The 72,089-nt window shown below is 40.4% G+C and overlaps 2 protein-coding genes and 3 pseudogenes across 2 annotated transcripts in view; all 5 read right to left on the reverse strand.

Moving 5' to 3' along the window:
• Nucleotides 1-4,225: 4,225 nt before the first annotated feature.
• LOC120573069 lies at nucleotides 4,226-8,564 on the reverse strand (annotated as a pseudogene).
• A 4,985-nt stretch (nucleotides 8,565-13,549) lies between these two features.
• On the reverse strand, nucleotides 13,550-18,464 carry LOC120573066 (E3 ubiquitin-protein ligase TRIM39-like). Its single transcript, XM_039822498.1, has 10 exons — nucleotides 18,382-18,464; nucleotides 17,482-17,719; nucleotides 17,017-17,398; nucleotides 16,718-16,813; nucleotides 16,382-16,615; nucleotides 16,143-16,290; nucleotides 16,009-16,035; nucleotides 15,836-15,900; nucleotides 15,322-15,444; nucleotides 13,550-14,265 (listed from the first exon to the last, which is right to left on the reverse strand). Exons 1-10 carry the CDS (start codon nucleotides 18,398-18,400, stop codon nucleotides 13,894-13,896), a joined length of 1,704 nt encoding a protein of 567 aa, XP_039678432.1. The 5' UTR covers nucleotides 18,401-18,464; the 3' UTR covers nucleotides 13,550-13,893.
• A 16,152-nt stretch (nucleotides 18,465-34,616) lies between these two features.
• On the reverse strand, nucleotides 34,617-39,486 carry LOC120573680 (annotated as a pseudogene).
• A 5,865-nt stretch (nucleotides 39,487-45,351) lies between these two features.
• Nucleotides 45,352-50,314, reverse strand: LOC120573681 (annotated as a pseudogene).
• Nucleotides 50,315-68,582: 18,268 nt separating this feature from the next.
• Nucleotides 68,583-72,089, reverse strand: part of LOC120572218 (zinc finger protein RFP-like) — a 6,869-nt gene continuing 3,362 nt past the window's right edge. The window contains exons 3-10 of the mRNA XM_039821423.1: nucleotides 72,000-72,089; nucleotides 71,732-71,827; nucleotides 71,220-71,453; nucleotides 70,989-71,136; nucleotides 70,714-70,740; nucleotides 70,411-70,475; nucleotides 70,165-70,287; nucleotides 68,583-69,230 (exon numbers count right to left, since the gene is read on the reverse strand). The exon at nucleotides 72,000-72,089 is cut by the window's right edge and continues 280 nt beyond it. Coding sequence (XP_039677357.1) covers nucleotides 68,844-69,230; nucleotides 70,165-70,287; nucleotides 70,411-70,475; nucleotides 70,714-70,740; nucleotides 70,989-71,136; nucleotides 71,220-71,453; nucleotides 71,732-71,827; nucleotides 72,000-72,089 — 1,170 coding nt within the window. The 3' untranslated portion in view covers nucleotides 68,583-68,843. The remainder of the gene's footprint in view (nucleotides 69,231-70,164; nucleotides 70,288-70,410; nucleotides 70,476-70,713; nucleotides 70,741-70,988; nucleotides 71,137-71,219; nucleotides 71,454-71,731; nucleotides 71,828-71,999) is intronic.

The raw sequence follows: 72,089 nt of genomic DNA on the forward strand, positions 1-72,089 counted from the left end.
GAGTAGGTCTAGACCACACTCTATAATTTACAAAGCCCCAATAATTTTAGCCAACCCAAATTCCTCAAGTAATGCCCCCAAGAGCAAGCAGTGCGACAGTGGCGAGGAAAAACTCCCTCTTGGGAAGAAACCTCGGACAGACCCAGGCGGTGTCTGACGGTGCCGGTTGGGGATGTGATGAACAGTGGCAATAATAGTCACATTAATAATGGAACAGTGACTTCAAATGGTAGTCGTAGTAGTTCATGTCATATCAGTGCGCTGCAGGGCGTTTACAGGATGTAGCGTGGCCCAGCAGAGCATGGATGGACGTAGCAGGAAGCAGCAGGGTTCAGCAGGACGCAGCATGACATTGCAGGGCACCGCAGAGCTTAGCAGGGAGTGCAGCAGGACCACGGCGACGGCTGCAACCAAGATCTTGGTGCCAACGTTCTCCAAGGAAATACGCTGGATGAAAAAACATAAAGGACTCCGGGGCGTAAACTCCCCAGCAGCTAGCATTAGTAACAAGCATTTCTGGGACGGGATGCACACAAATGGTAATAGAAAGGGAGAGGAGAGAGCAGCTCAGTGTGTCAAAGGAAGGAAGTCCCCCGGCAGTCTAGAACTACAACAGCGTAACTAAGAGAGACAGGTCAAAATGTTTTTGAACATGTTGATTTCTTTCTCACGAAACAAAAGCTTAAAGGTATCTGCAGACTGTCAAGCATGAAAACATTTTCTGATTAGATGAACAGATTAACAGAGCTTTGTGTTGCTGCAAACTTTCAAGGAAGACAAACCTGCTTAGCCTAGATCCACCTTTATTTTCATGACAAAAAACAAAAAACAACTTGCATGATGAATAGTCAAACGTGCGTCAGAGGGACATTTTTTTGCTTTCACCGCATTGACAGCACAGAATACACGTGTGCAAAATAATATTTGGCCAACTCGTATCAGAACCGCATTGCTTTCTTTAGAGAATCTACTTTCAGCTGACTCTCCAGTCGTATTCAAGTTTGGATTCTTTAGTTGATTAAAAGTAGCAATGCTGCAATATAAAGTAGAAGTACAAAGGAAATACTTACAGTTGTCTAAATAAAGTACAAGTACCTCAAAATTGTATTTGCAATAATTGACTTTTTAGAATTTTTTAGACTTTTTTTAGTTAACACAACATGGTGTCATTATTTTAAGTTGATATGGTGAGCAAACAGTTGCTTATTTACACGTCCAGCAGTTACGGAGCAACTTAATCATTCAATAGGAGTCGTGTTTGTGTCTACTTAATGAATATTAATCCAATATTCACTCTCGTTTAACTCTGTTAAACAGTTTTTCCTGAAGGAAGTATCTGGCTCTTTAGCTGCTAAATGCTCCGCTACAGTATGTCCACCAGCAGTGTTGGGGTTAGTTACTTTTAAAAAGTAGTGTTTGCTCGTGTCACAAACCGACTCAATGCATGTGACAAAAGAGGGGAGACCAAACAGGTTAAAATGCCAATAAAGTGTTTATTGCAACATAAAGTAACTACTATTAACAAAAGAATCAAAACCGATGTGGAATCAGCATTATCAGTAGTGTAAGCAGTGTATGTGTGAGTGAAAGATATATAAGCAAATGACAACTGCAACAAAAGAAACAAACCAAACCCAAACCAGGAGATGTGGAACCTAAGAGCAGGAGAATGAAGACCCAGAACAATCAACCATGACTTGTATAAATAGTCTTGGTTGAGGCCTACCCAGGTGTCCACCAATCAAGTAACGAGCCCTCCCAAACTGCCAGCTCAGCCAATCAAGCCAAAGAAGCCAACAGCAGGCAGAAAAGGGAGGGTTCGTAACAGCTTGTTACTCATTACTTGTTAAAAAAGTTAGTTTACCCTTAGCTACTTAGTTAACCCCTGTTAAAGGTACCTTTTTACTTTATTCGTTACTTTTATAAGCAGGTGTCTCTGGCAGAGACTGAAGTTAATTATACAAAAACTATCTTTGACCATAAAGCCAATCTATGGTTTATCAGTGAAGTGAACTACACTGCTGACTGGATTCTCTGGATTGTTACTGATTCATTATGAGCGAGTCCAGCTCGGGTTGAATGCACATCGGCAGGTCATCGGCGTTAAGGCCCTGACACACCAACCCGATAATCGGCAGTCGGACAGTCTGGCGAGGTTGGTGACTCGAGTCTGTTTGGTGTGTTCCGTGCCGATGTCCGTCGGAGGGGCCGTCGGCCTTCACTTTGGCCGACCTGACTTGCTGGGTCGGAGGGTGGGCAGTCGGACTCAATGACCAATCTGATTGGTGGAGTGCTAACCTGGAAATGGCAAGCGGGATTAGTGACGAACGCCTCTCAAAATCTGACGAAAATCTTTGTCGATCTGAAATGAAGACAGATTCAGCAACGGTATGGCCTATTTCTCGCTAAAAATGTTTTCAGAAACACGTTTCAGTGAACAATTTTCGTAAAATACGAGATCGTATTTCAAACAAGCCGCCATTATCGGTCAGCTGGAGAAGCCAGACCCACGTGACGCGTTCGTCATTTCCGGTTTAAATTTTTTGTATTACGTCTCGCGCACGCGCAGAACGTACGCTCAAGTCGGCGTCGCTTCGGTGTATTCTAAGGCACTTTTGGACATCAGGGAGCCGACTGATCAGTCCGACTGCCTTTTCTGCCGACCGTCAGCCGTAGGGTTGGTGTGTCAGGGCCTTTACACAGTGTTAGTGTGTATGTAATGCCTGTAGCGACTTGTACCGGTCACGCAGCCACGATGGTCCGTGCATTGTCGTATACATATGCAGCCTCTTTTCTGGAAATCCTTGCGTGTCTGTGCGACACGCAAGGATTTCCAACTGTGTGACATTAACGTTGTGAAACGGTTGTAGCTTGGATCGGTTTAGGCAAAATACTACTTGGTTAGTATGGCGAAGGGTGGGTGGTTACGGTAGTTAGACAAAATTATGTGTGTTGCTCGACAACGCCACCTTTAAAATACATAAAATAAGTTACTTTAAAAAAAGGCACAGGTTCTTTTATGCAAGGGAGAGCAGTGGAACCCAAGGAACGAATGACAAAATGAGGTTATAATACAACATCATAATGTATTTCAGCAAAGCAAGTGAGGCTTCAAAAACAAAAAATGGTGGATCAATAATTAAAGCACAGCAAATAAATTAACACGCAAAACAGATGACATATCAGGAATAAATAAGGCACAGCAAACCAAAACATACTGCACAAAACTATAACCAAACACAAAAACTCTGCCGTGTGGCACCAAAAAAAAAAATAATTGTGGTTTGGGTTGAAATCAGTATGTTTGTAACATTACGCCTTAGTACTCAGGGTTCAAAATTAACTTTTTCATCTGCCAGCTAAATTGGCTAGTGATGTTTCAGATTTCACCATTTTTCTTTTTGGCTGGTGAGTGAAGCCAAACTACCAGCCATTTGTGTATTTTACCAGCATTTGGCTGGTAGATGGTGCTAATTTTGAACCCTGTTAGAACTTATACTGGAGCACCTAGTATGATATAGGGAGGAGGTTGGGGCGGATGGGTGGCTCCCAAAAAACTATGTACAATAAGTCTGTATGTCATGTTCCACAAATACAAAGTGGGGCGGTATCTTTTTGTGTTAAATACAAACAGTATTTATATTTATAACTGAGCATGTAATAAGTAGTTGAAAGTAACATGCAAACTGAGGAAATAAAGGTTGAACAAGACAAAGACTTTGCAGTTGAAACAACTATTCATTTTGTGGTGCAACTTGGACAAATTGCTAAATCAATTAGAAATAAATCAAACATATAAATCAAAATATATACAAATTCTTAGGCAGTATTGAATTGATGTTAAACTTAAACACTTGCAATTAAACCGGAGAGAATAAAAAATGCAATTTGCAAAATGAAACAATCTCACAGTTGTTATGTTCAATACATAACTTTTATTTTCAGTTTCGCAATTTTAAGTTATACATTGCCCATTTAGGCTATGGAATGACATTTTGCAGTGCATTCAACAACATTTACACATTTTATTTACATTTATGTACAAGTGCAATTACATTTTGTAAAGATTATTTTGAATAATAAAAACATCTTTACTCATGGATGTTGGCCTGTTGCAGGCCAGTGTTTGTCAAATATTATTGCAGTACAATAAAGATAGGGCTATATATATATATCTATATATATATATATATACTTACATTTTTTTTTTTTACATCAGTTAGCATCATCCTTTCTTATGACACATCATAAAGCTGACTCAAGGGTTATGTCCCGTCCTTCCCTGACTCCTCCGTCAACAGGACAGATAATCAGCGGGGCGGTGTTCTTCCCATCTTCTTGAACACAGGGGTTAAAGTACGGGTAGAGGAGCTCAGTGAAGTCACACCCGCTGTAAGTGTAAATGTGGGTCTTTGCTTCAGCGTCGTAGAAGGACACCGACCCTTCCTCGTAGTCCAGGAACACGCCCACTTTCTTGGGGGTTTCCTGGAGGTGGAGGGTGACGGAGGGACCGGCACAGGCGCTGAGACTGCTACCTTTCCTCCGGCAGATCGCCCAGTAACCGCTGTCGGGACGCACCGTGATGGCCCCCTTCCTGTTGATGGACTCCCTGGCCACGCCAAGATCCCAGTCTGTTTTATCCCCAACCTGAAACACAATGTCCAGAATAGAGTCAGACATGCAGGATTCCTTTATCGGTAGTTTAGTGCCGTGACTCTCTTTAGGTCAGGGCTGTGTAATTAAATATGTTAAATATTTCTTTGTATTCACGTCAAACAGTGAGACAACTTTGATAAGGACAGATTGTTCCTTTTCTTGTTCGTCATCAAGACAATGCAGGTGTAGAACAGACGGCGCCACTGTTCTCAAACTGTCATGGGTCAAAGCATCTCAGAATCACTGTTTTGCTATTTACCTACTTGCAGAGTTCCTGTTAGCTGATGTTAACATAAGATAATTTTTGCTAAAAACTGTGGCCTGGTGTCTTTCACAACAAGTAGGAGGAAAATGGAGTGGTTTAATGCTACGTAAGGATATAAGGAGGAACAAATAAAGAGCTTATTTGTAAAAACATAATGTCATGTTGGTAATGTCTCTTCAACTGAAAAGTACAGTAAAGAAGAGCTTGAAATACAAATAGAGTAAATGTGTGCGTGTTGAAACTGATTTAAATTGCTTGACTCCTATTGATGTTAAAGGTGAAAAACTACCAATTTGTGGAAACACTACAACGATCAAAGGCAAGAACTGAGTCACATTTGGGTCAGAAATTCCCAATTCTGTTTTAGACAAAAAATGTAATTTCTTATGGGTTAGGGTTAGTAACCCCTAACCCTAACCCTGTATCCTGCTGGTCTTATCGGAAATTGGTCGTTAACTGTGAAAGCCGCTTGTGTACATCTGTGGTGGCAGGACACATTCAACTGGATTTGTTTAAATACACAGCTAGCTTAAAGTGTGTTTTCTTGTTTCTGATCTTCTCACCTCAACAACCCAGTAGCGTCTTCCAGATGCAAAGCTTTGTTTCCCCAAAACACAGACGCAGGAGTCAAAGCGCTGAGGACTGTCTGGGAGTGGAGAATTGTTCTTCTTGCTGCTGACGCTCACCTGTTAATTAACATAGTCATTGTTATCATCATCATCTTCATCATCATCATCATCTTCATCTTACTAAACATTAGCCTCATAAGTACAGTAGCAATTAATAATCTTGTCATTTTCCCATTCAGAGCATTTTAGTTTTATCTTGAGCCCCTTTGAATTGGATTTTCAAAACCCAGCCCTTTCCAATTTTCATGTGACAACATGTCTCATAATTTCCTCCTCTATTACAGTAAAATGTCCCACAGCAGGGGATGTTTTTAATGCAAAAGCTCAACCAGCTTCTGAAAAATTCACTGTCTTTACAGACTCTAAATGTGAAAAATCCAATCTACTCTGAAGAACTACTAGTTTCCTAGAAAGACTGTGCTCTTTACACATTTAATTTAATGATCCAAAGTCAGACAATACCTTCTTTCTGTCTGGAGACAGGACCAGCCAGCCTGAAGCAGTCTCAGGATCCACAGTGACATTGACTGCAGAAACGAAGAAGAAAAACAGTGAGTCAGGTAATAAAAAGGGGAACTAACCAAGGTTAAACTAGTTTATAGAAATAAGCAGTGGATGTGTGATTGTGAACATACCTGCATATTGATCCATCTTGTCTGTTTCTGCAAAAAGGTAGAAGTAAAAGGTTATTTTTAAGCACTGATTTTCACAACAATCTTTAGTCATTTTGAGATGTAGATAATCATTTTCTGCCAAAAGATGTACCGACCTTTTGCAGACAGTTTGTTGGCAAGTTCCTGGCAGATGTCTCCAAGCTTGGAGACGGCTCTCATCACCACCCCCATGCAGTTATCTGAGTGGACTGCAACCTCAGACCACTCTCTAGTATGAGGGAGTCGTCTTAGAGACGGGAAACTCTAAAGATGGGGAAGGATGCACAGGTTTCTCATGTGTACAGTTCTTAAAATGCTGATGCAGATCAGTATAAATGCAGTGGAGGTATCTAACCTGTACGAGGTGAACAGGGTTCTGAGTGTGCTCCAGGTGCTGCAGCTCGCTGCTCCTCATCTGCAGATCATTGAGTTCCTCCTCCAGCTCCTGGAACAGCTCCTCAGCTCTCCTCTCAGCTTCTTGCTGCCTCTTCTCCAGCTCCTCGACCAGCCCGGCATGCTGTCTCTCGATGGCGCTTATCAGCATGCTGCAGATCTGAGCGCTGCTCTCTATTTCCCTCTCTGTGATTTCCTGGTGATGAAACGACAGAAACGTGTACATTAATTTACAGATAAAAACAGACAAACTTGGCCAGTTAGCTTTTTTTGAACATGCATCCAATCAATAACTTACTTTGCTCAGAACCACGGAATTTTGTATTTCCTACATTTTTCTCAGTCTGGTGTGGATCATCGGTTGAATGGTGGATATCGTCTCTCTTAAACAAATCTGCAAAAGGTAAAAAAAATAAAAATAATATGTTTAACATAATGCTGCAATAAAAAGTAGCTGAGGGAAATGTTTCAAAGTCTTAAAGGAGAAATGTGTAGACGGAGTTATTTTTCCCACTTAACAAAATACAGAAACAGGTTTCTATATTCGTACAAAAGAAGATAAGTGCGCTTATTTAAGGCTAAGTTTAAAGGAAGTTAATGAAATAAACGTTTCCTCACCTTGACCCTCTTGTTCTCCTCCTCCATGGGGACGGTCTTGTGGTGTTTGTGTTCCCTCTCTGTGCATAGAACACAAACAGGCTTATGGTCCTTCTTGCAGAACATTGTCAGCGGCTCATGGTGCTTTCTGCAGAGGTGACTGGTGGCGAAGGTGGCCGGATCAGTAAGTTGGTGTCTGTGCAGCGCTGGATCCCTCAGGTGTGGTGTGAGGTGAAGTTCACAATAAGACGCCTGGCACACGAGGCGAGACTTGACTGATGGAGACTTGACAGATGGAGGCTTGTCTCCATGGCAGATGTCACATGGAATCTCTTCAGGCTCGAAAAGTGGGATTGGGGAAGTTTTCCTGCTTCCCACACCGTCAACATTCTCCTCCTGAGACCTTTTGATTCAAATTAAAGATGTTAATTCTCAATTCAAATATTTAGCTTTTTATGTCTTTGTAAGCCTCTTAAGAAACCAACCTTTTATATAATTCAATGATTTGTTCATATCCTTGGTTGATCCTGAGTTGTGGACGCTTTCTGAATGTCTCTTTGCACAGCGGACACTCAGCCTTGGTCTTAGTGTCCCAGCCGTACGCCGCACGTCCAGGCAGAAGGTGTGTCCACATGGGATGGTGGCAGGCTTGGTGTAGATGTCCAGACAGATGCAGCAATTGAACTGCTCCTTAAACGGCTCATCAAGCGCCAAAATTGTTACTGAAGAAAAAGAACACATTATATTACTTAAACGTTCATGTCGGAGTGAAATGATTGCACACAGTGTAATATTGGGCACAGGAAGATTTCATCACTAAATAAAACGATATTTTGAAAGTTTACCAAGGAATGCACCATACTCTAAAATTTTTCATAATTGTGCCAAATTATTCCTTGTAGCCTGCAAGACAGACGTTAGAAAAACTAACCACACATGACAAAGGACTTTGGATAAATAACAATTGCAAAAACAGACTTGAGTGTTTTATAGTTTATATATCCATCACAACCCTGTTATTTATAGTTTTGGACATTTTTTTATGCAAGTTTGTGTTGTAATGTGCTGCATTCATTGAAATCAATATAGACTGTTCAGGTAGACCTAGGATATTATAGTTTATACTGAACTGAACATATATGAATTTTTTTTTTGAGTAAAAGACTTGAAGAAAACACAATTCATATAGTCAGATTGAAGATCGTCTTGTCTACAGCAAACTTTACAAAACGTAGATAAAAAAAGTTTTAATTCGTAAAATGGTAATTAAAGTCCCAGCAAAGGAGCAGCTGCGTTGTCCTAAATTGTACCTGTAGTTTGGGTTGTCATGTTGAGCTCCTGATCGTCCTCATGCAGAACAGATGCAGAACGTTCAGGATTTGGTGTTTAAATACTCAGTCACTCCGTCTCAATAAGCGGATGCTTCTCCCCCACATCACTCAAACATTCTGGTATTTCTGGTTCTGAGGAAATGTTGGGATTCGTGTCCCGCGTGTGTCTTTAACCGTCCAGTTATTGCTGCGTGGCATGGAAGCGTAAGCCCACCCACGACCTTTTCCTAAACTCAACCGTCCCGTTCTTCCCACGAGTCACGGAAACGTAGGCCCACCCACGACCTTTTCCTTAACCCAACTGCGTAAAAAGGGACGCCAATAGTCCCGACCAAGGATGTTTAGTTAAAGCGCATTATATGGTGCTAAAGGAGACTTTTAGCGTCTATAACAACGACAAAGGCACCTGACGTCCGTATTTTACGAGATGGGAGTGAGACTGTGTTCAATTCAATTCAATTTTATTTATAGTATCAAATCATAACACGAGTTATCTCGAGACACTTTACAGAGAGAGTAGGTCTAGACCACACTCTATAATTTACAAAGCCCCAACAATTCTAGTAATTCCCTCAAGAGCAAGCAGTGCGACAGTGGCGAGGAAAAACTCCCTCTTGGGAAGAAACCTCGGACAGACCCAGGCGGTGTCTGACGGTGCCGGTTGGGGATGTGATGAACAGTGGCAATAATAGTCACATTAATAATGGAACAGTGACTTCAAATGGTAGTCGTAGTAGTTCATGTCATATCAGTGCGCTGCAGGGCGTTTACAGGATGTAGCGTGGCCCAGCAGAGCATGGATGGACGTAGCAGGAAGCAGCAGGGTTCAGCAGGACGCAGCATGACATTGCAGGGCACCGCAGAGCTTAGCAGGGAGTGCAGCAGGACCACGGCGACAGCTGCAACCAAGATCTTGGTGCCAACGTTCTCCAAGGAAATACGCTGGGTGAAAAAACATAAGGACTCCGGGGTGTAGCATTTCTGGGACGGGATGCACACAAATGGTAATAGAAAGGGAGAGGAGAGAGCAGCTCAGTGTGTCAAAGGAAGGAAGTCCCCCGGCAGTCTAGAACTACAACAGCGTAACTAAGAGAGACAGGTCAACATTTTTTTGAACATGTTGATTTCTTTCTCACGAAACAAAAGGTTAAAGGTATCTGCAGACTATCGAGCATGAAAACATTTTCTGATTAGATGAACAGATTAACAGAGCTTTGTGTTGCTGCAAACTTTCAAGGAAGACAAACCTGCTTAGCCTAGATCCACCTTTATTTTCATGACAAAAAACAACTTGCATGATGAATAGTCACACGTGCGTCAGAGGGAAATTCTTTTGCTTTCACCGCATTGACACAGAATACACGTGTGCAAAATAATATTTGGCCAACTCGTATCAGAACCGCATGGCTGTCTTTAGAGAATCTACTTTCAGCTGACTCTCCAGTCGTATTCAAGTTTGGATCCTTCAGTTGATTAAAAGTAGCAATGCTGCAATATAAAGTAGAAGTACAAAGGAAATACTTACAGTTGTCTAAATAAAGTAGGAGTACCTCAAAATTGTATTTGCAATAATTGACTTTTTAGAATTTTTTAAACTTTTTATAGTTAACACAACATGGTGTCATTATTTTAAGTTGATATGGTGAGCAAACACGTTCAGCAGTTATGGAGCAACTTAATCATTCATTAGGAGTCGTGTTTGTGTCTACTTAATGAATATTAATCCAATATTCACTCTCGTTTAACTCTGTTAAACAGTTTTTCCTGAGGGAAGTATCTGGTTGTTTAGCTGCTAAATGCTCCGCTACAGTATGTTCACCAGCAGTGTTGAGGAATTTACTTTTAAAAAGTAGTGTTTGCTCGTTACTCATTACTTCTTAAAAAAGTTAGTTTACCCTTAGTTACTTAGTTACCCACTGTTAAAGGTAACTTTTTACTTTATTCGTTACTTTTATAAGCAGGTGTCTCTGGCAGAGACTGAAGTTAATTATACAAAAACTATCTTTGACCATAAAGCCAATCTATGGTTTATCAGTGAAGTGAACTACACTGCAGACTGGATTCTGTAGCCTACTCACAGAGTGATGGCTGATTCATTATGAACGAGACCAGCTCGGGTTGAATGCACATCGGCAGGTCATCGGCGTTAAGGCCCTGACACACCAACCCGATAATCGGCCGTCGGACAGTCTGGCGAGGTTGGTGACTCGAGTCTGTTTGGTGTGTTCCGTGCCGATGTCCGTCGGACAAGTCAGGTCGGCCAAAGTCCGACCTGACTTGCTGGGTCGGAGGGTGGGCAGTCGGACTCAATGACCAATGTGATTGGTGGAGTGCTAACCTGGAAATGGCGAGCGGGATGAGTGACGAACGCCTCTCAAAATCTGACGAAAATCTTTGTCGATCTGAAATGAAGACAGATTCAGCAACGGTATGGCCTATTTCTCGCTTAAAATGTTTTCAGTGAACTATTTACATAAAATACGAGATCGTATTTCGAACAAGCCGCCATTATCGGTCAGCTGGAGAAGCCAGACCCACGTGACGCGTTCGTCATTTCCGGTTTAAATTTTTTGTATTACGTCTCGCGCACGCGCAGAAAGTACGCTCAAGTCGGCGTCGCTTCGGTGTGTTCTAAGGCACTTTTGGACATCAGGGAGCCGACTGATCAGTCCGACTGCCTTTTCTGCCATCAGGTTGGTGTGTCAGGGCCTTTACACAGTGTTAGTGTGTATGTAATGCCTGTAGCGACTTGTACCGGTCATGCAGCCACGATGGTCCGTGCATTGTCGTATACATATGCAGCCTCTTTTCTGGAAATCCTTACGTGTCTGTGCGACCGAGTAGTAGCGTGTGTATGAGCCCATCTCCACCGCATCCATCTGTGAGGTTGTCAGCTTTGCGTCTGCCTGGCATGCTCTGTTTGTAGGACGGCCGATTTAACCTCCAGTCCTCAGCGATGTAGTGGCATGTGTCTAGTAGTTCTCCGCTCAGAGCACCGTCCAGCAAGAAGCCACAAAGCTTAAAATGCTCTCAGTAAGTAAGTAAGCGTTGGCTGCTTCTTGCCATGATGGCTCTGCTACCAGCCTCTGTCACGTACCGTGTGGAGCTTGTGAGCGTGCAGCTGAGAAGGCAGTGTGGCTGTCAAATCTGTCCCTGGGAAAAGTAACGTTGCGCCGAATTGAAAAAGGAACTACGTTTCGTTACCAAATTTTCAGTAGTAGTAGTTATTAATTCCATGGGTTTGTGGATTTGCTGTTTTTTTCTAATTGTTAGTTGGACTTGGAATTAGGATTATGAGAAGCAGCTGTGATTACCCCCCCACAGCTCATGATTGGCCACAGGATCTAATGACGTGCTTGTTAAAGGTGGACGCGAAACAGGTGCAGGCGAGAAAAAAGGAGGACAAAGAAAGAGAATCCCTGATGTGACCTGCCGGAAGAGAGTTGTGTTTTTAAGTTATATTTTGATTGCTGTGCAGAAGTAACCAGTTTGATTTTCTTGACTGTCTTGTTTTGCTGGTAACAAAGGACCTCACACAACTGTGTGACATTAACGTTGTGAAACGGTTGTAGCTTGGATCGGTTTAGGCAAAATACTACTTGGTTAGTATGGCGAAGGGTGGGGGGGTTACGGTAGTTAGACAAAATTAGACAACACACTTAATTATATTAAGTGTGTTGCTCGACAACGCCACCTTTAAAATACATAAAATAAGTTACTTTAAAAAAAGGCACAGGTTCTTTTATGCAAGGGAGAGCAGTGGAACCCAAGGAACGAATGACAAAAAGAGGTTATAATACAACATCATAATGTATTTCAGCAAAGCAAGTGAGGCTTCAAAAACAAAAAACAAAAACCTTTAAAAAAAGAAAAATGTCTCAAATTAAATCTCTACATAAAAAACATAAAGGTAAGGGAGCTCAGCTCGGTTATCGCATCAGAGTCCATTATCGCAGGTACAGCCGCACCGATCTGTTGTCTTTACCTTCAGCTTCCTCCTCGGCAAACCTCGCTCTACGATATGAAACGCTCGTCCTGCACCCGGCGGCCATAAGCCTCACCAAAACCCGCAGTTGGCGAAACATCAATGGTAATTAAACACATGGGTAGAGGAAGTTGAAGTAATGGCACACAGCCCTAATCAAACACTACAAATAAAAGCATGCAAATCACACACTACAAAATAAAAGCATGCCAGGGCTAAAGCAACACAACAAAACAAACAATGCAAACAGAAAGTGAATCAATTATTAAAGCACAGCAAATAAATTAACACGCAAAACAGATGACATATCAGGAATAAATAAGGCACAGCAAACCAAAACATACTTGCACAAAACTATAACCAAACACAAAAACTCTGCCGTGTGGCACCAAAAAAAAGAGATTGTGGTTTGGTTTGAAATCAGTATGTTTGTAACATTACGCCTTAGTACTCAGGGTTCAAAATTAACTTTTTCGTCCGCCAGCCAAATTGGCTAGTGAAATTTCAAATTTCACCATTGTTCTTTTTGGCTGGTGAGTGAAGCCAAACTACCAGCCATTTGTGTATTTTACCAGCAATTGGCTGGTAGATGGTGCTAATTTTGAACCCTGTTAGAACTTATACTGGAGCACCTAGTATGAGATAGGGAGGAGGTTGGGGCGGATGGGTGGCTCCCAAAAAACTATGTACAATAAGTCTGTATGTCATGTTCCACAAATACAAAGTGGGGCGGTATCTTTTTGTGTTCAATACAAACAGTATTTATATTTATAACTGAGCGTGTAATAAGTAGTTGAAAATAACATGCAAACTGAGGAAATAAAGGTTGAACAAGACAAAGACTTTGCAGTTGAAACAACTATTCATTTTGTGGTGCAACTTGAACAAATTGCAAAATCAATTAGAAATAAATCAAACATATAAATCAAAATATATACAAATTCTTAGGCAGAATTGAATTGATGTTAAACTTAAACACTTGCAATTAAACCGGAGAGAATAAAAAAAGCAATTTGCAAAATGACACAATCTCACAATTGTTATCTTCAATACGTAACTTTTATTTTCAGTTTCACAATTTTAAGTTCTCCATTGCCCATTTAGGCTATGGAATGACCTTTTGCAGTGCATTCAACAACATTTACACATTTTATTTACATTTATGTACAAGTGCGATATAATTTTGTAAAGATTATTTTGAATAATAAAATAAAAATCTTTACTCATGGATGTTGGCCTGTTGCAGGCCAGTGTTGGTCAAATATTATTGCAGTACAATAAATATAGGCCTAATATATATAATATATATATATTTTTTTTTACATCAGTTAGCATCATCCTTTCTTATGACACATCATGCAGCTGACTCAAGGGTTATGTCCCGTCATTCCCTGACTCCTCCGTCAACAGGACAGATAATCAGCGGGGCGGTGTTCTTCCCATCTTCTTGAACACAGGGGTTAAAGTACGGGTAGAGGAGCTCAGTGAAGTCACACCCGCTGTAAGTGTAAATGTGGGTCTTTCCTTCAGCGTCGTAGAAGGACACCGACCCTTCCTCGTAGTCCAGGAACACGCCCACTTTCTTGGGGGTTTCCTGGAGGTGGAGGGCGACGGAGGGACCGGCACAGGCGCTGAGACTGCTACCTTTCCTCCGGCAGATCGCCCAGTAACCGCTGTCGGGACGCACCGTGATGGCCCCCTTCCTGTTGATGGACTCCCTGGCCACGCCAAGATCCCAGTCTGTTTTATCCCCAACCTGAAACACAATGTCCAGAATAGAGTCAGACATGCAGGATTCCTTTATCTGTAGTTTAGTGCTGTGACTCTCTTTAGGTTGGCTGTGTTAGAATTTACTACATGTAGAACTTGCTGGAATTAAAGGTTGTAATATATCTAGTGTCTTGTGTGATTTATTAGAATTTTCCTGTACAATGTCATTTATTTCCAACAAAATAATTTTTTTTTTCATGTTATTGACTTTATTTCCAACACACACCCAGACTGAACTCGAAATACTTCTATTTGCCAACACAAACATACTGTACACACACCTGCCAAAAATATTTCTTTGTATTCACGTCAAACAGTGAGACAACTTTGATAAGGACAGAATGTTCCTTTTCTTGGTTGTCATCAAGATAATGCAGGTGTAGAACAGACTGCGCCACTGTTCTCAAATTGTCATGGGTCAAAGCATCTCAGAATCACTGTTTTGCTATTTACCAACTTGCAGAGTTTCTGTTAGCTGATGTTAACATAAGATAATTTTTGCTAAAAACTGTGGCCTGGTGTCTTTCACAACAAGCAGGAGGAAAAAGTATGTGGTTTAATGCTACATAAGGATATAAGGAGGAACAAATAAAGAGCTTATTTGTAAAAACAGATACAATATCGTTTCAAATAATGTCATGTTGGTAATGTCTCTTCAACTGAAAAATACAGTAGAGAAGAGCTTGAAATACAAATAGAGTAAATGTGTGCGTGTTGAAACTGATTTAAATTGCTTGACTCCTATTGATGTTAAAGGTGAAAAACTACCAATTTGTGGAAACACTACAACGATCAAAGGCAAGAACTGAGTCACATTTGGGTCAGAAATTCCCAATTCTGTTTTAGACAAAAAATGTAATTTCTTATGGGTTAGGGTTAGTAACCCCTAACCCTAACCCTGTATCCTGCTGGTCTTATCGGAAATTGGTCGTTAACTGTGAAAGCCGCTTGTGTACATCTGTGGTGGCAGGACACATTCAACTGGATTTGTTTAAATACACAGCTAGCTTAAAGTGTGTTTTCTTGTTTCTGATCTTCTCACCTCAACAACCCAGTAGCGTCTTCCAGATGCAAAGCTTTGTTTCCCCAAAACACAGACGCAGGAGTCAAAGCGCTGAGGACTGTCTGGGAGTGGAGAATTGTTCTTCTTGCTGCTGACTCTCACCTGTTAATTAACATATTCATTGTTATCATCATCATCATCATCATCTTCATCTTACTAAACATTAGCCTCATAAGTAGCAATTAATAACCTTGTCATTTTCCCATTCAGAGCATTTTAGTTTTATCTTGAGCCCCTTTGAATTGGATTTTCAAAACCCAACCCTTTCCAATTTTCATGTGACAACATGTCTCATAATTTCCTCCTCTTTTACAGTAAAATGTCCCACAGCAGGGGATGTTTTTAATGCAAAAGCTCAACCAGCTTCTGAAAAATTCACTGTCTTTACAGACTCTAAATGTGAAAAATCCAATCTACTCTGAAGAACTACTAGTTTCCTAGAAAGACTGTGCTCTTTACACATTTAATTTAATGATCCAAAGTCAGACAATACCTTCTTTCTGTCTGGAGACAGGACCAGCCAGCCTGAAGCAGTCTCAGGATCCACAGTGACATTGACTGCAGAAACGAAGAAGAAAAACAGTGAGTCAGGTAATAAAAAGGGGAACTAACCAAGGTTAAACTAGTTTATAGAAATAAGCAGTGGATGTGTGATTGTGAACATACCTGCATATTGATCCATCTTGTCTGTTTCTGCAAAAAGGTAGAAGTAAAAGGTGATTTTTAAGCACTGATTTTCACAACAATCTTTAGTCATTTTGAGATGTAGATAATCATTTTCTGCCAAAAGATGTACCGACCTTCTGCAGACAGTTTGTTGGCAAGTTCCTGGCAGATGTCTCCAAGCTTGGAGACGGCTCTCATCACCACCCCCATGCAGTTATCTGAGTGGACTGCAACCTCAGACCACTCTCTAGTATGAGGGAGTCGTCTTAGAGACGGGAAACTCTAAAGATGGGGAAGGATGCACAGGTTTCTCATGAGTACAGTTCTTAAAATGCTGATTCAGATCAGTATAAATGCAGTGGAGGTATCTAACCTGTACGAGGTGAACAGGGTTCCGAGTGTGCTCCAGGTGCTGCAGCTCGCTGCTCCTCATCTGCAGATCATTGAGTTCCTCCTCCAGCTCCTGGAACAGCTCCTCAGCTCTCCTCTCAGCTTCTTGCTGCCTCTTCTCCAGCTCCTCGACCAGCCCGGCATGCTGTCTCTCGATGGCGCTTATCAGCATGCTGCAGATCTGAGCGCTGCTCTCTATTTCCCTCTCTGTGATTTCCTGGTAATAGAAACATTTAATGAATTAATTGAATTTACAGATAAAAACAGACAAACTTGGCCAGTTAGCTTTTTTTGAAAATGCATCCAAACAATAACTTACTCTGCTTACAGACACAGAATTTTGTATTTCCTTCACTTTTCTCAGTCTGGTGTGGATCATTGGTTGAATGGTGGATATCATCTCTCTCAAACGAATCTGCAAAAGGTAAAAACAAATATACAATTTTGAATAATGATGCAAAAAAAAAAAAAAAAGTTTCAAAGTCTTAAATGTTGACGGAGTTATTTTTCCCACTTAACAAAATACAGAAACAGGTTTCTATATTCGTACAAAAGAAGGAAAGTTGGCTCATTTAAGGCTAAGTTTAAAGGAAGTTAATGAAATAAACGTTTCCTCACCTTGACCCTCTTGTTCTCCTCCTCCATGGGGACGGTCTTGTGGTGTTTGTGTGCCCTCTCTGTGCATTGAACACAAACAGGCTTATGGTCCTTCTTGCAGAACATTGTCAGCGGCTCATGGTGCTTTCTGCAGAGGTGACTGGTGGCGAAGGTGGCCGGATCAGTAAGTTGGTGTCTGTGCAGCGCTGGATCCCTCAGGTGTGGTGTGAGGTGAAGTTCACAATAAGACGCCTGGCACACGAGGCACGACTTGACTGATGGAGACTTGACTGATGGAGACTTGTCTCCATGGCAGATGTCACAGGGAATCTCTTCAGGCTCGAAAAGTGGGATTGGGGAAGTTTTCCTGCTTCCCACACCGTCAACATTCTCCTCCTGAGACCTTTTGATTCAAATTAAACATGTTAATTCTCAATTTTATATATTTAGCTTTTTATGTCTTTGTAAGCCTCTTAAGAAACCAACCTTTTATATAATTCAATGATTTGTTCATATCCTTGGTTGATCCTGAGTTGTGGACGCTTTCTGAATGTCTCTTTGCACAGCGGACACTCAGCCTTGGTCTTAGTGTCCCAGAAGCCGTCGATGCAGTCCAGGCAGAAGGTGTGTCCACATGGGATGGTGGCAGGCTTGGTGTAGATGTCCAGACAGATGCAGCAATTGAACTGCTCCTTAAACGGCTCATCAAGCGCCAAAATTGTTACTGAAGAAAAAGAACAAATTATAGTACTTAAACGTTCATGTCGGAGTGAAATGTTTGCACACAGTGTAATATTGGGCACAGGAAGATTTCATCACTAAATAAAACGATATTTTGAAAGTTTACCAAGGAATGCACCATACTCTAAAATTTTTCATAATTGTGCCAAATTATTCCTTGTAGCCTGCAAGACAGACGTTAGAAAAACTAACCACACATGACAAAGGACTTTGGATAAATAACAATTGCAAAAACATCCAAGTGTTTTATAGTTTATATATCCATCACAACCCTGTTATTTATAGTTTTGGACATTTTTTTATGCAAGTTTGTGTTGTAATGTGCTGCATTCATTGAAATCAATATAGACTGTTCATGTAGACCTAGGATATTATAGTTTGAACTGAACTGAAATAACCCCATGTTCATTATTTCATTATTTTATATAAATAATATTAATAAAACAAGCCTCCATGAGATTACAAGACACAATATATGAATATATTTTTGAGTAAAAGAGTTGAAGAAAACACAATTCATATAATCAGATTGAAGATCGTCTTGTCTACAGCAAACTTTACAAAACGTAGATAAAAAAAGTTTTAATTCGTAAAATGGTAATTAATGTCCCAGCAAAGGAGCAGCTGCGTTGTCCTAAATTGTACCTGTAGTTTGGGTTGTCATGTTGAGCTCCTGATCGTCCTCATGCAGAACAGATGCAGAACGTTCAGGATGTGGTGTTTAAATACTCAGTCACTCCGTCTCAATAAGCGGATGCTTCTCCCCCACATCACTCAAACATTCTGGTATTTCTGGTTCTGAGGAAATGTTGTCCTTACACGCGAATTGAATGTCTGTCTCTCAGCGACAGACCACAACAATTTTTTCCATCTAAAACAATATGTCCATGAATGTGTGTCATAAAGCAGCAGCCAAAACGTAATTTATTATGCCCAGGTTAACGAGAGTGTGTGAAACAAAATGTGACCTAGATTATCACTAGATCGTCTTCACCAAAATTCACACTATTCTATTCAATACAGGAGAAATCTACTTATCAAATGCCTTCTCTTGTAGGCTTTTGAGACAAAGTTGTTAAACTTAAAACATCATAATTTTATCATCTGTACACCTTAATTATTTAGTTTTGCAGACATTTAGTGGAAAATTATCTCTCCTTTTTCACAAAAGAAACCACAACTCTTTTCTTCTGTATTTCTCTCACACAATCTTTCATATCGCCTAATGTTTTTTTTTAACTGCCAACTTCAAGAATACCAGCTCCCAACTGTGCAACTTACATTCTCTAGATAAACAAGATGTAACCAATGATTCAGGACTAACTTTTAAATGAGGTCTTTAATTTTAGTTTTCTTTTTTATACAAGATGTTATTCATTACACATATCTTGCTTCTCAAGATGGATGTGCATAAATCACAAACGTGCAAGTTCCTCATTGTACATGTATGGATGTCAAGAAACATGTCGATTCGTTCTCAGTCCAAACTTGTAAAATACGGACCTTTGGACAGTGGCTGTCAGTGGCTGTCAGCATCTGAAGCAACGGAAAAACCCTTCAGCGTGTTTGTAGAAATTACCGGGGAGAGCAGCATCTACACTGGGTTTAGTGAGTAGTATGTAAGAGGGAAATTCCACTTAGGGAAGTTGGTCGGGGTGGTGGATGGGTCAAACACAGGACTTTCACCCAGGAGACCGGGATTCGTGTCCCGCGTGTGTCTTTAACCGTCCAGTTATTGCTGCGTGGCACGGAAGCGTAAGCCCACCCACGACCTTTTCCTAAACTCAACTGTCCCGTTCTTCCCACGAGTCACGGAAACGTAAGCCCACCCACGACCTTTTCCTTAACCCAACGGCGTAAAAAGGGACGCCAATAGTCCCGACCAAGGATGTTTAGTTCAAGCGCATTATATGGTGCTAAAGGAGACTTTTAGCGTCTATCACAACAAGAAAGGCACCTGACGTCCGTATTTTACGAGATGGGAGTGAGAATGTGTTCAATTCAATTCAATTTTATTTATAGTATCAAATCATAACACGAGTTATCTCGAGACACTTTACAGAGAGAGTAGGTCTAGACCACACTCTATAATTTACAAAGCCCCAACAATTCTAGTAATTCCCTCAAGAGCAAGCAGTGCGACAGTGGCGAGGAAAAACTCCCTCTTGGGAAGAAACCTCGGACAGACCCAGGCGTTGTCTGACGGTGCCGGTTGGGGATGTGATGAACAGTGGCAATAATAGTCACATTAATAATGGAACAGTGACTTCAAATGGTAGTCGTAGTAGTTCATGTCATATCAGTGCGCTGCAGGGCGTTTACAGGATGTAGCGTGGCCCAGCAGAGCATGGATGGACGTAGCAGGAAGCAGCAGGGTTCAGCAGGACGCAGCATGACATTGCAGGGCACCGCAGAGCTTAGCAGGGAGTGCAGCAGGACCACGGCGACAGCTGCAACCAAGATCTTGGTGCCAACGTTCTCCAAGGAAATACGCTGGGTGAAAAAACATAAGGACTCCGGGGCGTAAACTCCCGCAAGCAATTAATAACAAGCATTTCTGGGACGGGATGCACACAAATGGTAATAGAAAGGGAGAGGAGAGAGCAGCTCAGTGTGTCAAAGGAAGGAAGTCCCCCGGCAGTCTAGAACTACAACAGCGTAACTAAGAGAGACAGGTCAACATTTTTTTGAACATGTTGATTTCTTTCTCACGAAACAAAAGGTTAAAGGTATCTGCAGACTGTCAAGCATGAAAAAAATTTGATTGATTCTGATTAGATGACCAGATTAACAGAGCTTTGTGTTGCTGCAAACTTTCAAGGAAGACAAACCTGCTTAGCCTAGATCCACTTTTATTTTCATGACAAAAAACAAAAAACAACTTGCATGATAAATAGTCACACGTGCGTCAGAGGGAAATTCTTTTGCGTTCCCCGCATTGACACAGAATACACGTGTGCAAAATAATATTTGGCCAATTCGTATCAGAACCGCCTTGCTTTCTTTAGAGAATCTACTTTCAGCTGACTCTCCAGTCGTATTCAAGTTTGGATCCTTCAGTTGATTAAAAGTAGCAATGCTGCAATATAAAGTAGAAGTACAAAGGAAATACTTACAGTTGTCTAAATAAAGTACAAGTACCTCAAAATTGTATTTGCAATAATTGACTTTTTAGAATTTTTTAGACTTTTTTTAGTTAACACAACATGGTGTCATTATTTTAAGTTGATATGGTGAGCAAACACGTCCAGCAGTTACGGAGCAACTTAATCATTCATTAGGAGTCGTGTTTGTGTCTACTTAATGAATATTAATCCAATATTCACTCTCGTTTAACTCTGTTAAACAGTTTTTCCTGAAGGAAGTATCTGGTTGTTTAGCTGCTAAATGCTCCGCTACAGTATGTTCACCAGCATGTGTTGAGGAAGTTACTTTTAAAAAGTAGTGTTTGCTCGTTACTCATTTCTTCTTAAAAAAGTTAGTTTACCCTTAGTTACTTAGTTACCCCCTGTTAAAGGTAACTTTTTACTTTATTCGTTACTTTTATAAGCAGGTGTCTCTGGCAGAGACTGAAGTTAATTATACAAAAACTATCTTTGACCATAAAGCCAATCTATGGTTTATCAGTGAAGTGAACTACACTGCAGACTGGATTCTCTAGCCTACTCACAGAGTGATGGCTGATTCATTATGAACGAGTCCAGCTCGTGTTGAATGCACATCGGCAGGTCATCGGCGTAAAGGCCCTGACACACCAACCCGGATAACCGGGCCGTAGGACAGTCGCGCGCAGGTTGGTGACTCGGAGTCTGTTTGGTGTGTTCCGTGCGATGTCCGTCGGAGGGGCCGTCGGCCTTCACTTTGGCCGACCTGACTTGCTGGGTCGGAGGGTGGGGAAGTCGGACTCAATGACCAATCTGATTGGTGGAGTGCTAACCTGGAAATGGCGAGTGGGATGAGTGACGAACGCCTCTCAAAATCTGACGAAAATCTTTGTCGATCTGAAATGAAGACAGATTCAGCAACGGTATGGCCTATTTCTCGCTTAAAATGTTTTCAGAAACACGTTTCAGTGAACTATTTTCGTAAAATACGAGATTGTATTTCGAACAAGCCGCCATTATCGGTCAGCTGGAGAAGCCAGACCCACGTGACGCGTTCGTCATTTCCGGTTTAAATTTTTTGTATTATGTCTCACGCACGCGCAGAAAGTACGCTCAAGTCGGCGTCGCTTCGGTGTGTTCTAAGGCACTTTTGGACATCAGGGAGCCGACTGATCAGTCCGACTGCCTTTTCTGCCATCAGGTTGGTGTGTCAGGGCCTTTACACAGTGTTAGTGTGTATGTAATGCCTGTAGCGACTTGTACCGGTCATGCAGCCACGATGGTCCGTGCATTGTCGTATACATATGAAGCCTCTTTTCTGGAAATCCTTGCGCGGCGCTGCACCGGAGTAGTAGCGGTGTTATGAGCCCATCTCCACCGCATCCATCTGTGAGGTTGTCAGCTTTGCGTCTGCCTGGCATGCTCTGTTTGTAGGACGGCCGATTTAACCTCCAGTCCTCAGCGATGTAGTGGCATGTGTCTAGTAGTTCTCCGCTCAGAGCACCGTCCAGCAAGAAGCCACAAAGCTTAAAATGCTCTCAGTAAGTAAGGAAGCGTTGGCTGCTTCTTGCCATGATGGCTCTGCTACCAGCCTCTGTCACGTACCGTGTGGAGCTTGTGAGCGTGCAGCTGAGAAGGCAGTGTCGCTGTCAAATCTGTCCCTGGGAAAAGTAACGTTGCGCCGAATTGAAAAAGGAACTACGTTTCGTTACCAAATTTTCAGTAGTAGTAGTTATTAATTCCATGGGTTTGTGGATTTGCTGTTTTTTTCTAATTGTTAGTTGGACTTGGAATTAGGATTATGAGAAGCAGCTGTGATTACCCCCCCCACAGCTCATGATTGGCCACAGGATCTAATGACGTGCTTGTTAAAGGTGGACGCGAAACAGGTGCAGGCGAGAAAAAAGGAGGACAAAGAAAGAGAATCCCTGATGTGACCTGCCGGAAGAGAGTTGTGTTTTTAAGTTATATTTTGATTGCTGTGCAGAAGTAACCAGTTTGATTTTCTTGACTGTTTTGTTTTGCTGGTGTAATAACCTGATTCACATCAGTTATTTTGTATTTTTCTCTGTTCTTAAATATGTGGGTTATTGATATGCATAACCTTTCTTTGGTTTATGTTAATGTGCATTAGGCTACATTTATTGAAATCAATAAGTTTTATTCTGTTCATAAAGTTATTTGCAGGTAATATTTTACTTGATGTGTTAATGCTTGTTTAGTAAAAGAAAAAATAACTTAATTATTTACTTTAGAGATGACCTGAGTTTGATTTCCTGTTGACCTCTGGGGATCACGCGAAGAAGAAAAAAAGGAAGGAGGAGAGGAAAAGGAGAAACACGAGGGTGTAGAGTAGAGCAGAGTTGAGTACATAGTGAGAGACAAAACGTATAGCCTAGCGTTTTAATGTGCATTTTAAATACATAAGACTGCGAACTGTTTCCTTTATCGCTCTACGAGTGTGAGTCGGCACTGTTTACTGCTGGCCAAGTGTGGTTTCATCGGACTGAAGCAGCTAGCCAGCTTAGCTAACACGCCACCATCGCCGGAGAGACGACGGCCGCCTTCTTCGCCGGCACGGACCGGAGCGGAGACTGTGGTCGGGAAAGGTTTCGGAGTTCGACGCGGAGGTGTTACTACGGAGGTTCTGCTGCTCATCGCTTCTGTGCGGACTGAAACGGTCTGGAGAGAGGACGCGGTAGGAACTGTTCTCGCTCTACAGAGGTAGGCCTACTGGTGGCCTCGCTCTTCTTTTCATCCTGAGCTCCAACTTTAAGCGCGCCAACGAAATTTAATGCAAGCTTGCTAAAAGAACGAACTAAAACAAAAAGTGCACTCAGGTACAAAAATACTAAAAACTAAACGGCCCGGGTCTATCTGTTTCTATTTTATTTTCATATTGTGATTTCCCTGTATTAACGTGAATTGAATCCTGCATTCCGTGAATACAAAGTTGAACCGAGATATGGTATCTGTGTTGTTTCTCATTATACTGTAAAACTAGATGGGTTAATTAATATATATTGAGCCTTAAGTTAGTATTGTTTTGTTATTAAATTAGGATTGTTCCCCTAGCCTCTCATTAGTTACCAAAGTCATAACGAGAGTCCTATCTACCCTAGACAGATTTATTATACACTGAGATGTCTCTTTCACCATATTATCAAGTAATCCAAGGGTGTAACACTGTGATTGCTGCATAAAGTGTTTTTTCATATTTCGAGCCTATGGTGAAAGGGTTACATTTTTGGGGGCTCGTCTGGGATCATTTTTTTTTGTGTAAATTTATAGATGTTTTGATGTTGAGTGCAGATTGACCCTTTCACGTAGAATACATAAGCTGTGTAATTAACATTGTGCATTCCCTGTTTGTTTTGAGCACACAAAATGGATGCTGCTGAGATTGAAGCTTGGTGTAAAAGGAAGCAGTTAGGTCGTGAAAATGCAGTAGTGTTAAGTGATGTTGCTACCGATGTCACAGATGATACTCTGTTTGAAGCTCTGAGTCTAGTTAAAGTTTTAGGAAAGACTGAGATAGTTGATCGCTGCCTAGATACAGCCTCCAAGACACATTTTGTGTTGATTCAGACATCCACTGACCTTACTAAACATACCTTACCTGATCGTGTTGGGCTTCCTGGAGGGGCTGGACCCTGGCCTGCCCATGTGCTCCCTGCTCTTGTGGAGGGTGAAGATTTTGAAGCTAAACTCTTGACATTTCTAAAGCATGAAGGAAAATCCATGACTGACGTTAAAGGCCTACTCAACCCTTCACCCCTTGACATGAACACTGCATTGATTAATGCAATCAGTTCTCTGGTGGATAAATGCAACACTGTGCCTGCCGATACTCAAAGTTACCGAAAGCTCCGCACATTTTCTGGTGTAAAACCTACCCCCAGTGGGGAAGAAGAATATGATGCATGGGCGGAGCAGACAATGCATTTGTTGGAGGAATGGCAATGCAGTGACAATGTGAAGAAACAAAGGATAGTAGAAAGTCTAAAAGGTCTTGCTGCTGACATAGTTAGGTTTCTACGGGCGCAGAACCCCAGTGCTACTTCATATGACTACATGCAAGCTTTGGAAACAGCTTTTGGAACTACTGAGAGTCCAGCTGACCTTCTTGTAAAATTCAGACACACATTTCAATGTGAAGGGGAGAAAATGTCTGCCTTCTTGCTTAGGTTGGATAAACTGCTACACTGTGTGTTCCGGAAAGGGGGAGTGGAGCTGTCTGAAATGAATCAACTCCGCATCGAGCAGATTGTGAGAGGTGCATTGCCACAAGACATGATTGCCCTTCGCATCCGTATGACACACAAGCTGCGAGATCCTCCTACTTTCAATGAGTTGTTAAAAGAGGTAAGAGAGGAAGAGGACATGCTTCAGACTAGGAATGATGTCAAGAGCACAGTGATATCTAACACTGTTACTCCTGTTTCCAAGCCCGCTTCTGAAACGAAAGTCAATCCTGAAATGGAACAACTGAGAAAAGAAATTAGTGTCATGAAAGCTGAAATGATTAGCTTCAAAGCTGCTACAGTTGCAACACAGCCCGACACCCAAAGTCCACAGCCTGAAATCCCCATCACGGCAAGATACAGGAGTAACGAAACCTCACAAAGGGTTGGCAATGATGATGAAAGATCCAGAGTATTTTGTTACAGATGTGGGGAGGATGGACGTTATAAGCGGGATTGTAAAGGTGACGAAAACCTCAAGAAAGTCAACAAGCGCCTAATCAAACTGACAAGGAAGTCGTTAAACTACCGCGGGAACCAGTAAAGGAACGGCCTGGCAACCCGTTGGTGAAAACACGTTCCACCAAGTGCATCAATCCAGACGAGAAAGTTGAAGACGCTATACCAGAAGGCTTAGTGGGGCCAAGCTCTGCTGTACCAGTGCAGATTGAGGGCATTTATGCTAAAGCCATACTCGATAGTGGTTCTCAAGTCACTTTGCTGTACAGATCTTTCTACGACAGATACTTGACACACCTGCCATTGACACCCATCAGTGTTTTGCAATTATGGGGTCTTAGTTCTTCTGATTACCCCTATGATGGCTATTTGTCACTTAAGTTGGAGTTTTTGGAAGCTGACGTAGGACTGACTGAGACCATTGATGCCCTTGTGTTGGTCTGTCCCGACCCAGTTGTGAAAGGTGAAGCTTCCATGCTTGTTGGTACAAACACACCGACCGTGAGACGACTACTTAAGAGCTGTAAAGAAAGAAGAGGAGAAAATGTCTTAAGCTCAATGCACATTCACCCTACTTTCAGAAAGGTTTTTGAAGAGCTTGCAGAGCTCCCATCTGATGATTTTATTGATAAAGACGACAACAAGAGAGGAACGGTGTGGTTCACACAAAATAAACCTATTACTTTGCGTCCTGGAGGGGTAGCCAGAGTGACAGGTGTGCCAAAGTTTCAAGGAATGCTGAGCACTCATGCCATACTTGTGGACTCACCTGATGAACCTGCAGAAGAACCGCGGTTTCCGGAAGGGCTCTTGGTAAGACCGGAATTGCAGGCATCCGGTGTGATGTCTAAGAAGATCACTGTGCTGGTCAGAAATGTGTCAGCAAGAGAAATCACATTGATCAGGGGAATGCCAGTTGCTCATCTGTTCCCCGTCGACGTCATGCCATCTCATTCTGTAAATAAAGAGTCCAATGTTGAGTCAGCTGAGAAAGTAACCCCATCTTCCTTCAACTTTGGAGATTCGCCAGTCCCTAAGGAATGGAAGGACAGATTAGTGGGGAAAATGATGGAACACAGGGAGGTTTTCTCGACCCATGAGTTTGATGTCGGCTGCTGTAGAAGTACACACCACACTATCAAATGCACTGAGCACAAACCGTTTCGAGAGAGGTCGCGTCGGCTGCCACCTGCTGACGTCGAGGCATTGAGACAGCATCTTTCACAACTGAAAGCTGCTGGGATCATCACTGACTCACGAAGTCCTTACGCTTCACCCATTGTGGTGGTGAGGAAGAAGAATGGAAAGATTAGGATGTGTGTGGACTTCAGGACATTAAACAGACGCACTATTCCTGACCAGTATACAGTGCCAAGGATTGAAGATGCATTGGCATGTCTGAGTGGAAGCAAGTGGTTTAGTGTGCTAGACCTCCGAAGTGGATACTACCAAGTGCCTATGGATCAAGCTGACAAAGAGAAAACAGCTTTCATCTGCCCAGTTGGCTTCTATCAGTTTGAAAGGATGCCACAGGGAGTGACAGGGGCTCCAGCAACTTTCCAGCGGATCATGGAACAAACTGTTGGGGATATGAATTTGCTGGAAGTCTTAGTTTATTTGGATGATCTTATCGTGTTTGGAGCAACCCTTGAAGAGCACGAGGCAAGGCTGTTAAAGGTGCTTGACCGCCTAAAGACCGAGGGTCTCAAACTGTCACTGGATAAATGCCAGTTTTGTCTACCATCCGTGACTTATGTGGGACATATCATCTCTCAAGATGGAGTATCCACAGACCCAAAGAAGACTGAAGCTGTAACCACCTGGCCCAGACCAACTACTGTGACTGCTTTGCGGTCATTTCTTGGGTTCTGTGGATACTACAGACGCTTTGTGAAGGATTACTCCAAAGTGGTCTATCCATTGAACCAGCTGTTGTCCGGCTACCCACCCGCTGCCAAGAAGGCTAAGATGAAAGAGGGCAACACCTACCTAAACCCGTCGGAGCCTTTTGGTTGTAGGTGGGATGAAAAATGTGAAGTAGCTTTTCAGGAGCTGAAGCAGAGGCTTACCCAAGCTCCTGTGTTGGCCTTCGCAAACCCACAACTACCATATGTGCTGCATGTGGATGCTAGCCAAGAAGGTCTAGGTGGCGTGTTGTATCAGGACCAAGGAGAAGGGTTAAGACCAGTCGCCTTCGTTAGTCGAAGCCTTTCCCCATCTGAGAGACATTACCCGGCCCATAAACTAGAGTTTTTGGCCTTGAAGTGGGCGGTGGTGGACAAATTGCATGATTACCTGTACGGGACAACGTTTGAAGTGAGAACGGATAACAACCCGTTAACCTACGTGTTGACGTCTGCCAAGTTAGATGCTACGGGTCACCGCTGGCTTGCCGCATTGTCCACTTACGACTTCAGTCTCAAGTACAGATCAGGTGCTCAAAACATTGGTGCTGAGGCGCTCTATCTCGCTTACACCCCACACCAACCCACGGACAGGAGTGGAAAGATGTACCTGCAACCGGTGTGAGAGCCATGTGCCAGATGTCTGTGGTGACTAAACAGAAAAACCAATGTCCTGATAGAGCAGTTGACCACCTGGGACTCTCTATACATGCCATCCCACAAGCCTACTGCAATATTTCTACCCTGAGTGTCAAGGGGATGCCTCTGTTAAGTCCTACAGAGCTATCAAATGCTCAACAAGAAGATCCTGGCCTTGGCGAAGTATGTTCAGCTCTCAGCAGTGGAGATGCAACGCACGTGGATAAGACAAGGCATCCATTTTGCCCTCTGCTTCTGAGAGAGTGGGATCGGTTAAAGCTAAAAGAAGGAGTCATGTATCGCATCACCAGTCCACCTGGCAAACACTGCCGTTTTCAGCTGGTCTTGCCAGAAAAGTACAGGAAGATGGTGATGAAATCACTGCATGATGACTCCGGTCATTTGGGCCTTGACAAAACATACGGGCTAATTAAAGATAGATTTTACTGGCCACGGATGAAGTCTGATGTCGAGGATTACTGCAAATCCTGTGTGCGGTGCATAAAGAGAAAGACTCTACCCAAGAAAGTTGCTCCGCTCGCTCATATGCAAAGTGATGGACCTTTAGACCTTGTGTGTATGGATTTTTTGTCCATCGAACCGGACTCGAGAAATACAGAACATGTCCTGGTCATTACTGATCACTATACCCGCTATGCTCAGGCCTTTCCAACAAGGGACCAAAAATCCTCTACGGTGGCTAAAGTGTTAATGGAGAAATACTTTGTCCATTATGGATTGCCAAAGAGGATGCACAGTGATCAAGGACGGGATTTTGAGAGTCGTCTTATTCATCAGTTACTGAGTACACTTGGGGTTGAGAAATCAAGAACTACGCCCTATCATCCTCAAGGGGATCCGCAGCCTGAGAGATTTAATAGGACACTGTTAAACATGCTGGGGACCCTGGAGCAAACCGGTAGAAAAAAGTGGAGTCAGCACATTGGCCACCTTGTCCACGCCTACAATTGCACTCCAAATGAGGCCACTGGGTTTTCGCCCTATTACCTAATGTTTGGACGTGAGGCGAGATTGCCTGTGGATTTGTGTTTTGGAACATCCAGCGACGGCACACAACAAGAAACCTACCTCAAGTATGTGACAGATATGAGGAAGGACTTGAAAGCTGCATATGAACTCGCAGAATCCACTGCCGCCAAGCAGAATGAAGGCAATAAGCGGAGGTATGACCAGAAGATACGTTACTCGCAGCTATTGCCTGGAGACAGAGTTTTGATAAGGAATCTGGGATTGCAGGGAAAGCATAAACTGGCAGATCGCTGGGCTTCAACTCCTTATGTAGTGGAAAGTCAGATGCCAAACTTACCAGTGTTCCGGGTGAGACCAGAAGATTGTAGCGGACCCGTCAAAGTTCTCCATCGAAATCACCTTCTGCCTCTAGGACAGACAGTGCGTCTGGACCCAGTTCCTGTTGCTGATCCTACGCCTAGTAGGAGAGTCCTCCGAAGGAGAAGGAAGACACGTCACAAAGATATACCAGAAGATGGCAAAATGTCACAGCAAACACCAGACAACAAATCTGGGGAAGGAGAAGTGAAACCAGACGATTGTGATGAAAAAGAGTACACAGACTCAGAAAATGAAGAGCTTGGGATGTGGTATGACTTACCTGTCAGAATCCCCGGGAATAGAGTGGATGAAGAAATGTCAGAACCATTTAGCCTGGATTTGGATCTTGTATTGAATAAAATGACTGGACAACCAGAGGTGATACAGTCAGGAGTGATGCAAGATATTGTGGAAACGGATGAAGGAGAAAATGGACCAGAATCTATTGAGACACAAAGGAGAAGCTGAGCTAACAGAAACAATAGAGACACAAGAAACAATCCAAAGAGATGCAACCTTGGATGTAGAGAATCACTCCCTTCAAGAAAGCACAGAAACTGAAAACGAGACCAGACGAACTCAAAGAGCCAGAAGAGCTCCTTTTCGATTAACATATGACACACCAGGACATCCAAGCATCTTAGCAGCTCACTCTGTGAGATATGTCTCTTGCCTTTATAAGTGGATAGGTTCCCCTGTTATAACCTAGTCATAGGTGCTAGCTTTATTCAAAAAACCAAAAAAAAAAAAAAAAAAAAACCCTCACAATTTATGTTGTGCCATGTTTGCTTATGTTTTTATAAAAGCACTAAGTCATGAGGGTCATGTCTTATATTGGTGAGGGGTGAGTGTAATAACCTGATTCACATCAGTTATTTTGTATTTTTCTCTGTTCTTAAATATGTGGGTTATTGATATGCATAACCTTTCTTTGGTTTATGTTAATGTGCATTAGGCTACATTTATTGAAATCAATAAGTTTTATTCTGTTCATAAAGTTATTTGCAGGTAATATTTTCTGATGTGTTAATGCTTGTTTAGTAAAAGAAAAAATAACTTAATTATTTACTTTAGAGATGACCTGAGTTTGATTTCCTGTTGACCTCTGGGGATCACGGCAAGAAGAAAAAAGGAAGGAGGGAGAGGAAAAGGAGAAACACGAGGGTGTAGAGTAGAGCAGAGTTGAGTACATAGTGAGAGACAAAACGTATATGCCTAGCGTTTTAATGTGCATTTTAAATACATAAGACTGCGAACTGTTTCCTTTATCGCTCTACGAGTGTGGGGCGACACTGTTTACTGCTGCGCCAAGTGTGGTTTCATCGGACTGAAGCAGCTAGCCAGCTTAGCTAACACGCCACCATCACCGGAGAGACGACGGCCGCCTTCTTGCCGGCACGGACGGAGCGGAGACTGTGGCCGGGAAAAGGTTTCGGAGTTCGACGCGGAGGTGTTACTACGGAGGTTCTGCTGCTCAGCTTCTGTGCGGACTGAAACGGTCTGGAGAGAGGGCGCGGTAGGAACTGTTCTCGCTCTACAGAGGTAGGCCTACTGGTGGCCTCGCTCTTCTTTTCATCCTGAGCTCCAACTTTAAGCGCGCAACGAAATTTAATGCAAGCTTGCTAAAAGAACGAACTAAAACAAAAAGTGCACTCAGGTACAAAAATACTAAAAACTAAACGGCCCGGGTCTATCTGTTTCTATTTTATTTTCATATTGTGATTTCCCTGTATTAACGTGAATTGAATCCTGCATTCCGTGAATACAAAGTTGAACCGAGATATGGTATCTGTGTTGTTTCTCATTATACTGTAAAACTAGATGGGTTAATTAATATATATTGAGCCTTAAGTTAGTATTGTTTTGTTATTAAATTAGGATTGTTCCCCTAGCCTCTCATTAGTTACCAAAGTCATAACGAGAGTCCTATCTACCCTAGACAGATTTATTATACACTGAGATGTCTCTTTCACCATGTTATCAAGTAATCCAAGGGTGTAACACTGTGATTGCTGCATAAAGTGTTTTTTCATATTTCGAGCCTATGGTGAAAGGGTTACACTGGTAACAAAGGACCTCACACAACTGTGTGACATTAACGTTGTGAAACGGTTGTAGCTTGGATCAGTTTAGGCAAAATACTACTTGGTTAGTATGGCGAAGGGTGGGGGGGTTACGGTAGTTAGACAAAATTAGACAACACACTTAATTATATTAAGTGTGTTGCTCGACAACGCCACCTTTAAAATACATAAAATAAGTTACTTTAAAAAAAGGCACAGGTTCTTTTATGCAAGGGAGAGCAGTGGAACCCAAGGAACGAATGACAAAAAGAGGTTATAATACAACATCATAATGTATTTCAGCAAAGCAAGTGAGGCTTCAAAAACAAAAACAAAAACCTTTAAAAAAAGAAAAATGTCTCAAATTAAATCTCTACATAAAAAACATAAAGGTAAGGGAGCTCAGCTTGGTTATCGCATCAGAGTCCATTATCGCAGGTACAGCCGCACCGATCTGTTGTCTTTACCTTCAGCTTCCTCCTCGGCAAACCTCGCTCTACGATATGAAACGCTCGTCCTGCGCCCGGCGGCCATAAGCCTCACCAAAACCCGCAGTTGGCGAAACATCAATGGTAATTAAACACATGGGTAGAGGAAGTTGAAGTAATGGCACACAGCCCTAATCAAACACTACAAATAAAAGCATGCAAATCACACACTACAAAATAAAAGCATGCCAGGGCTAAAGCAACACAACAAAACAAACAATGCAAACAGAAAGTGAATCAATTATTAAAGCACAGCAAATAAATTAACACGCAAAACAGATGACATATCAGGAATAAATACAGTGCCTTGCGAAGTATTCGCGCCCCTATGAACTTTTTCGACCTTTTGCCACATTTCAGGCTTCAAACATAAAGATATAAAACTGTAATTTTTGTGACGAATCAACAACAAGTGGGACACAATCATGAAGTGGAACGAAATTTATTGGATATTTCAAACCTTTTTAACAAATAAAAAACTGAAAAATTGGGTGTGCAAAATTATTCAGCCCCCTTCAGTTAATACTTTGTAGCGCCACCTTTTGCTGCGATTACAGCTGTAAGTCGCGTGGGTATGTCTCTATCAGTTTTGCACATCGAGGGACTGAAATATTTGCCCATTCCTCCTTGCAAAACAGCTCGAGCTCAGTGAGGTTGGATGGAGAGCGTTTGTGAACAGCAGTTTTCAGTTCTTTCCACAGATTCTCGATTGGATTCAGGTCTGGACTTTGACTTGGCCATTCTAACACCTGGATATGTTTATTTGTGAACCATTCCATTGTAGGAATTTTTCTTTACGTTTTGGATCATTGTCTTGTTGGAAGACAAATCTCCGTCCCAGTCTCAGGTCTTTTGCTTTTCCTTTTGAACTCCATCAGGTTTTCTTCCAGAATGGTCCTGTATTTGGCTCCATCCATCTTCCCATAAATTTTAACCATCTTCCCTGTCCCTGCTGAAGAAAAGCAGACCAAAACCATGATGCTGCCACCACCATGTTTGACAGTGGGGATGGTGTGTTCAGGGTGATGAGCTGTGTTGCTTTTTGCATTGTTGCCAAAAGTTCGATTTTGGTTTCATCTGACCAGAGCACCTTCTTCCACATGTTTGGTCTCCCCGGTGGCTTCTGGCAAACTTTAAACGACACTTTTTATGTTTAAGAAATGGCTTTCTTCTTGCCACTCTTCCATAAAGGCCAGATTTGCGCAGTATACGACTGATTGTTGTCCTATGGACAGAGTCTCCCACCTCAGCTGTAGATCTCTGCAGTTCATCCCGCAGTGATCATGGGCGCCTCTTGGCTGCATCTCTGATCAGTCTTCTCCTTGTATGAGCTGAAAGTTTAGAGGGATGGCCGGGGTCTTCGTAGATTTGCAGTGGTCTGATACTCCTTCCATTTCAATATTATCGCTTGCACAGTGCTCCTTGGGATGTTTAAAGCTTGGGAGATCTTTTTGTTTCCAAATCGAGTTTAAACTTCTCCACAACAGTATCTCGGACCTGCCTGGTGTGTTCCTTGTTCTTCATGATGCTCTCTGCGCTTTACACGGACCTCTGAGACTATCACAGAGCAGGTGCATTTATACGGAGACTTGATTACACACAGGTGGATTCTATTTATCATCATTAGTCATTTAGGTCAACATTGGATTATTCAGAGATCCTCACTGAACTTCTGGAGAGAGTTTGCTGCACTGAAAGTAAAGGGGCTGAATAATTTTGCGCCCAATTTTTCAGTTTTTATTTCTTAAAAAAGTTTGAAATATCCAATAAATTTCGTTCCACTTTATGATTGTGTCCCACTTGTTGATTCTTCCCCAAAAAAATACAGTTTTATATCTTTATGTTTGAAGCCTGAAATGTGCCAAAAGGTCGAAAAGTTCAAGGGGGCGAATACTTTTGCAAGGCACTGTAAGACACAGCAAACCAAAACATACTTGCACAAAACTATAACCAAACACAAAAACTCTGCCGTGTGGCACCAAAAAAAAGAGATTGTGGTTTGGTTTGAAATCAGTATGTTTGTAACATTACGCCTTAGTACTCAGGGTTCAAAATTAACTTTTTCGTCCGCCAGCCAAATTGGCTAGTGAAATTTCAAATTTCACCATTGTTCTTTTTGGCTGGTGAGTGAAGCCAAACTACCAGCCATTTGTGTATTTTACCAGCAATTGGCTGGTAGATGGTGCTAATTTTGAACCCTGTTAGAAATATACTGGAGCACCTAGTATGAGATAGGGAGGAGGTTGGGGCGGATGGGTGGCTCCCAAAAAACTATGTACAATAAGTCTGTATGTCATGTTCCACAAATACAAAGTGGGGCGGTATCTTTTTGTGTTCAATACAAACAGTATTTATATTTATAACTGAGCGTGTAATAAGTAGTTGAAAATAACATGCAAACTGAGGAAATAAAGGTTGAACAAGACAAAGACTTTGCAGTTGAAACAACTATTCATTTTGTGGTGCAACTTGAACAAATTGCAAAATCAATTAGAAATAAATCAAACATATAAATCAAAATATATACAAATTCTTAGGCAGAATTGAATTGATGTTAAACTTAAACACTTGCAATTAAACCAGAGAGAATAAAAAAAGCAATCTGCAAAATGACACAATCTCACAATTGTTATCTTCAATACGTAACTTTTATTTTCAGTTTCACAATTTTAAGTTCTCCATTGCCCATTTAGGCTATGGAATGACCTTTTGCAGTGCATTCAACAACATTTACACATTTTATTTACATTTATGTACAAGTGCGATATAATTTTGTAAAGATTATTTTGAATAATAAAATAAAAATCTTTACTCATGGATGTTGGCCTGTTGCAGGCCAGTGTTGGTCAAATATTATTGCAGTACAATAAATATAGGCCTAATATATATAATATATATATATTTTTTTTACATCAGTTAGCATCATCCTTTCTTATGACACATCATGCAGCTGACTCAAGGGTTATGTCCCGTCATTCCCTGACTCCTCCGTCAACAGGACAGATAATCAGCGGGGCGGTGTTCTTCCCATCTTCTTGAACACAAGGGTTAAAGTACGGGTAGAGTCAGGGGAGTTCAGCGCACGTCCGCTCCGTAAGTGTAAATGTGGGTCTTTCCTTCTGCGTCGTGAAGGACACCGACCCTTCGCGTAGTCCAGGAACACGCCCACTTTCTTGGGGGTTTTCCTGGAGGTGGAGGGTGACGGAGGGACCGGCACGACGCGCTGAGACTGCTACCTTTCCTCCGGAAATCGCCCAGTAACCGCTGTCGGGGCGGACCGTGATGGCCCCTTCCTGTTGATGGACTCCCTGGCCACGCCAAGATCCCAGTCTGTTTTATCCCCAACCTGAAACACAATGTCCAGAATAGAGTCAGACATGCAGGATTCCTTTATCTGTAGTTTAGTGCTGTAACTCTCTTTAGGTCAGGGCTGTGTTAGAATTTACTACATGTAGAACTTGCTGGAATTAAAGGTTGTAATATATCTAGTGTCTTGTGTGATTTATTAGAATTTTCCTGTACAATGTCATTTATTTCCAACAAAATAAATTTTTTTTTCATGTTATTGACTTTATTTCCAACACACACCCAGACTGAACTCGAAATACTTCTATTTGCCAACACAAACATACTACACACACCTGCCAAAAATATTTCTTTGTATTCACGTCAAACAGTGAGACAACTTTGATAAGGACAGAATGTTCCTTTTCTTGGTTGTCATCAAGATAATGCAGGTGTAGAACAGACAGCACCACTGTTCTCAAACTGTCATGGGTCAAAGCATCTCAGAATCACTGTTTTGCTATTTACCTACTTGCAGAGTTTCTGTTAGCTGATGTTAACATAAGATCATTTTTGCTAAAAACTGTGGCCTGGTGTCTTTCACAACAAGCAGGAGGAAAAAGTATGTGGTTTAATGCTACATAAGGATATAAGGAGGAACAAATAAAGAGCTTATTTGTAAAAACAGATACAATATCGTTTCAAATAATGTCATGTTGGTAATGTCTCTTCAACTGAAAAATACAGTAGAGAAGAGCTTGAAATACAAATAGAGTAAATGTGTGCGTGTTGAAACTGATTTAAATTGCTTGACTCCTATTGATGTTAAAGGTGAAAAACTACCAATTTGTGGAAACACTACAACGATCAAAGGCAAGAACTGAGTCACATTTGGGTCAGAAATTCCCATACCTGTTTTAGACAAAAATGTAATTTCTTATGGGTTAGGGTTAGTAACCCTAACCCTAACCCTGTATCCTGCTGGTCTTATCGGAAATTGGTCGTTAACTGTGAAAGCCGCTTTTGTACATCTGTGGTGGCAGGACACATTCAACTGGATTTGTTTAAATACACAGCTAGCTTAAAGTGTGTTTTCTTGTTTCTGATCTTCTCACCTGAACAACCCAGTAGCGTCTTCCAGATGCAAAGCTTTGTTTCCCCAAAACACGAGCCGGGAGTCAAAGCGCTGAGGACTGTCTGGGAGTGGAGAATTGTTCTTCTTGCTGCTGACTCTCACCTGTTAATTAACATATTCATTGTTATCATCATCATCATCATCATCATCATACTTCATCTTACTAAACATTAGCCTCATAAGTAGCAATTAATAACCTTGTCATTTTCCCATTCAGAGCATTTTAGTTTTATCTTGAGCCCTTTGAATTGATTTTCAAAAATCCAACCCTTTCCAATTTTCACGTCACAACATGTCTCATAATTTCCTCCTCTTTTACAGTAAAATGTCCCACAGCAGGGGATGTTTTTAATGCAAAAGCTCAACCAGCTTCTGAAAAATTCACTGTCTTTACAGACTCTAAATGTGAAAAATCCAATCTACTCTGAAGAACTACTAGTTTCCTAGAAAGACTGTGCTCTTTACACATTTAATTTAATGATCCAAAGTCAGACAATACCTTCTTTCTGTCTGCAGAAAGGACCAGCCCGGCCCAAGCAGTCTCAGGATCCACAGTGACATTGACTGCAGAAACGAAGAAAGAAGAAAACAGTGAGTCAGGTAATAAAAATGGGAACTAACCAAGGTTAAACTAGTTTATAGAAATAAGCAGTGGATGTGTGATTGTGAACATACCTGCATATTGATCCATCTTGTCTGTTTCTGCAAAAGGTAGAAGTAAAAGGTTATTTTTAAGCACTGATTTTCACAACAATCTTTAGTCATTTTGAGATGTAGATAATCATTTTCTGCCAAAAGATGTACCGACCTTCTGCAGACAGTTTGTTGGCAAGTTCCTGGCAGATGTCTCCAAGCTTGGAGACGGCTCTCATCACCACCCCCATGCAGTTATCTGAGTGGACTGCGACCTCAGACCACTCTCTAGTATGAGGGAATTCGCCTTAGAGACGGGAAACTCTAAAGATGGGGAAGGATGCACAGGTTTCTCATGAGTACAGTTCTTAAAATGCTGATTCAGATCAGTATAAATGCAGTGGAGGTATCTAACCTGTACGAGGTGAACAGGGTTCCGAGTGTGCTCCAGGTGCTGCAGCTCGCTGCTCCTCATCTGCAGATCATTGAGTTCCTCCTCCAGCTCCTGGAACAGCTCCTCAGCTCTCCTCTCAGCTTCTTGCTGCCTCTTCTCCAGCTCCTCGACCAGCCCGGCATGCTGTGTGCGGGGGCGCTTATCAGCATGCTGCAGATCTGCGCTGCTCTCTATTTCCCTCTCTGTGATTTCCTGGTAATAGAAACATTTAATGAATTAATTTAATTTACAGATAAAAACAGACAAACTTGGCCAGTTAGCTTTTTTTGAAAATGCATCCAAACAATAACTTACTCTGCTTACAGACACAGAATTTTGTATTTCCTTCACTTTTCTCAGTCTGGTGTGGATCATTGGTTGAATGGTGGATATCATCTCTCTCAAACGAATCTGCAAAAGGTAAAAACAAATATACAATTTTGAATAATGATGCAAAAAAAAAAAAAAAAGTTTCAAAGTCTTAAATGTTGACGGAGTTATTTTTCCCACTTAACAAAATACAGAAACAGGTTTCTATATTCGTACAAAAGAAGGAAAGTTGGCTCATTTAGAGGCTAAGTTTAAAGGAAGTTAATGAAATAAACGTTTCCTCACCTTGACCCTCTTGTTCTCCTCCTCCATGGGGACGGTCTTGTGGTGTTTGTGTTCCCTCTCTGTGCATTGAACACAAACAGGCTTATGGTCCTTCTTGCAGAACATTGTCAGCGGCTCATGGTGCTTTCTGCAGAGGTGACTGGTGGCGAAGGTGGCCGGATCAGTAAGTTGGTGTCTGTGCAGCGCTGGATCCCTCAGGTGTGGTGTGAGGTGAAGTTCACAATAAGAGGCCTGGCACAGGAGGCACGACTTGACTGATGGAGACTTGACAGATGGAGGCTTTTCTCCATGGCAGATGTCACAGGGAATCTCTTCAGGCTCGAAAAGTGGGATTGGGGGAAGTTTTCCTGCTTCCCACACGCAACATTCTCCTCCTGAGACCTTTTGATTCAAATTAAACATGTTAATTCTCAATTTTATATATTTAGCTTTTTATGTCTTTGTAAGCCTCTTAAGAAACCAACCTTTTATATAATTCAATGATTTGTTCATATCCTTGGTTGATCCTGAGTTGTGGACGCTTTCTGAATGTCTCTTTGCACAGCGGACACTCAGCCTTGGTCTTAGTGTCCCAGAAGCCGTCGATGCAGTCCAGGCAGAAGGTGTGTCCACATGGGATGGTGGCAGGCTTGGTGTAGATGTCCAGACAGATGCAGCAATTGAACTGCTCCTTAAACGGCTCATCAAGCGCCAAAATTGTTACTGAAGAAAAAGAACAAATTATAGTACTTAAACGTTCATGTCGGAGTGAAATGTTTGCACACAGTGTAATATTGGGCACAGGAAGATTTCATCACTAAATAAAACGATATTTTGAAAGTTTACCAAGGAATGCACCATACTCTAAAATTTTTCATAATTGTGCCAAATTATTCCTTGTAGCCTGCAAGACAGACGTTAGAAAAACTAACCACACATGACAAAGGAATTTGGATAAAAACAACAATTGCAAAATCATCCAAGTGTTTTATAGTTTATATATCCATCACAACCCTGTTATTTATAGTTTTGGACATTTTTTATGCAAGTTTGTGTTGTAATGTGCTGCATTCATTGAAATCAATATAGACTGTTCATGTAGACCTAGGATATTATAGTTTGAACTGAACTGAAATAACCCCATGTTCATTATTTCATTATTTTATATAAATAATATTAATAAAACAAGCCTCCATGAGATTACAAGACACAATATATGAATATATTTTTGAGTAAAAGAGTTGAAGAAAACACAATTCATATAATCAGATTGAAGATCGTCTTGTCTACAGCAAACTTTACAAAACGTAGATAAAAAAAGTTTTAATTCGTAAAAATGGTAATTAATGTCCCAGCAAAGGAGCAGCTCGTTGTCCTAAATTGTACCTGTAGTTTGGGTTGTCATGTTGAGCTCCTGATCGTCCTATGCAGAACAGATGCAGAACGTTCAGGATGTGGTGTTTAAACACTCAGTCACTCCGTCTCAATAAGCTCCTCCCCCACATCACTCAAACATTCTGGTATTTCTGGTTCTGAGGACATGTTGTCCTTACACGCGACTTGAATGTCTGTCTCTCAGCGCACAGACCACAACAATTTTTTCCATCTAAAACAATATGTCCATGAATGTGTGTCATAAAGCAGCAGCCAAAACGTAATTTATTATGCCCAGGTTAACGAGTGTTGTGAAACAAAATGTGACCTAGATTATCACTAGATCGTCTTCACCAAAATTCACACTATTCTATTCAATACAGGAGAAATCTACTTATCAAATGCCTTCTCTTGTAGGCTTTTGAGACAAAGTTGTTAAACTTAAAACACATTAATTTTATCATCTGTACACCTTAATTATTTAGTTTTGCAGACATTTAGTGGAAAATTATCTCTCCTTTTTCACAAAAGAAACCACAACTCTTTTCTTCTGTATTTCTCTCACACAATCTTTCATATCGCCTAATGTTTTTTTTTAACTGCCAACTTCAAGAATACCAGCTCCCAACTGTGCAACTTACATTCTCTAGATAAACAAGATGTAACCAATGATTCAGGACTAACTTTTAAATGAGGTCTTTAATTTTAGTTTTCTTTTTTATACAAGATGTTATTCATTACACATATCTTGCTTCTCAAGATGGATGTGCATAAATCACAAACGTGCAAGTTCCTCATTGTACATGTATGGATGTCAAGAAACATGTCGATTCGTTCTCAGTCCAAACTTGTAAAATACGGACCTTTGGACAGTGGCTGTCAGTGGCTGTCAGCATCTGAAGCAACGGAAAAACCCTTCAGCGTGTTTGTAGAAATTACCGGGGAGAGCAGCATCTACACTGGGTTTAGTGAGTAGTATGTAAGAGGGAAATTCCACTTAGGGAAGTTGGTCGGGGTGGTGGATGGGTCAAACACAGGACTTTCACCCAGGAGACCGGGATTCGTGTCCCGCGTGTGTCTTTAACCGTCCAGTTATTGCTGCGGCACGGAAGCGTAAGCCCACCCGACACCTTTTCCTAAACTCAACTGTCCCGTTCTTTCCACGAAGTCACGGAAACGTAAGCCCACCCACAAACCTTTTCTTAACCCAACGGGCGTAAAAGGGACGCCAATTCCTGAATACGGCCAGATGTTTAGTTCAAGCGCATTATATGGTGCTAAAGGAGACTTTTAGCGTCTATCACAACAAGAAAGGCACCTGACGTCCGTTATTTTACGGAGAGGAATGGAGAATGTGTTCAATTCAATTCAATTTTATTTATAGTATCAAATCATAACACGAAGTTATCTCGAGACACTTTACAGAGAGAGTAGGTCTAGACCACACTCTATAATTTACAAAGCCCCAACAATTCTAGTAATTCCCTCAAGAGCAAGTGCGCGACAGTGGCGAGGAAAAAACTCCCTCTTGGGAAGAAACCTCCGGACAGACCCGAGGCGTTGTCTGACGGGGGCGGGTTGGGGATGTGATGAACAGTGGCAATAATAGTCACATTAATAATGGAACAGTGACTTCAAATGGTGGTCGTAGTAGTTCATGTCATATCAGTGCGCGCTGCGGGGTAAGCGGGGCCCAGCAGAGCATGGATGGACGTAGCAGGAAGCAGCAGGGTTCAGCAGGACGCAGCATGACATTGCAGGGCACCGCAGAGCTTAGCAGGGAGTGCAGCAGGACCACGGCGACAGCTGCAACCAAGATCTTGGTGCCAACGTTCTCCAAGGAAATACGCTGGGTGAAAAAACATAAGGACTCCGGGGCGTAAACTCCCCAGAAGCTAGGATTAATAACAAGCATTTCTGGGACGGGATGCACACAAATGGTAATAGAAAGGGAGAGGAGAGAGCAGCTCAGTGTGTCAAAGGAAGGAAGTCCCCCGGCAGTCTAGAACTACAACAGCGTAACTAAGAGAGACAGGTCAACATTTTTTTGAACATGTTGATTTCTTTCTCACGAAACAAAAGGTTAAAGGTATCTGCAGACTGTCAAGCATGAAAAAAATTTGATTGATTCTGATTAGATGACCAGATTAACAGAGCTTTGTGTTGCTGCAAACTTTCAAGGAAGACAAACCTGCTTAGCCTAGATCCACTTTTATTTTCATGACAAAAACCAAAAACAACTTGCATGATAAATAGTCACATCGTCGGCCAGAGGGAAATTCTTTTCGCCGTTCCCGCATTGACAACAGAATACACGTGTGTGCAAAATAATATTTGGCCAATTCGTATCAGAACCGCCTTGCTTTCTTTAGAGAATCTACTTTCAGCTGACTCTCCAGTCGTATTCAAGTTTGGATCCTTCAGTTGATTAAAAGTAGCAATGCTGCAATATAAAGTAGAAGTACAAAGGAAATACTTACAGTTGTCTAAATAAAGTACAAGTACCTCAAAATTGTATTTGCAATAATTGGATTTTTAGAATTTTTAGATTTTTTTAGTTAACACAACATGGTGTCATTATTTTAAGTTGATATGGTGAGCAAACACGTCCAGCAGTTACGGAGCAACTTAATCATTCATTAGGAGTCGTGTTTGTGTCTACTTAATGAATATTAATCCAATATTCACTCTCGTTTAACTCTGTTAAACAGTTTTTCCTGAAGGAAGTATCTGGTTGTTTAGCTGCTAAATGCTCCGCTACAGTATGTTCACCAGCATGTGTTGAGGAAGTTACTTTTAAAAAGTAGTGTTTGCTCGTTACTCATTTCTTCTTAAAAAAGTTAGTTTACCCTTAGTTACTTAGTTACCCCCTGTTAAAGGTAACTTTTTACTTTATTCGTTACTTTTATAAGCAGGTGTCTCTGGCAGAGACTGAAGTTAATTATACAAAAACTATCTTTGACCATAAAGCCAATCTATGGTTTATCAGTGAAGTGAACTACACTGCAGACTGGATTCTCTAGCCTACTCACAGAGTGATGGCTGATTCATTATGAACGAGTCCAGCTCGTGTTGAATGCACATCGGCAGGTCATCGGCGTTAAGGCCCTGACACACCAACCCGATAATCGGCCGTAGGACAGTCTGGCGAGGTTGGTGACTCGAGTCTGTTTGGTGTGTTCCGTGCCGATGTCCGTCGGAGGGGCCGTCGGCCTTCACTTTGGCCGACCTGACTTGCTGGGTCGGAGGGTGGGCAGTCGGACTCAATGACCAATCTGATTGGTGGAGTGCTAACCTGGAAATGGCGAGTGGGATGAGTGACGAACGCCTCTCAAAATCTGACGAAAATCTTTGTCGATCTGAAATGAAGACAGATTCAGCAACGGTATGGCCTATTTCTCGCTTAAAATGTTTTCAGAAACACGTTTCAGTGAACTATTTTCGTAAAATACGAGATTGTATTTCGAACAAGCCGCCATTATCGGTCAGCTGGAGAAGCCAGACCCACGTGACGCGTTCGTCATTTCCGGTTTAAATTTTTTGTATTATGTCTCACGCACGCGCAGAAAGTACGCTCAAGTCGGCGTCGCTTCGGTGTGTTCTAAGGCACTTTTGGACATCAGGGAGCCGACTGATCAGTCCGACTGCCTTTTCTGCCATCAGGTTGGTGTGTCAGGGCCTTTACACAGTGTTAGTGTGTATGTAATGCCTGTAGCGACTTGTACCGGTCATGCAGCCACGATGGTCCGTGCATTGTCGTATACATATGAAGCCTCTTTTCTGGAAATCCTTGCGTGTCTGTGCGACCGAGTAGTAGCGTGTGTATGAGCCCATCTCCACCGCATCCATCTGTGAGGTTGTCAGCTTTGCATCTGCCTGGCATGCTCTGTTTGTAGGACGGCCGATTTAACCTCCAGTCCTCAGCGATGTAGTGGCATGTGTCTAGTAGTTCTCCGCCAGACACCCCATCCAGCAAGAAGCCACAAAGCTTAAAATGCTCTCAGTAAGTAAGGAAGCGGCTCGCTTCTTGCCATGATGGCGCTTGCTACCAGCCTCTGTCACGCACTGCGGTGTGAGCTTGTGAGCGTGCAGCTGAGAAGGCAGTGTGGCTGTCAAATCTGTCCCTGGGAAAAGTAACGTTATACCGAATTGAAAAAGGAACTACGTTTCGTTACCAAATTTTCAGTAGTAGTAGTTATTAATTCCATGGGTTTGTGGATTTGCTGTTTTTTCTAATTGTTAGTTGGACTTGGAATTAGGATTATGAGAAGCAGCTGTGATTACCCCCCCACAGCTCATGATTGGCCACAGGATCTAATGACGTGCTTGTTAAAGGTGGACGCGAAACAGGTGCAGGCGAGAAAAAGGAGGACAAAGAAAGAGAATCCCCGTGATGTGACCTGCCGGAAGAGAGTTGTGTTTTTAGTTATATTTTGATTGCTGTGCAGAAGTAACCAGTTTGATTTTCTTGACTGTTTTGTTTTGCTGGTAACAAAGGACCTCACACAACTGTGTGACATTAACGTTAGTGAAACGGTTGTAGCTTGGATCAGTTTAGGCAAAATACTACTTGGTTAGTATGGCGAAGGGTGGGGGTTACGGTAGTTAGACAAAATTATAAGTGTGGCGTTCGACAACGCCACCTTTAAAATACATAAAATAAGTATATTTAAAAAAAGGCACAGGTTCTTTTATGCAAGGGAGAGCAGTGGAACCCAAGGAACGAATGACAAAAAGAGGTTATAATACAACATCATAATGTATTTCAGCAAAGCAAGTGAGGCTTCAAAAACCCCAAAAAAACATCAGAGTCCATTATCGCAGGTACAGCCGCACCGATCTGTTGTCTTTACCTTCAGCTTCCTCCTCGGCAAACCTCGCTTCTAAACGATAAAATCATGGGCTGGTTTGGTGGAAGGGGGAAAAAAAAAACCCAAAAAAAACCGAAGGGGGAAAAAAAAAATGATAATAAAAAACATTGGTAAAGGAAGAAAATAAAAAGTGAAGTAATGGCACACAGCCCTAATCAAACTCTACAAATAAAAGCATGCAAATCACACACTACAAAATAATAGCATGCCAGGCCTAAAGCAACATAACAAAACAAACAATGCAAACAGAAAGTGAATCAATAATTAAAGCACAGCAAATAAATTAATACGCAAAACAGATGACATATCAGGAATAAATAAGGCACACCAAACCAAAACATACTTGCACAAAACTATAACCAAACACAAAAACTCTGCCGTGTGGCACCAAAAAAAAGAGATTGTGGTTTGGTTTGAAATCAGTATGTTTGGAACATTACGCCTTAGTACTCAGGGATCAAAATTAACTTTTTTGTCCGCCAGCCAAATTGGCTAGTGATGTTTCAAATTTCACCATTGTTCTTTTTGGCTGGTGAGTGAAGCCAAACTACCAGCCATTTGTGTATTTTACCAGCATTTGGCTGGTAGATGGTGCTAATTTTGAACCCTGTTAGAACTTATACTGGAGCACCTAGTATGAGATAGGGAGGAGGTTGGGGCGGATGGGTGGCTCCCAAAAAACTATGTACAATAAGTCTGTATGTCATGTTCCACAAATACAAAGTGGGGCGGTATCTTTTTGTGTTCAATACGAACAGTATTTATATTTATAACTGAGCGTGTAATAAGTAGTTGACAATAACATGCAAACTGAGGAAATAAAGGTTGAACAAGACAAAGACTTTGCAGTTGAAACAACTATTCATTTTGTGGTGCAACTTGGACAAATTGCAAAATCAATTAGAAATAAATCAAACATATAAATCAAAATATATACAAATTCTTAGGCAGAATTGAATTGATGTTAAACTTAAACACTTGCAATTAAACCGGAGAGAATAAAAAAAGCAATTTGCAAAATGACACAATCTCTCAATTGTTATCTTCAATACGTAACTTTTATTTTCAGTTTCACAATTTTAAGTTCTCCATTGCCCATTTAGGCTATGGAATGACCTTTGCAGTGCATTCAACAACATTTACACATTTTATTTACATTTATGTACAAGTGCGATATAATTTTGTAAAGATTATTTTGAATAATAAAATAAAAATCTTTACTCATGGATGTTGGCCTGTTGCAGGCCAGTGTTGGTCAAATATTATTGCAGTACAATAAATATAGGCCTAATATATATAATATATATATATTTTTTTTACATCAGTTAGCATCATCCTTTCTTATGACACATCATGCAGCTGACTCAAGGGTTATGTCCCGTCATTCCCTGACTCCTCCGTCAACAGGACAGATAATCAGCGGGGCGGTGTTCTTCCCATCTTCTTGAACACAGGGGTTAAAGTACGGGTAGAGGAGCTCAGTGAAGTCACACCCGCTGTAAGTGTAAATGTGGGTCTTTCCTTCAGCGTCGTAGAAGGACACCGACCCTTCCTCGTAGTCCAGGAACACACCCACTTTCTTGGGGGTTTCCTGGAGGTGGAGGGTGACGGAGGGACCGGCACAGGCGCTGAGACTGCTACCTTTCCTCCGGCAGATCGCCCAGTAACCGCTGTCGGCGCAGGCAGTGAGTGGCCCCCTTCCTGTTGATGGACTCCCTGGCCACGCCAAGATCCCAGTCTGTTTTATCCCCAACCTGAAACACAATGTCCAGAATAGAGTCAGACATGCAGGATTCCTTTATTTGTAGTTTAGTGCTGTGACTCTCTTTAGGTTGGCTGTGTTAGAATTTACTACATGTAGAACTTGCTGGAATTAAAGGTTGTAATATATCTAGTGTCTTGTGTGATTTATTAGAATTTTCCTGTACAATGTCATTTATTTCCAACAAAATCATTTTTTTTTTCATGTTATGGACTTTATTTCCAACACACACCCAGACTGAACTCGAAATACTTCTATTTGCCAACACAAACATACTGTACACACACCTGCCAAAAATATTTCTTTGTATTCACGTCAAACAGTGAGACAACTTTGATAAGGACAGAATGTTCCTTTTCTTGGTTGTCATCAAGATAATGCAGGTGTAGAACAGACAGCACCACTGTTCTCAAACTGTCATGGGTCAAAGCATCTCAGAATCACTGTTTTGCTATTTACCTACTTGCAGAGTTTCTGTTAGCTGATGTTAACATAAGATCATTTTTGCTAAAAACTGTGGCCTGGTGTCTTTCACAACAAGCAGGAGGAAAAAGTATGTGGTTTAATGCTACATAAGGATATAAGAAGGAACAAATAAAGAGCTTATTTGTAAAAACAGATACAATATCGTTTCGAATAATGTCATGTTGGTAATGTCTCTTCAACTGAAAAATACAGTAAAGAAGAGCTTGAAATACAAATAGAGTAAATGTGTGCGTGTTGAAACTGAAATTGCTTGACTCCTATTGATGTTAAAGGTGAAAAACTACCAATTTGTGGAAACACAACGATCAAAGGCAAGTACAGAGTCACATTTGGGTCAGAAATTCCCAATTCTGTTTTAGACAAAAAATGTAATTTCTTATGGGTTAGGGTTACTAACCCCTAACCCTAACCCTGTATCCTGCTGGTCTTATCGGAAATTGGTCGTTAACTGTGAAAGCCACTCCTGTACATCTGTGGTGGCAGGACACATTCAACTGGATTTGTTTAAATACACAGCTAGCTTAAAGTGTGTTTTCTTGTTTCTGATCTTCTCACCTCAACAACCCAGTAGCGTCTTCCAGATGCAAAGCTTTGTTTCCCCAAAACACAGACGCAGGAGTCAAATCGCTGAGGACTGTCTGAGAGTGGAGAATTGTTCTTCTTGCTGCTGACTCTCACCTGTTAATTAACATATTCATTGTTATCATCATCATCATCATCATCATCATCATCATCATCATCATCATCATCTTCATCTTCATTTTACTAAACATTAGCCTCATAAGTAGCAATTAATAACCTTGTCATTTTCACATTCAGAGCATTTTAGTTTTATCTTGAGCCCCTTTGAATTGGATTTTCAAAACCCAGCCCTTTCCAATTTTCATGTGACAACATGTCTCATAATTTCCTCCTCTATTACAGTAAAATGTCCCACAGCAGGGGATGTTTTTAATGCAAAAGCTCAACCAGCTTCTGAAAAATTCACTTTCTTTACAGACTCTAAATTTGAAAAATCCAATCTACTCTGAAGAACTACTAGTTTCCTAGAAAGACTGTGCTCTTTACACATTTAATTTAATGAACAAAAGTCAGACAATACCTTCTTTCTGTCTGGAGACAGGACCAGCCAGCCTGAAGCAGTCTCAGGATCCACAGTGACATTGACTGCAGAAACAAAGAAAAACAGTGAGTCAGGTAATAAAAAGGGGAACTAACCAAGGTTAAACTAGTTTATAGAAATAAGCAGTGGATGTGTGATTGTGAACATACCTGCATATTGATCCATCTTGTCTGCTTCTGCAAAAAGGTAGAAGTAAAAGGTGATTTTTAAGCACTGATTTTCACAACAATCTTTAGTCATTTTGAGATGTAGATAATCATTTTCTGCCAAAAGATGTACCGACCTTCTGCAGACAGTTTGTTGGCAATTTCCTGGCAGATGTCTCCAAGCTTGGAGACGGCTGTCATCACCACCCCCATGCAGTTATCTGAGTGGACTGCGACCTCAGACCACTCTCTAGTATGAGGGAGTCGCCTTAGAGATGGGAAACTCTAAAGATGGGGAAGGATGCAAAGGTTTGAGTACAGTTCTTAAAATGCTGATTCAGATCAGTATAAATGCAGTGGAGGTATCTAACCTGTAAGAGGTGAACAGGGTTCTGAGTGTGCTCCAGGTGCTGCAGCTCGCTGCTCCTCATCTGCAGATCATTGAGTTCCTCCTCCAGCTCCTGGAACAGCTCCTCAGCTCTCCTCTCAGCTTCTTGCTGCCTCTTCTCCAGCTCCTCGACCAGCCCGGCGCTGCTGTCTCGATGGCGTTATCAGCATGCTGCAGATCTGAGCGCTGCTCTCTATTTCCCTCTTGTGATTTCCTGGTAATAGAAACATTTAATGAATTAATTTAATTTACAGATAAAAAAGACATACTTGGCCAGTTAGCTTTTTGAAAAATGCATCCAAACAATAACTTACTCTGCTTACAGACACAGAATTTTGTATTTCCTTCACTTTTCTCAGTCTGGTGTGGATCATTGGTTGAATGGTGGATATCATCTCTCTCAAACGAATCTGCAAAAGGTAAAAAAAAAATATACAATTTTGAATAATGATGCCAAAAAAAAAACAGCTGAGGGAAAGTTTCAAAGTCTTAAAGGGGAAATATGTTGACGGAGTTATTTTTCCCACTTAACAAAATACAGAAACAGGTTTCCATATTCGTACAAAATAAGGAAAGTTGGCTCATTGAAGGCTAAGTTTAAAGGAAGTTAATGAAATAAACGTTTCCTCACCTTGACCCTCTTGTTCTCCTCCTCCATGGGGACGGTCTTGTGGTGTTTGTGTTCCCTCTCTGTGCATTGAACACAAACAGGCTTATGGTCCTTCTTGCAGAACATTGTCAGCGGCTTGTGGTGCTTTCTGCAGAGGTGACTGGTGGCGAAGGTGGCCGGATCAGTAAGTTGGTGTCTGTGCAGCGCTGGATCCCTCAGGTGTGGTGTGAGGTGAAGTTCACAATAAGACGCCTGGCACACGAGGCACGACTTGACAGATGGAGACTTGTCTCCATGGCAGATGTCACAGGGAATCTCTTCAGGCTCGAAAGGTGGGATTGGGGAAGTTTTCCTGCTTCCCACACTGTCAACATTCTCCTCCTGAGACCTTTTGATTCAAATTAAATTATGTTGAATCTCAATTCAAATATTTAGCTTTTTATGTTTTTCTAAGCATCTAAAAGAACCAGTTTGAAGAAACCAACCTTTTATATAATTCAATGATTTGTTCATATCCTTGGTTGATCCTGAGTTGTGGACGCTTTCTGAATGTCTCTTTGCACAGCGGACACTCAGCCTTGGTCTTAGTGTCCCAGAAGCCGTCGATGCAGTCCAGGCAGAAGGTGTGTCCACATGGGATGGTGGCAGGCTTGGTGTAGATGTCCAGACAGATGCAGCAATTGAACTGCTCCTTAAACGGCACATCAAGCGCCATGTTTGTTACTGAAGGAATAGAACACATTATATTACTTAAACGTTCATGTCGGACTGAAATGTTTGCACAGGAAGATTCTAAAAGAGCCTCACATTTTTCGGTCACTGAATAATTAGAAAAGATATTTTGAAAGTTTTCCAAGGAATGCACCAGACTCTAAAATTATTCATAATTGTGCATAATTATTCCTTGTAGCCTGCAAGACAGATGTTAGAAAAAACACTTCATGACAAAGGACTTTGCATATACAACAATTGCAAATACTTCCAAGTGTTTTCTATGTCATATATCCATAATAACCCTGTTATTTATATCTTTGGACATTTTTTATGCAAGTTTGTGTTGTAATGTGCTGCATTCATTGAAATCAATAGACTGTTCATGTAGAAATATTAAAATAGATACTGTTTTAGACCTAGGATATTATAGTTTGAACTGAACTGAAATAACCCCATGTTCATTATTTTCATTATTTTAAATAAATGATGTGTGTCATGCATGTTAATCTCAAGCCTCCATGAGACTACAAGATGCCATATTAATATATTTTTGAGTAAAAGAGTTGAAGAAAACACAATTCATACAATCAGATTGTCAGACCGTCTTGTCTATAGAAAACTTTACAAAACCTAGATGGTAAAAATGGTAATTAAAATCCCTGCAAAGGAGCAGCTGCGTTGTCCTAAATTGTACCTGTAGTTTGGGTTGTCATGTTGAGCTCCTGATCGTCCTCATGCAGAAGAGATGCAGAACGTTCAGGATGTGGTGTTTAAAAACTCAGTCACTCTCAATAATCTCCTCCCCCACATCACTCAAACATTCTGGTATTTCTGGTTCCTCTGTGTCATTCAGTACTTAGTACATATTGTTTTAACTTTTTGTCCTGAGGACATGTTGTCCTTACACGGGAATTGAATGTTTGGCTCTCAGCGACAGACCACAACAATTTTATCCACCTAAAACAATATGTCCATGAATGTGTGTCATAAAGCAGCAGCCAAAACGTAATGAAGTATGCCCAGGTTAATGAACGTGAGTGTGTGAAACAAAATGTGACCTAGATTATCACTAGATCGTCTTCACCAAAATTCACACTATTCTATTCAATACAGGAGAAATCTGAATAAATATACTTATCAAATGCCTTCTCTTCTAGGCTTTTGAGACAAAGTTGGAAAACTTAAACATCATAATTAAACAACTACTCCAATTTTTTTATCATCTGTACACCTTAATTATTTAGTTTTGCAGACATTTAGTGGAAAATGATCTCTCCTTTTTTCACAAAAGAAACCACAACTCATTTCTTCTGTATTTCTCTCACACAATCTTTCATATCGCCTAAATGTTTTTTTTGCCAACTTCAAGAATACCAGCTCCCAACTGTGCAACTTACGATCTCTATATAAACAAGATGTAACCAATGATTCAGGACTAACTTTTCAATGAGGTCTTTAATTTTTTATTTTTTTTATTTATTACACATATCTTACTTCACAAGATATATGTGCATGAATCACAAATATGCAAGTTCCTCATTGTACATGTATGGATGTCAAGAAACATGTTGATTTCTTTCTCACGAAACAAAAGGTTAAAGGTATCTGCAGACTGTCAAGCATGAAAACATTTTCTGATTAGATGAACAGATTAACAGAGCTTTGTGTTGCTGCGAACTTTCAAGGAAGACAAACCTGCTTAGCCTAGATCCACCTTTATTTTCATAACAAAAAACAAAAAAGACCTTGCGTGATGAATAGTCACACATACGTCAGAAGGAACTTTTTTTGCTTTCACCGCACTGACACAAAATGCAAAATAATATTTGGCCAACTCATCATCAGAACCGCATTGCTTTCTTTAGACAATCTACTTTCAGCTAACTCTCCAGTCGTATTCAAGTTTGGATCCTTTAGTTGAGTAAAAGTAGCAATGCTGCAATATAAAAACGCTCAATTAAAAGTGAAAATCATGCATTGGAAAGAGTACTCAAGTTCAACTGTTACTAGCAAAAATTTCTGAAAGTATCAAAAGTAGAAGTACTCATAATGCCGAAAAATGTTGAATCAACATGTTTGTAAATCTGTATCTGCAAAGTAACTAAAGCTGTCAAATACATGAAGGGGAATAAAAGTATAGTACTGAATTGTACTGGAGTAGAAGTACAAAGGAAATACTTACAGTAGACTAAGTAAAGTATAAGTACCTCAAAATTGTATTTGCAATAACTGAGTTTTTAGAATGGAACAAAGTTGTTATCATTATTTTAAGTTGATAAAGTGAGCAAACAGTTGCTTATTTACACGTCCAGCAGTTATGGAGCAACTTAATCATTCATTAGGAGTCGTGTTTGTGTTTACTTAATGAATATTAATCCAATATTCACTCTTGTTTAACTCTGTTAAACAGTTTTTCCTGAGGGAAGTATCTGGTTCTTTAGCTGCTAAATGCTCCGCTACAGTATGTTCACCAGCTAGTCTCTACAGTAACTGTGTCTGTCTGCTGTTTGGTGCACCTTCAAAACAACCTCATCCCATCTGTGTTCTCTGAGATTTGTGGGCTGGGCCCACCCCTGCCCCTCGCTATCGCTGGCCTTGGTGAGAAGTGTCTAGTGAACTGCATTACTTTTCAGTGTGAGCGCAATTATGCACTTAAAATAGCAAGTGGAAGTACGAAAATTAAGACAAGCTTATGTCCCTTGACCTGTCTTACCAAATAAAACTTGTTTCGTTTCGATTTACGACACAGAGAAGACTTAAAAGAGAGTAAGCAAGTGCCCCTTGTTAAACAGTGTTGCAGACTCTGGAGCCTTTCAAAACATGGAGAACAGGTGGATTTTATTTAACTACACCAATTGCATGCTCTTGGGGGAATTGTTGGGTGCTCCGCATGGTGCTCCGTCACAGTGGCGTAACGAGCCAACACTGGGCCCCTATACTACAGCACGTGATGACGGTGTCCACGAGTAGGCTACCATGAATAGGACAGGATAGAATCATAGAGACACAGCATATAAGAGATGAGATGACTGACAAAATCAGGAGTAGCCTACGCGCACCACAACAACAACAAAAAAAACAATGGTGAATGCGCACCATAACACATGAAAAAACACACAAGGGCAGTCCTTCCAGGATTTCGGGCCTTTTGAGATTGTAGCGGCCCAAAATGCCTGATTTCACGGGAGCTTTTGTAAAAAATTGCGATAAAAGTCTTGTCTTTTGTATGTTTGTTGCAATGAAGTTGCAGAAGACTTACCTTACACACATTTACTTTATTAAAAATAAAAAGGAAACTTGTTTTGGGGAGAATAATTATTACTATTAATTAATTACTCTGGGCTGAGATTTCCTAGGAACCTTACCAAAAAGGCTCAGGATGATGATGTTGGTATAATATGATGGCTGGTGAATTTATTGAATGAATCAAATATGAACATATATGTCACTGTCAGTGGCTTGTTGATCTTTACATTGTTAGCTAATTTCCTATCCTGGCCATACACACACATTCATACGGTTTGATAAAGTACTTATTGGACTTTAACTTATCATTGCACTTACAATAACGAGCGTAGTTGTCCTCAATTTAGGTCATTGTGTCGTCTCATCTGCGTTTTTTCCTGGATCCTGATTGTGTCTGTGTGTGCATGCGCGCATCAGTCACGGGGGAAATGGAGCAGCAGCCCCACCCGCTGCAGAGAGCCGACAGTATTGAAACAGCAGCCACTTCAGGGACTTTATGGTGAAAAAATCGTTACAGCGTACATTGATATTAAAATGTATAAAGGTTGGCAGGACGGTCTGAAATGTTTTGTACAGTCTTTTGCTGTACATTTTGTTGGTAAATGTACAGCAAATGTACTGTAAAAACCAGTGTTTTTTTTGTTGTTGTTGTAGGCTACTCCTGATTTTGTCAGTCATCTCATCTCTTATATGCTGTGTCTATATGATCCTATCCTGTCCTATTCATGGTAGGCCACTGCATATCAGCGGTAGTTGGTGATTCAGTTAACCCAAGAATAGGTGACTTTGAGCTGGGTACAGGACATCGCGAGCTGCTGGTCCTTTCGGTGGACATTACGGTTAAGTTTAGGCGACAAAAACTGAGCATTATGCGGAGACAACAGTTAAGTTAAAGCACCAAAGCGATTAATTAAGTTTAGGAAAAAGATTGTGGTTTGGATTAAAACACTCCCAAGGAACCCACATTCCCTGGGAAGCGAACTCCGCTCCTTAGCTTAAAAGTTTTGTGTTTTATGACCCACCCCACCACCCCGACCTCCTGCCTATGCGTGCAACTGCGTTCTTAAACAGCAGCAGTCATTAGGGTGCATACAGCAAAAAATACATAGAATACATACAAAATGCAGCGCTTTACTTTCAGTAGCTGTATGAAAGTATGGTTCATGAGAACACTGTTGCCCTGATGAACAGCAAACAGTGTTTAGTCAATAAAGCATGGTGCACTGGAGAAAATGTTTGTGTTTTTTAATGTTTTCATTTTCATTTAATTGTTTTCATTTTATGAAATCTGTAAAGTCAGTAGTGCAGGGAGTGGATGAGAAAAAATGTGCCCCATGAATGCTCCATTGTCAAAACACAGAAAACAAAAGCCACAATGTGTGGGGAGAGGAAATATTCAATAATTATATTATATTATATAATAATTCAAAAGGACTGGCTGATGCTCTGAACCAAGCAGAGTGACACAATTATACTTGATTAAATGTACTTAGTTACTTTCCCCCACTGGCAATTATGTAACCTCAAGGTTCATGCCTATACATGTAATTTGACAATCATCAGGTCCTTATTTACCAGGTATGTGGTTTTTAACTCTGAAGCTTTTGTGCACACACATCACAGACTGAAATGTAAATACTTCTATTTGCCAACACAAACATCCTGTACACACACCTGCCAAAAATATTTCTCTTCGTATTCACGTCAAGCAGTGAGACGACTTTGATAAGGACATAATGTTCCCTTTTTTGTTTGTCATCAAGACAATAGACAAATAGAACAGACAGCACCACTGTTCTCAAACTGTCATGGGTGAAAACATCTCAGAATCACTGTTGCACTATTTACCTACTTGCAGAGTTTCTGTTAGCTGATGTTAACATAAGATAATTTTTGCTAAAAACTGTGGCCTGGTGTCTCTCACAACAAGCAGGAGGAATCGTTTGGCTTTCCAAAAAATGGAGTGGTTTAATGCTACAAGGTCAAATATGGATTACACATTTTTCTTTCTTGACATAATAAGAACAAATAAACAAAACAAATAAAGAGCTTATTTGTAAAAACAGATACAAGCCATTCTAATAATGAATAAACCATCACTACTTTGATTGCTATTTCCTTAAGTGCATAATAAAAAACATTATTTAGTGAAATAAATAAAAACTGAGATATCTGTTTTTGCCCTTTAGTGGTTTGAAAAGGTGAGACAGATTTCTAAAGGAACAACGTGGTTAAGTTGGCCTTTAGCTAACTACATAATAATCTCACTCATCTTATATCAGTGGTTCCCAAAATCTCAAGCACCCCTAAACTGACACAAGGATTTTTGCTATTATATGTTTTACTACAGAAAGTGTATGAAACCCATGGCCAAAATAGGCATATATTCTGTAATTGTGATACTTATGGATGAAATTATAGTGAAAAGAAATGATTCCCCTTTTTGCTGGCAACCCCTTGGATTCCCCTAAAGGATCCCTGGGGGTCCCCAGACCCCACTTTGTAAACAACTTATATAAAAAAAGAATGAATATCTTTTCAATCAAAACAGTGGTATGTGCTATTTTGGTGTCTCTTTGCTTGCGTATGAAGTTGAAAACTCATGAGCATACGTCACTAGAATTAGATAACCTCAGTGTCGGTTGAAAACCTTGTAAGTCCAAAATCAATGTTTTTCAAGATCTGAAAAACAGCTAATCATAGCTTATTAGCTTTTTCTAAACATTATATTGAGCAATTTACCTCTGACGAAGTGAGACAAAATTGCCTCGTCACAGCTTAAATATTTGTACAACCCTCATACAGATGTAAAGGGTGACCAATAGCATTGATTTATATATATTTTTTAAAGACTTTCCTCATTTATTTTAATCTGTTTCACAAATTCAATGTCTAAATGCACATACTCATACTTCATTAAAATGTGATTCTGTTTTGTAATGTAAGACATTTAGACCAAATGTTGACCTTCTTTTACACTTACATAAATGCCCGTGAACATAAACCTGTTGCAGTGCAACACTGGTATGTCTGCATCAGTCATCAATCAAGAGATGCGCTGCTTGGTAAATAGCCTTTATGAGTCATATCCAGTATGGGTAGCTTTCGTCTTGGATACCAGCGCTTACAAAATAAGTTGGCAAATAATTTTAGTTTAGTGTGCATGGTGTTATAAATCACCTTAGGTACATTTTAAGCAATTATAAGAATACGTTTTTTGTAATTATATACATGGTGAAGCAGGCTATATATATATACCCAGATTTGTCCCTTTTAATTTTTGTTATGCAGTGATTAACTTTTTCGATGTTGTTTTGTGTTGTACAATGGTCTTTATTTGCTGGAAATTTGGATTTAGATGTGGTCTAATTTAAACAACACTAAGCAGTGCTTTGAGTTGAATGCTAAAGTCAGCATGCTAATATTTTCACACTAACAATGCTAAAATGTTGATATTTAGTTTAGTGTGTTAGCATGCTAATGTTTGCTAATTTGCAACAGTATTTAGCTGAGGCTGGAGGGAATTTCATTATTTTGCTAGTATTTTGTCATGAACCAAAGTATTAGACCAGTGGTTCTCAACCTTTTTTGTGCCAGCGCCCCCCTATCCATTATCCAGGTCCCTAACGCCCCCCATCAAATATTATGTAGGCTAATTGCCCCAAATATTAATGATTACGCCCTAATATAGGCCTATTATTGTTGTTACTATTGTTATCAAAAATAATCAAAAAATCAAATCATTGAATGACAAACAACACATGTATTAGTTTCCCAGGTATCAAAAAAGCCATGTGAATAGAATGTATATATATTTACAGGTTTTTAAAAAGAATGCAACCATTTGACATTAAAATTAAATAACAGCAGCCAATCAGAACGACTAGATATGTAACATTCAAACTATAATTAGGTCTTATCAAAAGGCCTGCTGCATGGTGTGAACCTCAGCACCTTTAGAAGATGACTATAATTTGAATGTCCTTTTTTGTTTGTGACGTGACCTTGGGTGTCATGAAATGGCTTTAAATAAAATGTATTATTATGCTTATTATTATTATTATTATTATTATTACAAACACTAACAGTAGCCAATCAGAAACAGCTAGCAATTTAACATTCAAATCTATTTTTCATTCAAATCTAAAATCGAATTGTTCCAATGGAAAAGAAGCTGGCACTTATCAAGGGGTAAAAGCAGAAGGATTACACACACACACACACACACACACACACAGAAAAGTATTTTGGTGATGACAAACGACTTGAAGAACGACACCTACTGCCGAATGGAAATAAGTTTACAACCTTTGAAAGTTAGTGAGAGCCGTTTTTTAATGCTTAGAATAGTCTAGGTTAGAAGAGTCTAGGTTAGAAGAGTATATGTTAGAAGAGTCTAGGTTAAAAGAGTCTAGGTTTGCCATCGCCTGTCTTGCGAGTAAATAGCAGAAAAAACGTTTGGAGAAATGCAACCCCACATCGCGCTGTGTTTTGTGGAGGTGTGAGAATCCCGTACAGTAAACAGTGACATCACTGCCTCTATCGCTTCATTAAGAAAGTTTTAAAACCCCAAACACAAACTCTGAACTGGCCGGGAGTTTGGGGAACAGCTGACTGTTTGCCAAACAACAACGCACAGTCGATATCTCTTGCACGTCTCTTTTCTTTCTCTCTTTCTCCGTGAAATGAAGCTGCATTCAGGTACACTAGGAAACGTTGCGTTCTATAAACCATCTGACGAAAAACTGTTACTGTGAAATATAAAGTCTACTTGTGCTACATTGGGGGGGGGGGTTAAAGAATACAACAACAGGACGTCGCGGCGATTGATTTTTTTTATATTTATTATCTGAACGCAGCTTCATGTAGTAGCTACAGAGCTCATTTAAGATGATGCTCTTACGTCCCGTTTCCATGAAGGCAGCACGGAGCTGCGCCAAATAAAGCTGACAGAAGCACAGAGAAGTTAGGATACCCGTCTCGTCCAGTCGCAGTGCCGTAAACTGGCAGCTTTTAATGTTGCAGACCACGGAGTTTTTAATAGTTTAAGTGTAAACATGTATTGTTATTGTGAATCTTTGGTTTAAACTAGCTTTCAAACAAACGCCCCCCAAGGGCACCTCAACAACCCCCTTTCCAAAATATTGCTTCCAACGCCCCCCATCATCTTCTGAACGCCCCCTGGGGGGCGGTACCGCCCCGTTGAGAAACACTGTATTAGACAAATTTCAGTTTTGACCTGATGATGGCGCTATATGAAAACTTCAGAGGATCACCAAAATCAGTAGGATTCATCCTCTGAGAAACATGAATGTCTGCACGAAATTGTTTGCAGATCCATCAAATACATTTTGAGATATTTCAGTTTGGACCAAAGTTGTCAGCAGGCTGACCAGGTGTCTCTGTATATACAGTTCAAGGGATATTTCACCGTTGGAAAGATGAATATTTCACCTTTGGAAAGATGAATATATCTTTAAAATGGGTCACTTATGTAGTAGAAATGTCCAAATATTTTGGAAATTGGTGGCTTCTGCTTTAGCGTCCCAAGCCACGCCTACCGTTTACAGACAGACAGACAGTGAGACAGTCAACTCAAGTGTGTTTTATTGTCATTTCAGCCATATACACAAAACAACGTTTCACCGTGGCTCAAGTGGTTACACAATTAAAATATATAAAAACGACATTATATAAAAACGACATATGAAACAGGCTACATTTAGTGCACACACATTATATGCTCCGTAAAGTTCAGCTAACACATAGCTACTAGCATTAGTGCTTGGTGGGTATAAACACAGCCATAAATTTGCGTGGAATGTAGAATGGTCAGCATTTAACAGTCACAAACTCCACCAGCAGTTAGTTAGATAGAAGCACCAGTCGGTGTTAACAAAGCCTCCATCCACTAGTCTTACACGGCGACAGAGCAGCCGGCCTGGTAGCTGGATAGTCCGGTACATTGTTCAGTAATGTTTCCACAACAACAAAAACACAGCAGTCTCTGAACTCGCGTTGGGAGGTTCATTGAAGTTGGAGTCCAGTTTGTTGTCTAAGGAGCGGACACTTGCAAGCAGGATTGATGGAACAGGTGGCCGGCTAGCGTTAGCTTTCCACCGGCACATTCGTTCAACGTTCCCCACTGATGTCTCTTTACCGACCAGAGGCATCGAGCAACACCGCTGGTCTCCACAGCAAGCTTGCGTAGTTTGTCGAGTATTCCGTCTGTAATAAAGTGTCCTGCATATTCTCCGATCTGTACCAATGTATCCCGGTGGTACACGTGTGTGGTAGTTTGAATGCACATACACTACCGGTCAAAAGTTTTAGAACACCCCAATTTTCCAGGTTTTTATTGAAATTCATGCAGTTCAATGTCTTCTTGTACTCTGAAATGAAAGAATAGAACAAATGAACAATTTAAGTTAAAAAAGAAATCAATTTGTAAACCAAAATGTATTCTAAATTTTTGACTCATCAAAGTGACCCCTTTGGCAGATATAACAGCTGAACACACTCGTGGCATTCTTTCTACAATGGAAATCAAATATTTTTCAGAAAGTTCTTCCCAACTCTGTTGCAGAAGTTCCCATAAATGCGTGGCAAGGCAGCTTTATATAGCACATTTCAGCAACAGGGCAATTCAAAGTGCTTTACATAAAACATTAAAGACCAGTTAGAAAATGATTAAAAACAAATTAAAACATTAAAAGACAAGAATAAAATTGATAGAGCAGTATATGAATTTAAAGAACAGAGATAAAATACGCGAATAAAAGTTACAGTGCAGTATAAGAAATTAAACATTAAAGAGCAGTTATTAAGTGTCATACAGTGTCATCAATGCAACTTCAGTATAACAAATGAACAGTTATTTAAAGAAAGGCAACATAAAAAAGACTGGTCTTTAGATTTGATTTAAAAGAACAGAGTTGCTGCGGACCTGCAGTTTTAGGTTGTAGGTTGCTTTGCTTTCACTTTTCTGTCCAGTTCATCCCAAACCAGTTCAATGGGGTTTAAGTCTGGTGACTGTGCTGGCCACTCCATGTTTTTAAGCTTACCATCTTGTTCTTTTTTCCTAAGGTAGTTCTGGCATATCTTGAACTTATGTTTTGGGTCATTATCTTGCTGTAGGATGAACCCCTGACCGTAAGGTACCGCATGGCACTGCAAAATGCTGTGGTAGCCATTTTGGTTCAGGGTGACTTTCACTCTGTACAAATCACCGACCCTGGATCCAGCAAAACAGCCCCAGACCATCATGCTTCCTCCTCCATGTTTGACAGTTGATGTCACACACGGAGGAATCCTTTCGCCTACTCAACGGCGTACAAAAATCCTGCGTGATGAACCGAAGATTTCAAATTTTGATTCATCAGTCCATAGCACCTTCTTCCAGTCTTCAGTAGTCCATTGGCAGTGTTTCTTGGCCCAGGCAAGCCTCTTTTTCTTATTCTGACGTCTTAGCAATGGCTTTCTTGCTACAACTCAACCTATCAAACCTGCTCGAAGTCTTCTCTTTCCAGTTGAAACTGAGACTTGCTTATTACGGCCACTATTAAGCTGTGCTTGCAGCTGTTGTCCTGTGAGCCACCTATCATGCAAGCTGTTGACTCTCAGAAACTTGTCTTCTGATTCTGTTGTGGCTTTGGGTCTGCCAGACCTCTTCCTGTCAGAGTTTCCCCCAGTTTCTAAGTGCCTTTTGATGGTGAAGAATACTGTACTCACTGACACCTTGACTTTCTTCGAAATTTCTCTGTAGGAAAGACAAACATTCTTAAGTGTTATGATGGTCTGTTTCTCTTCCATTGTTAAATGCCTTTTTCCCGCCATTTTTAATAGCAACACACAACTTTCTGCAGACAATACTGTTCAAATAATGCTCATGAGGGTACGGTACGTGTTCCAACAATACTTTTATACAAACAGAGGGGTTTGTAAGTAATTCAGACAAGTTGGAACACCTGTGGGAATTGGTAGCACCAACTTTCAAAGCTTGATCAACCTCCATTGCTGCAGAACAGCTTTACATTTTTAACCCATTTCTTGTTCCCTGAAAAAGGCCTTTTTGTAAAATACTGAAATGTACATTATATTTCAGTTTTGGGTAACCTTACTTTTTTTTAACCTCAGGCAGTTCACCACTTACCTTTGTATCATTTCAAGCTATTCATTGGACTTGAACTGCTAAAATTTCAATAAAAAACTAAAAGAATTGGGGTGTTCTAAAACCTTTGACCGGTAGTGTAGATGTTGTTCTAAAATTTCCTTCGGAATCTATCTATCTATCTATCTATCTATCTATCTATCTATCTATCTATCTATCTATCTATCTATCCATCCATCCATCCATCTTCTGAGAAGCCAGTTAGCAAAGATTCAAGATGGCTGACGCTCGTAGAACTTAACAGAACTTAACTGTAACTTAACTGTAACTTAACTGTAACTTAAATAAACCCAAAACAAGATGTGGCAGGCGGGGTGATCAGGCCATGGTTGATGTCTGGATTGTAGTGAAGAGAAGAGAGTGTAGCCTGACCAAGTGGAGCTTTATCCCCAATAGCTCACAGCTCCCAGATGCACCAGATCTGCAATCAACTCAAACAAATATGGGTAAGACCAGAGAGGTATCACTCCCACAGAGAGGCCCCGCCAGATCACACAGGGGCCGTCACACCTCCCCCCATAAAGCCGGTGGCGCAAAAGAGCCAACGGCAAAACCAACTACCACATCCAGCCATCACAACCAAACATTATCCAGAAAAAGCAAGTGATACCAGAATCACCAAAATATAATACACAGACTTATACCAAGCAGAAAGGAAAGACGACTGCTCACCCCCGTCCTATCTTTAGCAAAACCAGGTACCTGGGAAGCAAAGAACAGGCACAGGCACACAAAAAAAACAGGGTACAAACAACAAAAGATGGCAATATCGACCTAGAGCAGAGGGGCACGTGACAACGCATCAGCTATTACGTTGCTCACTCCTTTAATATGTCTAATCTCAAGTGCGTAGGCTTGCAAAAACAACGACCACCTCATGAGTCTCTGATTGGGACATTTAAGTGACTGCAAAAATGTCAGCGGATTGTGATCCGTGTAGACAACAAGGGGCCTCCCACCAACGTACACCTCAAAATGCTGCAAAGACCAAACGAGTGCCAGCGCTTCCTTCTCTATCACCGAATAATTCAGCTGATAACGGTTGAATTTTTTCGAAAAGAAGCTAACTGGTCTCACCAGTCCCTGACCATCCTCCTGCAGCAAAACAGCACCCGCCCCAAACTGACTTGCATCCACTTGGATCATGAAAGGTTTATCAAACTGTGGCGCTATTAACACGGGAGACGAACACAACAAAGACTTAATGTTTTCAAAGGCTTGCTGACACTCATCAGACCACACAAACTTTACATTAGCCTTCAACAACTCCATCAGAGGAAAAACAACTGTAGAGAAGTTTTTACAAAAGCTCCTGTAGTATCTGTCCAGACCCAAAAAACGTTGTAACTCTTTTTTAGTAGTAGGCACAGGAAAATGTTCTACTGCCCTAACTTTGGCCTGGACCGGAGCCACATGGCCCTGCCCCACTACACGTTTCCCCCCCATGTTTCCGTAACTGTCATGACTAACTGACTAATGTCACTAATCCCCACCCCCTCCCCCACCTATATAATCACCAATATAGGTGATTGGCTGGAGTGCCTCTAGTGTTTGTTTGACGTTTACGACCCCTGTGTTGTCTCCGGAGACCGGGCTTTTTCACAGTGTGTTTAGGGGGCAGGCAGCTAGCGGATCAAGGAGAGATGCCTACAATTTGAGACAAAAATGAAATCGCGCTGAAACCATGCAGGAAATCATAGTACACCTTTAAACCACAATCTGTTATTGTGTGCCATCCCAAATTCTTGTCTCTGTCTCTTTCCAAGAGGCATATACAGGATCTTTGCTTAAGCTGACAAGTTTGGGTTATGCAAAGATATTGATACATACACTTGGCACCACAAACACATATGCTTACGTTGTTTTGTAAGTTCAGTCTATCTCTCTCTGGGAACTAGGCTAAGGTGTGTGTGAAGACCCTTTAAAGGAGACAGTCCCAGAAAACAACATTCCCTTTATCAACCTAGACTGGCTCAATCTCTAGAGACATATAAATTCATACTTGAACGCAGGACAGGTTTGGTTGTTGGATTATAGCTGAATAAATCTTCACGTGCCCTGACCTGTGACCCAAAAATGATATGATTTCATCTCAATTTTTCCCCTTGTCTCATCTTACCACAATATGGTCTTTGTCATCTCACAATCTATTGTGTATAAGACAATTGATAATGGAGCAGGCAGGTGATCATTGTCAAGTAATAAAAAAGGAAATGTTTGTAAAATTGTATATTCTGATGTTTTGTACTTCACTTGCGTTAAATATTTATTATTTATTTCTCTCCTTGTTCTCATACAAGGTTAATCTTTAATTGTGCATTGTCGCTGTTTAAATTAAATTATTACATTACATTATAAATGTCATGTAGGTATTTGATTTCACATGATCATATTGCATGGATAAAAACATAACTTAACACATGACTGGAGGAATCAAACAGCTCCTGCAGGATTAATATAATGACCTGACAGGACCTGCAGGACAACTGTGAACATGAGAACCAAAAATAGTCGAAGGGGTGCAGTCTATATGAAACTATCAGACATGTCAAACATTTTTTACCTGTCATAAAATTAAACCCAACGTGTGTTGACAAGAGCTGCTTTGTCTACAAAACACGAAGCACTGACAGCACTCACAATGCTCAGAATTTATGAGTGTTTGGCATACAACTGGTTCCTGACTGCATCCACATACTTCAGCAGAGGGTGTGCAGTCACAATGTTTCGGGGACTTTACATTTAAATGGCTGATGTATTCATTAACGACAAACGCCACCTGGTGTGTGTTTAGATTTAAAGCAGCTTCTGTTTAGTCATGGTGGTCACACTGTTGAAACATAAGCGTCGGACTTTAGCCACTCCTAGTGGTATTTAAAAAAAGGCATTTTTACAAATAAAACCTATGCCATTAGATTAATTTAAGAGATGCTTAAGTGCCATAAAAAGTCTACAAATCAAGGCATGAAATAAATATAATTTGATTTATTTTATTTTAAAGCAGAGGTTCTCAATTGTTTTTCAGTCGAGGACCCATTACAAGATAGAGAATATAGTCGGGATCCCTTTATGTATACACACACACACACACACACACACACACACACACACACACACACACACACACACACAAAGTTTAGGCTACCAGGAGGTCATTGCAGCCAAAAATGACCTCACAGAAAAGGTTGTTTCTCAATATGTAAATACTTGGTCCTCACAAGTACAGCAATACTAAAACACACACACACACACACACACACACACACACACAAGAAGTTTGAGGGACCGTTTTTCTTTCTTTTTTCATTGTACATTGTACCCTACTTTGAGAATTATCAAAATTATCTACAGTATATACATTTATTTTGTTTACCATGTGTTGCTTTTCTGGAGCTAGGCACAAACAAATTTATCTACATGCTGTACAAAGTATGATTGTGTGTGTGGCAAATAAAACATTTGTGATTTTATTTTGTTTCATGAAGTTTATTGAAGCTTACATCCTCAGAAAAAAATATTATGGTAATTGTCTTCACAAATGTAAGCAAACTAATCAATATAAAAATGTTAAACAGCAAGTGACATCCTGGTTCTAAATAGGCAAAACGTTGAAATAAGGAATGCCAAAAATAGACCCATGCTTATTGTTTGTAGAAATCTGTTATAAAATGTTTCATGTTCAGAACACGTTTTGTTTACATAAGGCATTGACAAAATAGTATCAACACCTCATGGATGCTGACTTAAACTCTGAAGTAAATTTATCAAAATGACTAACACTTATTGACAGCTGTGCTATATTAAGAGGTTGCTAATTAGCTAAATGAAGTCTGACAATCAACAGTTTAAGTAGTAACAGCTGCACAAGAAGCCAAAGGATCTGTTCCCAAGCTGTAGATACATCGGGTCAAAAAGGAAAACATATGTCATGCAGAATAGTGTGGAAAATTATAAAAGAAAACTAATGCCAAATATTTGTAGTGTATAAAATGATTGAAGCTAAAGTGAGGATTATTTTACAATGGATACATAACAAAGTCAGTATCCAATAAGCAGTTTCACAGTTATAAACATGGCTTAATATTTAGACATTTGCATGTAAGTAGCAATATCATAGTGTAGAAATTTTATTATAAGTAAATGCCCTGCATTCAAAATTTTACTTACGTAAACTTGTAATCATACAATAAACGTACTATAAGGAAGCCCCTGGTAAAAGTAAAATATAAAGAGAAGACATGGATTACCAAAGATAGAACCAGTGAAAGTGAAAATAAATACAAGTTGTATAAATATACACTGATTTCCATTATGTGATTACAGAAGAAGGAATATTACAATGAAATATTACAGAAAAATAAAAATAACATTCAAATGACTTGGAAAGTAATTAATCATATTATTTAAAGTAGCCATATCATAAATCTGAAATTCCAAGCTATTTTCTAAATGGTTCTAATGACACAGTGGATAATTTAAAAAAGCATTGTTGAGGATTTCAATGAGTATTTTGTGGGTGTTGGCTCTAGTTTGGCTAGAAAAATTGTTGTGTCAGATGACAAAAAAGATTTGTTTAATAATTTGATTGATAGTAATACCAATTCAATGTTCCTTTGTGCGATAAATGAAACTGATGTAATTAAAATTGTGAAGGGATTCAAAAACAAAAGAAACTGATATAAACTATATGTAAAAATATGTCTTTTCAAAGAGGTATTTCCCCATATAACCTGATATTAGCAAAGTATTTCCAATATTTAAAAATGGTGATAAGCACCACATGGAAAATTATAGACCAGTATCCTCACTACATACATTTTCAAAAAATATTAGAGAAACTATTTGTTATTTTTTTTCAATCTATTTATTGATAAATATAGATTATTAAGTGAATACCAGTATGGATTTAGAAAAAATAGAACTACTACATGCATAGTAATGGAGATGGTGGAAGAAATATCACCAGCAGTGGAAAATGTTGAATGTTCTGTCGGTATTTATATTGATTTACAGAAGGCGTTTGATACCATAGTATGGCATAATAGGTATAGCTCGCTCTTGGCTGAAAAGCTACTTAGAAAATAGACAGCAGAGTGTACAAATTAATAATACCATATCAGGATATAGAAAGTCAAAATCATCTGTGGAGTACGCAAGGGATCAGTGATTGGTCCACAACTATGTTCTTCCCAAAATGATAAGAACATAGGATAGGCATAAATAAGCGTTTGTTTGTTTTTATGATGACTGAATAACAGCGATGGGAAGTAATGAAGTACTGTACTCAAGTAGATTTTTCAGATATTTTTACTTTACTTTAGTATTTATTTTTGTGCCAACTTTTTTTACTCCTTACATTTTAACACGAATATCGGTACTTTCTACTCCTTACATTTTACAAAATTGGCTCGTTACTTTAGTTTCAAATAATTTAAGTGGAGTTACTGTTATTATTATTCAATCTAATTGGATGGGAATATACGTTGCACTTGGCGCACCACTACAAGACGACGCAACAGATTTGGTGGCATTCATTCGCGGCAAATCATTGCGGCTTGATGGTGGTAACGTTAGCACATAGTAGTATGGACGGCGACATGATTGAAAATGAAGAAAACAGAGATCCCAGAGATTCCGCAGACAATTAAGCAGCAAGACATTCTCAATCATCTTTGGCCTTATCTGAGAGAGATTATTGAGATAGTAGACATTAAGAATGACTCCTGGCTGCTAAATGTGCTGCATAACTCTAAAAGTAGGGGGAAATTCTTAATTAATGTGTGTTTAGTAATTCATATTTTACAGTTTATTTTCTTTCCAGAAGCCATATTTGAGCACACACACATACATGTAGATTCCTTTAAATGTTAAGGGGAAGATTAAAAAAAGAGAAACTGGATCTGTGAATTCTCACAGAATCACAACTGAATTCATATCTTGCTACTCAGTGAGAATCTTATTAACCTGGAGTCCCAGTCTCTGTCACAATAATCATATATGTGATGTTTTAGGCCTATTGACAGACATCCATTTAAAATGTAGGCAATGGCATATAAAGAGCCTTTTTCCATGTCCACTGAAGTTTCTCAGCTTGCACTCTAGTAATATTTGTGTGGTCCAGGTAGCTTTGCATAAAAAATGGATTCATTGGCCCGGCTACTTTTACTTTTATACTTTAAGTAAATTTCTAAGCCTGTACTTTGTTACTTTTACTTGAGTAAAGAAGTTAAATCAGTACTTCTACTTTTACCAGAGTATTTTTTAACACGTACTTCTACTTGAGTACAGGAAGTGCGTACTTTTGCCATCTCTGCTGAATAATGATACTACTACTACTACTACTAAACCTAAACAAACATTAGCATCAAAACATACTTAAATACAAAAGTAAAAGTCCTCATTGGGCAGAATGGTCCACTTCAGAATAATATATTATAGAATTATAATTATTGATGCATTAATTGATGTTGCAGCTAGTATATGTGGCACTGATTTTATATCTTCAAATACAGTACTGCTGTGTAGTTTAAATGTACATGCATTTTGGCCTTACAGTTATTCTGTTATAAGGGACTGTTCGTTATTTATTTCAGGGGCCACCGGAGGACTTCTGGAACCTTTAGCTGAAATACACATGACCCTCCCCTTGGCAGTAAAAAAAATTCTATGACCCTCCAACATGATTTGGACAAAGGACTGACCCTCCCACTAAAATTTATCAATACCTTCTGTACTGGTTTACATTTGGCAAATATATACAAATTGCAAATGTTTTTTTACAGCCATGACATACAGGCTTAAACCTCTGCAATCTCATCTGACGCATCACACTCCTCTGTTATGGTGTGGTGGCTATTTCAGTAGATTTACTCACTAACATTGTTGTGGAAACACAATAAGCATGGAAACTAAATGCACACTTCCTGCATTACTGCATTACTTCAAATACTAAGTTACTCCTCTAGTAAACTAGTATTCACATGAAATAAAACAATAAAATATTGAGACCATTCAGCAAGGCACTCTGGGTAACATTCAACACAAACTGGTTGCTATGGACTTGTCACTAGGCTTCCTCCACTTCGCCGTTTAAACAAAGTGGAATAAACGTATAAAAGTCCAAATCTACACAAAACCTGCAATCAATTAGTAAGCTGACATCAAATGTGGCATTTAGGAAACCTTTATTGCAACCTTGGCACGGTAAGATGTCAAGATTAGCATTAGTCATTTTCGTTTTTTGCATCCTGCTGCTCCCATCGTTAGCCAGGAAATATATTTTTTACTAAAGCAGTATATGAAATCAGATGTATTACCTACTACCATTTAGTTGTTTTGTGTTATTTAAGATATTTATAAAATATCTGGTCATGCCAGACGTAATTATTCCACTAATTTTTTAAACAATGCAATTATCCGTTTCAGCCACCAGGGGGCAGCTCCCCCTGCCCCCAGCAACTCATGGGTCAGACCCATCTGGTAGCGAAGGAGGGCCGAGAGTAAGAGCTACATGGAAAAATATGCACCAAACAAGCCACTTTGAAATTTTGCTGTTTCTATGAATACAAAAGTAGAGCGCTGCGACTTCTGGATTGAAAAATGTTGGATGACCCTCCCCTCAACAAAGAATAAAAAGACATGACCCTCCCCTATTTTCCTCCAGTGGTCCATTCCATAAATACCGAACGGTCCCTAAGCTTTTCAATTTGGTGAATGTGTTTCTGAACTTGTAAGTCTTTGAGCCTATTTATTTTTGTAATTGCTAAAGTGGACAAACAACACTGTAAAGACTGGCTGTATAGCAATTATTTACTCAGAAGTGGGTGGTGTTCACCTAATTTAACCTTTCTTATGACTGATAAGGAAATGTGCCCTGAATCTCCCGTTCAAAATGTCGCAATCTCTTCAACGTGCCCAAGCTCAACAGGACAGATAATCAGCGGGGCGGTGTTCTTCCCGTTGTCATGAAGACAGGGGTTTAAGTACGGGTATAGTGTCTCAGTGAAGTCACACCCGCTGTAAGTGTAAATGTGGGTCTTTGCTTCTGCGTCGTAGAAGGACACCAACCCTTCCTTGTAGTCTAGGAACACAGCGACTTTTTGGGGGGTTTCGTAAATGTGGAGGGTGACGGAGGGACCGGCACAGGCGCTGAGACTGCCGCCTTTCCTCCGGCAGATTGCCCAGTAACCGTTGTCGGGACGCACCGTGATGGCCCCCTTCCTGTTGATGGACTCCTTGGCCACACCAAGATCCCAGTCTGTTTTATTCCCAACCTGAAACACAATGTACAGAATAGAGATTTAGAAAAATACGCAAATACATATCTGACAATGCTCACTTAATACTGCCTAAATTGGAGCAGACCACAGCCTGTAAACAAAAGTTACAGGAGCCTCCACTGGACACAATTTTGGTATTCTGTCATCCTGCAAGATTAGAGCATCCTTACAGCCACAAGGGGGTGCTCAAGAACTTTTTTTCCCATCAAGGGCGCATCTGCAGGTAAGTTTTTTTACATGACAACCACTGGTCACCATCACTTTACAGTAAATCCATCAAGCATAAAAATACATAATTGTAACCTTTGATAATTGATTATTGTTTGCCATAAGACATTCATTTTCTTTGCTCTTTGTTGTCTCGTAAATCCTACTGGTAACAATTAACGTGTTTTTTAAATGCTCTTAGGTTGTGTCTTAGCACTTTAACAGAAACAAGATGTTACCTTTCAAATGAAGCCGAACATACATGCATTTTAGCCTAACAGTTCTTCTATTATAAGCTTTTCCATCTGGGTATGCCAAATAGGTAAACTTCCAAAAATAAAGGAGGGTGTGATTGACTCTCATCCTGAAGATGAATAGTCTATGGCAATGGATAAGGGAGCGTTAAGATTTGCCTCATTATTCTGTGCTCACATCTGCATCTTGTAAACACAAACACTTCAATTTCTCCTGAAGTTGCTTACAGGTCAGACAGAAATTCTAATCCTCCTTTGCTAAGGTTTCCAACTAACAATGAGATGCACTATTTTATAAAAAGAAAAGAAATAAATCTAGATGTCTTGTAAATCATGTTTTTTGTAATTCATTATGACATTTTGGGTATCTTTTGGAACTGACTTTAATTAAAAACAAAATCTTTAAGATAATAATGCATGTAATCACAGCACAAGTCAATAGTATAACCGAGGGTCTCAACTCCTACCTGAACCACCCAGTAATGTCTCCCAGAGGTGAAGCTTTCTTTCCCCAGAATTGAGACGCATGAGTCAAACCTGCGTGGGTCGTCAGGGGGAGAGGGTTTCTTCTGCTGGAGGCTTAGGCTCACCTGTGGATCAACAACAACAACAACATCAGTTAATGTCAAGTGTTGCACCACACAGCACACTATCTACAATATACTACAAGCTTGTCACATATTTCAGTCAGTAATCCTACTGTCACACTTTACCTGTTTCCTATCTGGGGATAGACACAGCCAGCCCGAAGCAGTCACTGGATCCAAAGTCACATCCACTGGAGAAGGAAAGAAAGGACGTATGGGTGAGACGGAATAAAATTTAATGAACATTTCACCCAAAAAAGCCATATTGAGGTCTATCCCAAAAAAACACAGGTGAGGTTCATATGTCCATGTAATATAAGTGTTTCAGAGTTCAACAAGGAGAATGGGGATTTTTGAAGGTACCATTGGCACAGTAATACAGAAACTAACTTGACCAGACATTAGGTGTGATGAAATTCAGAAACTTACCTGCATATTGACTTGCCTTACTCATTTCTACAAAAAAGGGAAAAAAATAGTTGGATTTAAATTTAGCTTCATTAAACAGTCCTACTCCCTATGTAAACCTAAAACAAAAAGTAAGGAAATTTGTGTTTGGTGGAGTATTTTGTGATGTACAAATACTAAAATATGTTATTGGTAGACAGTTATAAGATGTATACATGAGGATTTAACTGACCTCTTAGAAGGTGCTAATCACAAACAAGCAACACAACAACAATATCACAACTCAAGTTACTGACCTTCTGCAGACAGTTTCTTTTCAAGTGTATGGCACACGTCCACCAGCTTGGAGAAAGCTCTCCTCACTGTCCCTATGTAGCTGTTCGAGTTCACTCTGACCTTGGTCCAGTCCCTGGTGGACAGCGGAGAATTCAGAGAGGGGAAACTCTAAAACAGAAAAGGCATGCTTATGAGTACAAACACGTATTAGGTATTGTGTGGATGAAAACATTTTTATGTGACTTTCTAACTTGTAGGAGATGAAGAGGGTCGCCGGAGTTCTCCAGGTGCTGCAGTTCACTTCGTCTCCTCTGCAGCTCATTGATTTCCCCCTTGAGCTCTTTGATAAGCTCCTTCTCTATCCCCTCGGATGCTTCCCGCTTCTGCTGGATCTCCTGGATTAGCGAAGCCTGGTTCTTTTCAATGATGCCACTCACCATGTTGGCGACCTGAATGCTTGTGTGTAATGCTTGTTCTTCATTCATCTGCAGATGTGCATATATCGTTATTAATTATAAGTAAAATAACGCAAATATCGGTATGTAACAAAATAGCACCTCTCCCTAAAAACACAGCATAGCTTTTAGCTCTGTCTGTTTAAAATGTCCATTCATATGTATAGAAATTGAACCACAATTCATGAATTCAGTTATCCAGTCAAAATAGAGGATTCATTCACACGTTTTGATTTGAGGACATAAAGGAATGAAAGAATAGTTTCCATCACATACATGTTTGAAAAACAATAGAATACAGAACGTACTTTTCTCGACTCTACTGAAGCTATGACCTCCTCCAGCTTTTTCACTCTGGTGTTGACCATATGCTGAAAGTCTGCTTCAGCCTCCTTCAACTTAGTCTGCAAAGGTGAACACAAATACATCATCAAAAGCACTGTAATATAACTATCAAAATGAGAAAATTACTTTTAATGATTTGCAGGCAAACAGGCATAACATGTACAGTATAATGGCAAACTTGGTAGAATTGATATGAAATCTCATGGTAAAAGACAGATCATTTTGTCTCACCCTGACCAACATGCTTTCCTTCTCTATCGGGACGATCTCATGGTGTCTGTGGTCCCTTTCTCTGCATTTCATACAAATAGGTATCTGTTC

The sequence above is a fragment of the Perca fluviatilis genome, chromosome 14, assembly GCF_010015445.1.
Source record: "Perca fluviatilis chromosome 14, GENO_Pfluv_1.0, whole genome shotgun sequence".
Lineage (NCBI taxonomy): Eukaryota > Metazoa > Chordata > Actinopteri > Perciformes > Percidae > Perca > Perca fluviatilis.

Excerpts from the sequence above, each read along its gene's own strand:
- LOC120573066 (XM_039822498.1), bottom strand. Across the intron at positions 17,399-17,481 it reads ATCATTGAATTATATAAAAG|GTCTCAGGAGGAGAATGTTG; the intron begins GTTGGTTTCTTA and ends TTGAATCAAAAG. Across the intron at positions 15,445-15,835 it reads TGTCTCCAGACAGAAAGAAG|GTGAGAGTCAGCAGCAAGAA; the intron begins GTATTGTCTGAC and ends GTTAATTAACAG.